Source organism: Sturnira hondurensis, unplaced genomic scaffold (assembly GCF_014824575.4).
Source record: "Sturnira hondurensis isolate 20B ecotype Veracruz unplaced genomic scaffold, ASM1482457v3 Scaffold0009125, whole genome shotgun sequence".
In the NCBI taxonomy this organism is placed as follows: Eukaryota; Metazoa; Chordata; class Mammalia; order Chiroptera; family Phyllostomidae; genus Sturnira; species Sturnira hondurensis.
In genome coordinates, this window is record NW_028081756.1 from 2,541,195 (window position 1) to 2,613,283 (window position 72,089).

At 43.2% G+C, this 72,089-nt stretch overlaps 1 protein-coding gene across 2 annotated transcripts; it reads left to right on the forward strand.

Moving 5' to 3' along the window:
• Window positions 1-29,644: 29,644 nt before the first annotated feature.
• Window positions 29,645-54,916, forward strand: CUNH10orf71 (chromosome unknown C10orf71 homolog). 2 transcript variants are annotated; one of them, XM_037056680.1, is made up of 3 exons: window positions 29,645-29,726; window positions 43,029-43,099; window positions 47,816-54,916. In XM_037056680.1, exon 3 carries the CDS (start codon window positions 47,959-47,961, stop codon window positions 52,228-52,230), a length of 4,272 nt encoding a protein of 1,423 aa, XP_036912575.1. In that variant the 5' UTR covers window positions 29,645-29,726; window positions 43,029-43,099; window positions 47,816-47,958; the 3' UTR covers window positions 52,231-54,916. The 2 variants fall into 2 exon arrangements, with proteins under 2 accessions (XP_036912575.1, XP_036912574.1); XM_037056679.1 differs by lacking the exon at window positions 29,645-29,726 and adding an exon at window positions 31,690-31,964.
• Window positions 54,917-72,089: the final 17,173 nt, after the last annotated feature.

Below are 72,089 nucleotides of genomic sequence, written 5' to 3' on the forward strand. Positions count from 1 at the left end.
GTGCCTGGGAGGTTGCTATGGGGGTTGTGTCCCATATATCTTGGGAAAGAGGCCTCTTGGGCAGACTTTCTCGGGGGTTTCCTGAGAAAGGAAAGAAGCCCAGAAAAGTCAAGGCTGAATCAGAGGAAGTGGCCTAGATCCAGGTGGTGTTGTTGATACCTGAGGCCTCTGATGGGATAAACAGTAGGAGTCCCTGGGAGGGATGGGGATGGTGCTCACGCCTGCCATATTATGAGTACTGGCTCCTGTTAGAATGATGCTGAAGCTCAGAGCCCCACAGGAGGGCTGGAGAGACTGCAGCTGGGTTGGCAAATGGACAGGTGGCCAGGCAAGCTCCACCTTGCTGGTAGGGACAGACCTGGGGTTGAGGTCCAGAGGGCCTGCCCCCAAGAGTGACTGGAACTAGGAAGGACACACAGTAGAGAGCCAGTGTCATGCAACAAAGAATTCATTAAGACAAAAATTCTAAAGGATGATTCCTATGTATATAAAAATGTTCAAATAAATTAAATATGCGTAGACCAAATGCCTAAGTTAACATCCCAGAACCACTACCTGCAGCTTTGGAGCCCTGGACTTCTTTGAGCCCTAGTTTCCAAAAAAGATATGTTATCATCCTAAACCCCAGAACTTGTGAATGCAACCTTATTTGGAAAAAGAATCTTTGTATATGTAATTAAGTTAGGGATCTAAAGATGAAGAGATCATTCTAATTATCCAGCTGGGCCCTAAGGCCAGTAACAAAGTGTCCTTTTAAAGGCACTCAGAGATGAGAAGTCCATGTGGAGACAGAAGCAGAGATTGGAGTGATGTGGCCACAATCCAAGGAACACTTGGATCCTGCAGCATTGTGAGAGGCAAGGATGTTTCTCCAGCAGAGCCTCTGAATGCATCTCAGCTTGCTGACACCGTGATCTTGGACTTGGGCCTTCAGGACTGTAAGAGAATAAACTTCTGTTATTTTAAACCCCTCAGTTGGTGGTAACATTTTAGAGCAGCCACAGTCACTTGTATAGTTTCCTATAAAACAGGTTAATAATATCTGCCTTTCACAGTTACAAGTTACAAAAGGAAAGTATTCATACAAGAAAGAGTATAAAGATCCAACACTAGGGGTCAGTACAGGTTACACGCATTTACACAAAGGACTGGTGTGCGGCTATGTAAAAAGTCTGTGGACAATTTTTAGTGATGAGGGAGATGTTCGATTATAAAATCAAGCCATGAAAACAGAGTACCAGAATACTAAATTGTAAATGTATATAAATCTAATTTTGTTTTTAAAAGTATCCACAAAAAGGAAAATAACATTGATCATCTCTGAGCAATGTGAAATCATGTTATTTATTTTCTTCCTTGTTATTTTCTGTATTTTCCAAATTTTTTCTGAGTGGATATTACTTTTTATTATTAGAAAATTAAAAAGGTGTTCTAAAAATTGATTTGGGCAAATATCACATAATTGTGCAAGAGTCACTGGAGGGCCCACTTCCTTTCTACCTATAATCTCGTAAGATCCCATGAGCAGCTCCACCCTTATTCCATTTTGGAAGTAAGAAAACCAGGCACCAGGTGGTGATCACAGAGCCAGCTTATGGCCAAGCCTGAGAGAGGACTGTCTTCTGCATCTTGCTCAGGAAGCCACACACCCCTAACCCATAAAGACAGCCACCACTCTGTCCTGGCTTCCCTTTCCTGACCTCACCCAGGACTTGGCTGTGTCCTTCAAGTGAGAAAGATGGATCAAACTCTCAAGTGCCCTCCAGGCAGAGATAAATAACAGAGAGAGAGATCCCGGGATTTCGGTTTCCTATTTTTAAATGGAATGAAGGATAAATCATTCCTGCTAACTGTTTTTACCTGACTGCAGGAAATGATGCATCACCATCTTTTAAAAGAAAATTAAGCCTTTAATTCCATGGCACATGTAATAAAATGATACTTCAGCTCTCTTCCCTGAATATATGGTCCGTCGTATCCTAATTTACTATTTTGACACTGCCTGAAATGTTCTCGTTATTAATGTGGCAATATATTCAAGCACAAAATCCAGGCTTTGAACATTGTGAAGCACTCAATTAACAAAATAGACAGCCATATGGGAGCCAAAGAGGTAACAGCAAGAGGCACACCACACACTACATAAGCAGGGTGCAGGGCTCACCCTGTCGTAGAGTGCTGATGTGAGCTGGAGCCTCAGTATTTTTCTCTGGAAGGTCTAGTAGATTATGGCACCTTGTTCCCAGGTGCAAGGTGACTTATTAAGCTCTGGGGTCCTGAGAAAACACTCTTGTCTTCTCTCACCTCTACCTCCAGCCAAACCATTCTCTCCTCTGCCAAGACGGCCCAAATACCATCCTCTTTATTCTAACTCTTTCAGAGTCCACAGGAGAGCTGCAGATGCTTTTACATGCATACCAACGCTTAGCACATGCATGCACCCACATGCATAGGGCAGTTAATTTCAGGGCTCAGAGCTAGCATATCCTACTATATTATGGGCCTACAGAAGTATAGGCCTTTATGACCATGAAACTGGCCCAACGATTCATGCAAAGATATGTTGGGGTGGTTTCAACATAAGATAAAGGACCAGGCCCTGGAGGCTTCTAGGCCCATGTTAATCATCTTATTTACCTTTCTCCTCTTCTGCCAGCATGTGATGTTGACCAGTTTGGCCATGTATGACTGTCAGCTGAACTCACAAGCCCTCCTTACTAGTAGCAATTGAAACAGCCATGGGATATGTGCATCTGGGTGAGACCACTTGAGTGATAATCCTTCTGTTCTGCAGAAACTTCCAAAAAGGCTCAAAGATACTGCTGGGGTCTATGTACCTCCAAGGTAGCCTTGGAGCAAGTGGCCCTAGATGAGCTACTACATTCAGCTGCACAGGATGTCAGCTGCACAAATCCAGGGTTGTCACTGGTACAGAACGATGCTCCTAGAGTTTTCAGGTGGAGTAGTGCAGCAGCCCTGGACCCTCAGCCCACTCTATCAGGAGTGAGTCCTGCTAAGCCCCTCCCTCATTCCTGCCCAGACCCAGCTATGCCCCTTCGCCCTCAGTTGGCTTCCTCCTTAAGAATTTTCAGACCAATAAACCCAAGAACAATACAAATGATCACCATTTGGTGAGAAGGGAGGATAGAGTGTCATGCAGGGATTGTGGCTACTTTGGCACCATTAAACACTTGTCTCCATTGCTTACTGTCTGTGTGCTCTTGACTCATCATTTTACTGAGCCTCAAGTCCCAGTATGTAGAGATAATCAGAACATTTTGCCTGGGCTGACCTGGCTATAAACATGGCAGGGCTGGTAGAAAGATAGCAAAGCTCATTTCGCAGGACAAACTCAACACATAACAATCCCACTGACATGAGCAGTTTCACTTCACCCAAACTTGCCACACCCTCACTTTCCTTTATTCACCATAGTTGTGATCATGTGGTCACCATTATTCCTTCTTGTACATGAAGCCACTACAGCTCAAATAGTTTCAGTGGCTGCCAAGTTTCCATGCTGCTTGTAGTGAGATGTGACTCACTGGCCCTATGAATGGCTCTACATCTCTGGTGAGACAGCAGCCATTTCCAAGGCCATAGAACAAAGGAGCCAGAGACTGACCTTGAGAATCAATGCACTGTCATGCTTGAATCTGCAGAGCCAGGCTCTCTCCAGCCATACCCCGTTCCCCACTATCAGTTGGCTCTGTGTGGTCTCTCCATGTGCCTAAAATTGGAGTAGGGAGGAGTGTGAAACTCCTGAAAACAAAATTTGTACCCCATAAATGGTCTCATCTGTGAAGTCGCAGCCTGACACTAAGTTAGAAAACCTGGGACAGCACTGCTGACAGTTCTGGCTATATTTTAGCTACATGCTTGACCTAAGATATTATCAAGAGCAGAGCCACAAAGTTGGGGAGCAGAAGGGAGGTACCAAAGAAAAACTGCAATCCACACCATCCCAGCTATACAGCCCTGATGAATGCTCGAGGAAGTGCCCACTTTCCAAACATACTTTTGTTTCCAGTATTAGGAAGGCTTTGTAATTTTCCAAGTGCTTTTGACCTGGAGGTGGAGCCTAACACCAATTAGCTCCATTTACAGAGGAGGAATTTCATCACCAAAGAGTGAAGAAGTGTGTCAGCTATGGATCACAAAGCAAGACTGCTTCCTCACTGCTGCTGCTTACAACAGAAGAGGGTATCTCCACATGGTGCACAGGTGCTGAAAAGGGAACCTGGGCTGTGCAGCAAGAGGGATCCAATCCCAGATAATGATACTCCCCATCTCAGGGAGTTTTTGATAAGATCAAGTAAAAGATAACAAAAAGTACGTAGCACTATAAATGCTGTGCCTTTCTCTCCCTTTCCCTCAATTGTCAGAATCCTAGAAGGTAGGAGTTAGTCAATCTATCCCCATCTTACAGATAAAGAAATGAAACACAACATTCAGAGAAAGTGAGGCCAAGGTCTCACTCAACCTTGGGTTTCAGCAATGTTTGTGTTGCAGACACATCAATATTTCCCTCTCTGGATTTGACCAATGTTATATGGTCCAAGAAAATCTAGGTAGGGGTGGAGGGAGTGCTAATTTCCCAGAAGCAATCTCACCTCTGCTCTTAGAAGTGTCACAAAATTGGCTGGAGGCTGTTCCTGTTAGCAGCACTGAATAGGCTGCTGAAAGGACTTTTAGAACCGGATTTTCAAAGAGCCTTATTTTCCTGAGCAATTACCAGCCTGCATTTCATGATTTCATCCCAAAGATGAGGAAGAACAATGATGGAAGGTTGGCCTCCAGATGTTCACCCTGCAAAGCACTGAAGGGTATGGTCATGCCTGGATTAGTGGTGAGCCTTGCACACCTTGTGATACAGGGTGCAGCCAAAGGGGGGGGGGCAGAAAAGATTTGGAATGGTGTCCAGAACTCAAAGTGTATAGGAATATTGGAGGAAATATTAAGATGTCCTCACCCCGCCCCCCCAACAGGTGTCAGTTGGGGGAAGGGACAAATGGAGCAGGGCCATTGAGAGCTGTTTTGCATAGCAACAGTTTTGCAGCTAACCTCTAGAATGCTCATTTAACATATCTGTAGCCTTTGGCTGGTTTCCTAGATATGTTAGATAGCTGTGGCCAGGTTTTGGGCCAGGGAGAGGGGAGTGGCTTCTACCCAGGATGGAACTGGGACTGCTTCTCTGAGAGAGTGCTTGTGGGAGAGGCATGTGGCTTTAGCAGAGTGAGGACCCCCTCTTGGCAGGTGAGGGGGAGAGCCACGCTCTTTTGGAAAGATGTAGACCCCTGTAGCCATTAGGAGGGAGAGCCAAGCGGTTTCAGCAGAGTGCAGACCTCCTCTTGGCCAGGTGAAAGGGAAAACCACGCAGCTTTGCCAGAATGGAGATCCCTGCGGCTAGGTGAAGGAGAAAGACGCGCGCTTTTGGTGGAGTGCGGCTTTGGTAGAAGAGGCCCACTCGGCTTTGGCGTGGGCCACTTTGGCTGAGTGGCCTGGAAAGCAGGAGAGACTTTGACTGGAAGTTGGTACAAAGAACTCTTGCCAGTGAAAGGTGCCTCATGACTTTGGATTAATTGGAGATCCTGCCTGGACAGACGACACAGCTCACGTGCCAGCGACCTGAAAAAAATGGACATGTGCTCTTTTCCTGATTTACGGTACCCGGAGTTGGGACAGTGGGAGAAGGGAGCTCTGTGTGTGTGTGTGTGTAGGTGTATACCCTTAAAGACTTTAATATTTTAAGGAAGGCATTAGGCCTGAATAGTATTAAATAAACATTTTGTTTCCTTTTCACAAATCTCTGGTATTGAGAGATGTCTTTCCAATTGGCAGCGGACAGAAGAGCCTAATAGATATTAGTTTACCATCCTTGGGAGGAGCCTCTGTTTTCTGAAGCAGTTTTTGGCATCCCTCGGTGGGCCAAGTATTGCCCCCCACCCCCTCGGACCCTTGTTCGGTAACACTTGGGCAGAGGTGGCCAGAGCTGCTGGAGAGCAAGCAGGGCCCACCATCGGGGTCACCTATCTTTTCCAGCTAACAGAACTCTACTTTTGGGCTGCATCATCCTTGAAGGCCATGACCTGGCTGCTGAGGGGTTGAGAATGAAGCACAGGGAAGAAGGGAAGGAGTCTGACTTCAAGTTGTCCTGCTGGCAGTCATTCCTCTCATTTCCAAAAACAACTCTGCCTCAGAGCATTAAAGGAAGCAGAGACTCAAGAGATAACATCTAGCCCCAAAACACACATCCAGGAACTTAGCAGGAAAGACCTTCAAATTCAGGGCTCCACCCTGAACCTGCCCTGTATTACACCACAAGTCCTGGTAGTGCCGTTGAACTGCCTTTTAAGAGGAGCTCAGGGTCTGAGCTTGTTCCCTCTCTCTGGTCCTGCCCATTAACAGGAAGGCTGCCCCATCCTCGGTGTGCTGGGAACCTTCCTGCCCACTCCATTTGTCCTGTGCCACAGATACCATACATGGCACTGTTCACCTGGTCTCAGTCACTACAAGTGATGTTACCATGGACTTGAAGCTGCATTTTCCACAGTTCAGGTAGCAAAGACCCATAAAGAAGAAATAACCAATGCTACCAAAGATGTGGTCAAATGGGCAGGCTTACCCATTGTTGGTAAACAGTTGGATATATTGGGCAAGATACACTCTTACAGAACTTAATAATGTGCATCTCTTTGATTTAGTAAATGCACATCTGCAAACATATTTTAAGGTAATAAGTCTAAATAAAAATAAGTCTGACCTATAAACATAATTGTAGTAGCATTTTCTAAAGCACCAAAAACATTAAAATTGCATAATATGGAATAGTAATAAGCCATTAAAATATTATTTTAGAAGAATTTATAACAACATGGAAATGTTTTTATCATATTTAACAACAAAACAAGGTTGTAAAATTGTCTAGATGGAATGATCACAACTATGTTAATAAAAAAATAAGCGACGGGACTTATAAATGGAAGGTTTTTTTTAATTAACAGACTAGTTTTTAGAGCAGTTTTAGGTTCACAGCAATATTGAACAGAAGATTCTACATATGCCACCCCCAACATCCCACACAAGCATAGCCTCCTCCATTATCAATATCTCTGGGGGGGTTCCCCTACTGTTTTTTTATTTCCTCCTCAAAATATCAAATTGTCTATAATGAAAAAATACATTTTATTAGGAAGAAAAAAAAGAAAGAAGACAGGAAGAGAAGGAGGAAGGGAAGGAGAGGGGAGGCAAAAGAGAAAGAAAAAAAAAGAAAGAACCCCTTATTCCAAATGAAGAATGCAGATAGATTCTTGGCCCTTTTGCTTCCCAATACAACTTTCCATTTCACCAATGGTTGGACTTCCTCACCATTTTAAGTTTGTGACCTCATGTTCCCTGTCAACATATTTTCTCCCAGGAAGGGGAGACCATGTTAATGCTTTCTCAACCCCTCAGCCCTCCCGAAAACATCTAATTCAAGCTGGCCTCCTAGGGAAGACTTCTGAACTCACTCCCCAGCTCCCTGTACCTTAGGAAAAGTGTTCCTTTTGACTTTGAGGCAAGGTCTTACTTGTGCCATTACAGGCTGGGCAGAGATTCTCTAGCTTTATCCCCACTCCCTCAAACACACACACTGCCTCCAAGGCCTGTGGAGAACAAGACCTGCATATTGGCCTTCCACCAGCAGGGGGTAGAGTGCTGTACTTGGGTGGAGGCCAAGCCTGGGCAGACACCTCAGAGTCTCCAGTACCCAGAAGCAGGGGGTCACAGGCATATTGAGTGAGTAGATAAGTTTGAGGCCCATTTTCAGACTCTTTGTAACTTTAAATTGGAAGTTGCTTCTTCTGGATAGTAATGGTGGAGTTTCTCATACATTACCTCACCCCACAGGAAGAACTGTTAATATCTAGCCTGTTTCAGTGTCTAATAGATTCTTCTTCTTTTGGGGGGGAAAGGGGGGATTAAATATCTATCTATCTATTTATTTATATTTTCACTGAATTTGGGGGGGTGACACTGGTTAATAAAATTATACAGGTCTCAATTCTACTATACATCATCTGTATGTTGTATTTTGTGTTCACCACCCCAAGTCAAGTCTTCTTCCATCACCATTTATCCCCCTGTACCCTCTTCCATCTCCCCTCAGTTCCCCTACCCTCTGGCAATCACCATGCTGTTGTCTCTGTCCATGAGTCTTTCTTGTTTTTCTTTGCTCAATCCCTTCACCCTTCTCAGCCCACCCCCAATAGATTCTTAAGTGTCAGTTTCACCCAGCTGCCAGGACTTGAATTTGCCATCCACACATCACACAACCTGGACCAGGCGTCTTCCCCCAGGGCCTGGGTTTCCCTAGTTGTAGAATGAGGGGATAGGATGAAATCCCAGGGCCCTTCCATGAGGCTGGTCTATGACCCTATTAAGGATCACTTGGATATACAATGAACTCTCAATATGGAAGTACTTCCAAAATATGAGACATGTTTAAAGTATATTTTATTTTTATGTTGCACATAATCACACCTACAAAGAATTGAGGGTAAGATCCTTGGAAAATTAACTCCCCAAACAGCAGAACTCAGCTCCTTGTTTTCTTTTTGACCCACAAACCTTCCTGTAACACACATACACCCAGTCATACATACTCACACATGCATGCACATACTCACCCACTCACACATACCTGTACACATTGCTATCACCACCATCACCACCACATAAATGACTATATTGCAAATGCACATGGAAAATTTTTAGGAATGGGACCATATAATGAAACTTAAAAAGATGAAACTTGGGAGACTTCCGGCCAAGATGGAGGCATAGGTGGAGACACTGTGCCTCCTCACACAATGAAATTTAAGGACAAAAAGATTTAGAAATAAAAACACGCCCTGGCTGGTATAGCTCAGTGGATTGAGCATGGGCCTGCGAACAACACAATCACGGTTCAATTCCCAGTCAGGGCACACACCTGGTTGCAGGCCAGTTCCCAGCAGGGGACCCACAAGAGGCAACCATACATTGATATTTCTCTCCCTCTCTCTTTCCTTTCCCCTCTAAAGACAAATAAAATCTTTTTTTAAAAAAGAAATAAAAACACAACCAGAACAGACATATAATTGAACTGTACTGAAGTCCAACAACAACAAACCATTCATCCAGACCAGTAATGATGCAGATACAGCCAAGAACGGGGGACACAAAAAGGGATTTGGAATGGTGTCCAGAATTCAAGGTATATAGGAATTGTTGGAGAGACATATAAGATGTCCTCACCACTTTCCCCACAGGTGTTAGTTGGAGGAAGGGACACATGGAGCAGGAATATGCAGGGCTGTTTTGTATAGCCACAGCCTCGCAACTAATCCATGGCATGGTCATTTAACATATCTATAGTCTTTGGCAGATCACGTGGATATGTTAAATGGCTGTGGCCAGGCTTGGAGTAAGGGGGATGGAAGTCACTTCCCTGCAAGATGTAACTAGGGCAGGTCCCTGGAGTTACAGCACCTGCGTGGGAGCTTGGAGAAGACTCTCTCCAGGACATGGGGCCATACCTGCCCAGACTCATGATGGCAGCCCAGTAAACTTGGAATAATACAGGAATGCTAGCAGGTGCAACTGATTGTGGGAGGAGATAGAAATGGGGGTACAGAGGAAGATTGGCTCAGGGATTTAAACCCAAACACGGCAGCAATGGAGGGAGAACCATGTGGCTTTGCCAGAATGGGGACCTCTGCAGCCATTTGAAGAAGAGAGCCATGTGCTTTTGACAGAGTGAGGACTCCCTCTGGGCTCTGGTAGAAAGAGAGAACCACACGGCTTTGCCAGAGTGGAGATCCCTGCAGCCATGTGAAGGAAAGAACCATGCAGTTTGGGGCAGAGTGCAGACCCCTGCAGCTTTGGTAGAGGAGGCCTAGGCAGCTTTGGGGTGCTCCCTTTGGCCGCGTGGCCTGGGAAGCAGGAGATACTTTGCCTAGAAAGATGGGTACAAAGAACTCTTGCCAGTGGACCGTGAGAAGGTGCCATATGACTTTGGATTAATTGGGGATCCTACCTGAACGGTAACACAGCTGATGGTGCCAGCATCCTGGAAACACAGACCTGTGCTCTTTTCCTGAGTTATGGTACCCTGAATTAGGGCAAGGGGAGAAGGGAGCACTGGGAACATAGATGAATATCCTAAAGGACTTTGATATTTTAAGGAAGACATTAAGTTACTACTTTAAGCCAGTACAGCATTAAATAAACATTTCCTTTTTTCCCCCCACAAATCTCTGGCATTGAGAGATGTCTTTCCAATTGGTGACAGACAATTGAGCCCAATAGGTGGTCTGGACGGTATTAGTATATCATCCTTGGGAAAGGCTCCTGTTGTTCTGTAACAGTTTTTGGCACCCCTGGGTGAGCCAAATATTGCTCTCCCACCCCAAACCTCTGTTCTGTAACAGTAAGAGGGACGAAGTCAGTGGCCAGAGGAGAAGGGTCCTGGCAGGAAGAGGCAGTGGTTAGCAGAACTGGGTGCAGGGAAGAATCAAGCAGAGATAGTGAGATAAAGAAGGTGGTTGTCTGACTGCAGACACACATTTGTGGGCAGATAAACCAGGCAAAAAAAACAGACAGTGAGACAGACCACACAACCCAGGACCCCAGCAAAGGGAAATAAAGCCAAAAAGCACCAATTGAAAAAACATTCAGAGGTCAAGGTGCTGAGAGAGGCTCCCAGTCTCACATGAGGAGAGAGACTCACAGAGTCCTAGAACATACACAAACCCACCCACCTGGGAACTAGCACCAAAAGGGCCCAATTTGCTTGTGGGAAGCAGCAAAGGGGACCAAAATTTAAGAGAAAGCAGAACAAGCTCCATTGCTCCCTCTCTGACCCCGCCCCCACATACAGTGTCACAACCCAGTGACTGAGTCGCCCTGCCCTGGTGAACACCTAAGGCTCTGCCACTCATAAGTAACAGGTACAACCTGACAAAAAATGGCTCAATCAGAAGAACGAATCAAAGCCTCAGAGCCAATACTTTTAAGCAACCAAGAGATAGCCAACCTATCACATGCACAGTTCAAAACACTAGTGATCAGGATGCTCAGAGAACTGGTTGATTTTGGTCACAAATCAGATGGAAAAAATGAAGGCTACACTAATTGAAATGAAGGGAAATGCACAGGAAACCAATAGTGATGGAAAGAAAACTGGAACTCAAATCAGTGGAGTTGACCACAAGGAAGAAAGAAACAAATAGAAAGGAATGAAGAAACAAGAATTCAAGAAAGTGAGGAGAGGCTTAGGAACCCCCAGGACTTCTTTAAACATTCCAACACCAGAATTACAGGGGTACCAGAAGGGGAAGAGGAACAGCAACAAGTGGAAAACTTATTTGAACAAATAATAAAGGAGAACTTCCCCAATCTGCCAAAGGAAATAGACTTCCTTAAGTCCAAGAAGCTCAGAGAGTCCCAAAGAAGGTGGACCCAAAGAGGAACACACCAAGGCACATCATAATTACATTCGCCAAGATGAAAATGAAGAAGAGAATTCTAGAAGCAGCAAGAGATAAGGGGACAGTCACCTACAAAGGAGTTCCCATCAGACTGTCAGCAGATTTCTCAAAAGAGACCTTACAGGCAAGAAGGGGTTGGAAAGAAGTATTCCAAGTCACGAAAGGTGAGGACGTACATCCAAGATTGCTCTATCCAGCAAAGTTTTCATTTAGAATGAAAGGGCAGATAAAGTGCTTCTCAGGTAAGGTCGAGTTCAAGAAGTTCATCATCAGCAAGTCCTTACTATATGAAATGTTAGAGGGACTTATCTAAGAAAAAGAAGATAAAAAATATGAACAATGAAAGGACAGCAAACTCACAGTTATTAACAACCACACCTAAAACAAAAGCAAACTAAGAGGACAGCTAGATCAGGAGCTGAGCCACAGAAATGGAGATCACATGGAAGGTTAGCAACAGGGGAGTGGGAGGAGGAGAGGAAGGAGAAGGTACAGAGAATAAGTAGCATGGATGGTGGGGAGAAAACAGGGAGAGAGCAAGAGTAGTGTGGGAAATGTAGAAGCTGAAGAACTTATGACACATGGGCATGAACTGAAGAGGGGGAAGGTGGGTGGTAGGGGGTGTGCAGGATGCAGGGGAATGAAGGGGGGAAATGGGACAACTGTAATGCCATGATCAATAAAATATATTTTTTAAAAATATGAAACTTGGGGTGCATTAGGAGCAAATTATACTGCAGAAACAGGGGCAACAAGTGCTCTGTTGGGATTTAAAATAGATGGAAAACTGGGCTATTCATGCCTATCTGGAGAGGAAAGAGTGGGGTGGGGGGGTGACAGTGCTGGCTTTTGGCCCAGTACATTTACTAAATAAAAAGAGGTGTCCTGGCTCTGCTCTCTGTTGCTTAATGTGGTGGCCTCAATGACCAAAAAAGGCAGGGTCTGTACAGAAGACTTCTGTCAAAAACAACAGATAACATACCATCTGAGCTGCTTTTCAGTGAGTGCCAACATCAAATGAAGTATTGAACTAAGGGTCAAATATTTATTGTTTTATTTAATCTGTACAAGAACTGCCAGGCCAGTATTATTACCCCACTTATAAACAAGACCACAGAGGTAGGGGTAAATAAATATAGTTCCCACATCCACATATCTAGTAAGAGACCAAGCTAGACTTTAAAGACATGCCAGCTGTTTTCCCCTACTGCCTTACAATCACCCCAGTTTTCAACACTTTTCCCACAATTTTATTTATTTTTTTTATTTTGTTTTTCAATTATAGTTTACATTCAATAAATTGTATTAGTTTCAGGTGTATGGAATAGCCATTAGACAATCACATACTTTACACAGTAATCCCCCTGATATTTCAAATACCCACTGACACCACACATAGTCTTCACAATATTCTGACTATGTCCTTATGCCGTACTTTATATCCTTGTGATTATTTTGTGACTACCAATTTGTACTTCTTAATGCCTTCACCTTTTTCACTCAGCTCCCTAACCCTCACCCCTCTGGCTACTGCCTGTTCTCTGTATCTTAGTCTATTTCTATTTTGCTTGTTTGTTTACTTTGTTATTTAGATTTCAAATATAAGTAAAACAATATGATATTTGTCTTTCTCTGTCTGACTTATTTCACTTAGCATAATACCCTCTAGGTCCACCCAGGCTACCACAAGTGGTAAGATCTCATCCTTTTTATATTCCATAGTACATATGTATATAGTAATATATGTATTACTATATTCCACAGTATATAGTAATATTCCATAGTATATATGTATCACCACTTTTTTATCCACTCATTTATTGATGGGCACTTGTGTTGCTTCTATATCTTGGTTATTACAAATAGTATTACAATGAGCAGAGGGCTGCATATAGTCTTTCAAATTAATGTTTTGGGTTTCTTCAACTATATGATCAGAAGTGGAATTGTTGGGTCATAAGGCAGTTTCATTTTCAATTTTTTGAGGAAGCTCCATTCTGTTTTCCACAGTGGCTATACCAATCTGCATTTTCACCAACAGTACACAAGAGTTTCCTTTTCTCCACAACTTCACCAACACTGGATGTTTGTTGATTTATTGATGATAGCCATTCTGATAGGTGTGAGTTGATATCTCATTGTGATTTAATTTTGCATTCCTCTAATGACTAGTAATGTTGAGCATCTTTTCATATGTCTACTGGCCATCTGTATGCCCTCTTTTGAGAAGTATTTATTTAGTTACTGTACCCAGGATTTAATTGGATCTTTCATTTTGGGGTGCTGAGTTGTCTGAGTACTTTATAAATTTTGGGTATTAACTTCTTATCAGATGTGTCATTGGCAAATATGTTCTCTCATTCAGTGGGTTGTCTTCACTTTGTTGATGATTTCCTTTACTGTGCAAAAACTTTTTAATTTGATGTAGTCCCATTTGTTTATTCTACTTTTTTGTTTCTCTTCACTGAGGCAATATATCAGGAAAAAATATATTGCTAAAAGAAATATCCAAAATTGTACTGCCTATGTTTTCTTCTAAGGGTTTTATCATTTCAAGTCTAAAATTTAAGTCTTTAATCTATTTGAGTTTATTTTAGTATATGGTATAAGAAGGTGATCTACTTTCATTTTTTTTTGCCTATGTCCATCCAATTTTTCCAACACCATTTCTTGAATATACTGTCTTTACCTTATTGTATGTTATTGCCACCTTTGTCATAGATTAATGATCATGTAGGAACGTGTTTATTTTGGGGTTCTCTATTTTGTTTCATTGATGTATGTGTCTCTTTTTATGCCAGTACCAGACTGTTTTGATTACTATATAGCCTTGTACTATAATTTGATATCAGGTAGCATAATACCTACAACTTTGTTCATTTTTCTCAAGATTGTTCTGGCTATTAGGGGTCTTTCATGATTTCATATAAATTTTTGTATAATTTGTTCTAGTTCTGTGAAAAAGACCATTGCTATTTTAATAGGAATTACATTGAGTTAATTATTTCTTTGGATAGTACAGACATTTTAACAATGTTAATTATTCCTATCCATGAGCATAGTACATGCTTCTATTTATTTGTATCTTCTTTAATTTTGTTTTTAATGTCTTAAATTTTCAATTACAGGTCTTTTACCTTCTTTTTAAATGTTATTCCTATGTATTTTTTGATGCAATTGTGAACAGGATTGTTTTCTTAGTTCTCGATTTATTATTGAATTTTAAAAATACAAGTTTTTAAATATTCATTTTGTGTCCTGCTCTTTTACTGGATTTACCATTTCTAATAGGTTTTTGGTGTAATCCTTCATGTTCTCTATATACAGTCATTTCATCTGCAAAAAATGACAGCTTTACTTCTTTTTTGCAAATTTAGATGCTGTTTTTTTTAACCTAATTGCTGTGGCTAGGACTTTCAGTACTATGCTAAATGAAAGTGATGAAAGTGGACATCCTTGTCTTGTTCCTGACCTTAAGAAAAAGATTTTCAATTTTTCTCCATTGAATATGATGTTAGCTGTGGATTTGTCATATATGGCCTCTATTATGTTGATGTATATTCTCTGTATTCCCACTTCACTGAGAATTGTTTTTATCATAAATAGGCACTGGATTTTGTGAAATGTTTTCTGCATCTATTAATATGATCATATGATTTCATTTTGTTTACATGGTATAATTGATTTGTGGTTATTGAACCATCTTTGCATCCCAGGTATAAATCCCACTTGCCTATGGTGTATGATCTTTCTAATCTATTGCTGAATCTGGTTTGCTAACATTTTATTGAGGATTTTAGCATCTATGTTCATCAGGGATATTGGCCAATAATATCTTTCTTCCTTTCTTTCTCACTCTGTCTTTCTCTAGTTTTAGAATCATGACAACGTTGACCTCATAAAATGAACCTGGGAATCTTTCCTCCTATAGAATTTTTTGGACTAGTTTGAGAAAAATAAAGGTTAATACTTCCATTGTTTGGTAAAATTCACCCATGAAATCATCTGGTTTGTTGGAAATTTTTGATTACTGAATAGGTTTTGTTAATTGTCATTGTTCTGTTCAGATTTTCTCTTTTTATTCAGTCTTGGCAAATTGTATGTTTCTATTAATGTATCCATTTATTCCAGATTATTCAACTTGTTGGCATATAATTGTCTGTAGTATTTCCTTATAATCCTTTGTATTTCAGTGGTGTCAGTTGTCACTTCTTTCATTTCTGATTCCATTTATTTGGGTCATCTCTCTTTTTTTGTGATGAGTCTGGTTAAATGTTCATCAATCTTGTTTATCTTTTCAAAGAATGAGCTCTTGGCTTCATTGATCTTATGTATTTTTTTAGGTCCTGTTCTGTTTATTTCCCTCTGATCTTTATTATTTTCTTTATCCTATTCACTTTGGCTTTATTTGTTGTTTTTTCTTTTCCCCTAGTTTCTTTAGGTGTAAAGTTAGATTTTTTCCTTTGAGATTTTTCTTATTTCTTAGGGTAGGCCTATTCCACTATGAAGACTGCTTTTGCAGTCTATTAATAGGCCTACTAATTAGGCCTATTCCCTCTTAAGACTGCTTTTGTGGTGCTCACTATCCCTTTGTATGCAGAGGGTTCAAGAGGGGTTTAGAGAGTTGCCAATGGTTATTTCAGGAGGTGGAAAACATTCCCTGAAGTCACAGCCCTTCCTAGACATTTTGCTCCTCTCTCAAGCCCAGCCACACTAGATGTTCCCTCTTTACTCTGGGCTGACCTGGTAATGTCTTTTAAAATAATTTCTGATGGGTGTGGCCTGGGTCTGGTGGATTTATCTTGCTCTAAATTAAAACGATGATTTTTGGCAGTCTTGTTTTGTGGTGACTAGTTCTCACTCATGCTGCAGGTGGAAACAGCATATTTGTGTGTCTGGTTTGCCTAATTTGATATGCTTTTTTCCCTTCCTTTAGTGTAATTTAGAACCCTAGACCTTAATGGGTAGGGTTGTTTGTTTAAGGGGGAGAGTTGTCTTTAGACGGGGATCGTTTATGTGTTTACTGGCCAAATATTCTCTAATTTATGTGAAAATCATCAATGTGGCATATCTTGTATTCCTTCCATTCTTGGCTTTCCACATCCCTTTCAGTGAAGTTAGAATCAGAGCTAAGAACCTCCTGAACACTGTGGCTCCAAGCCCTGTCTTTACATCCCCCTATACTCTCTGGGGAAGAAGTTCATGCGAAATTTTGGAGGGGGACCCTGGACCCAGGCCTGCCTTCATGCACTGCCTGATTTTGGAAAAGTCATGTTGTCCATCCAGGCCTTGGTTTCCTGCCTGTGAAAGGTGAAGATGCTTTGTTAAGACCAGAGGTTGCAAGAGAATCCTCTGGAAGGCTTATAAACACAGATCTTCTGGGCTCACCTCTAGTGTCTCATTCACTAGAGCCTGAGAATATGCATTTCTAAAAAGCCCCAAGATGCTGGTGCAGTTGGTCTAGGGACCAGGCTTGAAGAACATCTGGCTAAGAGTGAAATGACTAACAGTGAGAGGTGTTATCCTGGTGTAGGGTAGGGTCTACACACAAGGAAAGCTGCACTGCTGATCACTACCCCTCACACTTCAGGACAATGTTGCTTAACTCCAGCCAAGTATCATCTGAGGTGCTTGTTTTATTTTTTAAAAACAAAACAAAACAGATTCTTGGGCTTCAACCTATACTTATCAAATTAGAAGTTCCAAGAGAGAGGCCTCGTGATCTGTGTTGGAACAAGCCTCCAGACAAATCCTACCACCAGAGATGGTTGGGAAACATTGTAGCTTAACCTCTAGTTCCAGATTGCAAAAATTTTAGGTGAAAGCAAATGGTCCATGTCTCCTCCAAAAGAGGACATAGATAATAAATGACATCATCTTTTCCTCAAGGAGGAGGTATCCTCCAACCTAGTCATGAGTTCCTCATAAGGTCTGGAAGCCAGACTTTGGGGATTTCTGATGGCATCAGAGCAAGTGTCAAAGAAGAAAGAAAACCTGTAGTGGACCTCAGTGTAATGCTCATCACCAGCACCAGGAGGAACCTGTACAAACCAGGGTGCTCATCCACTCACATAGGCTTCAATTACCCATTTCTAGCCCCAAAGTTTCCCTGAATCAAGGAAACCATAGCACAGCTTGAAGCAGTGATTCCCAGACTTGGCTGCACAGTAGATCTATGTGGGAAGCTTGGTAATCCTCTCCTATGTATAGCAAAGAATTACTCCAGATGGACTAAATCAGAAACATAATGAGCTGAACACAGCATTGTAATGTTTAATGCTCTACAGGTAGTCACAGCAGGTCCTGCATTTAAGGGGAGTGGTGGCATAACTGGCAACCCTGTAGCTGCACACCTTCCTAGGGTCTCACCCTCTGTCATCTGCATGCCCATCTACAAATGTAGTTACAAACCATTTGGCATGTTCAATACAAAGACTTCCATTTAAAATGAAAACACATTGAATGATGTTTGCACACCTCCTTAAAAACTGATATTTTCAAAAAGATGCTCAACAGCACTAATCATTAACAAAATATAAATCAAAACCACATGAGATACCACCTCGTATCCAATAGAATGGTCACTATTTTTTTAAATAAGGAATAAAAGGAAAGAACAGGTTATACGTGGATAAAAAAGCTGTAGTACAATTACACAGTGGAACACTACCCATCTGTAAAAAAGAAAGAAATCTTACCATCTGTGACAGCACTGATAAGCACTATACTAAGTGAAATAAACCATTCAGAGACAGACAAAATACCATATGATTTTACTCATATGTGTAATATAATAAACAAAATGAACTAACAAGAAAAATAGAGACAGACTCATAAAGAGCAGTCTGAGAGCTGTTGAGTGGGGGGTGGTTGCAGGCCAGGTTGGGAAATGGAAGGATTGAGCAAAAAGGTGGGGGGGGGGAGAGCAGAAAAAACTCATGAACATGAATAACAGTCTGGTGATTTCCAGAGGGAGGGGAGTGGAGAAATATGGAGGAGCATATGGAAGAAATAAATGGTGATGAAAAGACTTGACATGGGGTGGTGAACACACAATACACTGTACAGATGATGTGTTGTGGAACTGGGCACCTAAAACCTGTGTAGTTTTGTTAACCAGTGTCACCCCCCCCCATAAATTCAATAAAAAAAGAAAAATAGAAAAGAAAAGAATAAGTTTTGGTTGGGATGTAGGAAAATTGGAGCTCTTAAACACTTTAGGTAGGAACATAAATTGGTGCAAGTGATGCAGAAAACAGTATGGCAGTTCCTCAGAAAGTTAAAAATAGAGTTGGCTTATGACTCAGCAATTCCACTCTCCATATGTACCCAAAAGAATTGAAAGCAGGATCTTGAACAGATATTTGTACAACCGTGCTCATAGAAGTACTATTCATAATAGCCAAAAGGTGGAAGCAACCCAAGTGCCCACTGATGGATGAATAGATACACAAAATGCAGTATATACATAAAATGAAATATTACTGATGCTCAAGAAAGAAATTCTGGCCCTGGCTGATGTAGCTCGGTGGATTGAGCACAGAACCACACGATCGCGGTTCGATTTCCAGTCAGGGCACATGCCTGGGTTGCAGGCCAGTTCCCGGTTCCCGGTGGGGGACACATGAGAGGCAACCATACATTGATATTTTTCTCTCTCTCTCCTTCCCTTCCCCTCTAAGATAAATATATAAAATCTTTTTAAAAAAAGAAAGAAATTCTGACACATGATGCTACATGGATGAGCCTTGAAGATATTATATGAAGTTCAATAAGCCAGTCATAAAAAGACAAATACTACCTGATTCCACTACTTGAATTCATAAAGACTGAAAGTGGAATGTTGGTTGCCAGAAACCAGGGAAGGAGGATGGGGGGTTACTGTTTAATGTGCACAGAGTTTCAGTTTGCCAAGAAGAAAAAATTCATGAAGATGAATACACTTAATGCTATGGAATTTTATACTTTAAAATGTTAAGATGGTACATTTTATGCAATATGCACTTCACCACAACTTTTAAAAATTACAATATTAATAAAAACTGATATCTTGTGGAAATGAATAGGGCCCCTCCACGACAAAGCAGATTTTATCTGAACCAATGTAGGAGTCAGGGCTAATGCTAAGAGAAGCATGGCATGCATATTTCAGTTTTCCAAACATCTCCTACCAAACTATAGCACCAGAGAACCTAGGGGACATTCCACTCTCTTTTAAAACAAATAATCTGCTAGGGAAAATTTGTAACTGAAGAAAGTTGGTCACAGAAGTTCATGTGTCAATGCCAGGCACACATTCATGCTTGTGTTTCATCCATTGACCCCTTGGTGCTTTCATTCGCTTGTTTGCTCTTTCACTGTACAAAGAATTGCCACACACTAGTTCAGGAAGAAGAAGGGGGCCCAGAGTATAGGCTTGATCTTGGTGAGTTCATGGCCCAGTAGGTCCTTTAAGGTAGAAGCAGCCCATTTGTGACAAAGAAGGAAGAAGACAAAAAGGAACAAAGAGGAGAAGCCACGAAACTAGTCACAGGTGTTTGAAGCCACTGAACAGGGGCAAATGGAGAAAGCTCCCTAGGGGGTCTTGTCTGGGCACCTGGCTCAGGGAGGCTTAAGGCAGTGTGGCTCCTCTATGTGCCCCAGCCCTGACACACAGTAGACACCCAGCAAATGCTGGTTTGTGACATGTCAGAGCAGGGCTAGTTTAATGAGAAGTACAAAAGAACCACCCTCCTGGGTCTGAGGATAAGTTTACAAAGCAGATCAAGCTGCCCGTGCCTCTTGCCCTGGGGGGCCCAGAGGAATTCATGGCCCTGTGCACCACTGGCTTGTGAGAGATCTGGCTTCTCATGAGAGGCATTTTGCAGGCACAACCCCTCTGCACACCCATCTCTTTTCTAAACCAGGTATGGATTGTCCTCATTTTATTCAGATTGAACAGTGACACTAAATTGGGTCCAATTTTTGATCAGTGCCATTTCTCAGGCCTACTCAGGGAAGACGAAATCCATTAAACTCCCCCTGCTTCCCCTGAGAGGCACTGAGCTCCTCATGGCACCAAGGCAGGAGCTCTTGAGGGTAAAGACTCACTTTATGTGGATCAGTGACCAGCTATGGTAGGTGCTTAATAAATATTCAATCATAACAATCTTAATTACTGGATTACATCATGTCTGTCTTAGGGTAGGATATAAATAAATAATGCCAGAATAATAATGAGGCTTTAATGGAGAGGTGCTCAGTTTGAGTTCCCACTACTATGCAGGCGGTTTTAATAAATTTGGGTGGATTTCATATTTCATGAAGACATATCTGCTCACAGCAGGTAAATGTTTCTGAAGCTAAGCCCTGTTTAGTGTTAATGCCAGCAGAACACCTCCTGATTTACGTCTTCTCCAAGGCCTAATTCCGCTCGACATGGCACCCAGTTCTCCAAGGGTTTGAGAGTGTCCAGTGGTGAAGAAGGTGGCAGGGCTGGGTGTTCAGGGTTTGGCCCCCCAGCTGGCTTTAGGGAAGACATTGAAGCAGGTTAGCTTTGTTGTGACCAACCATCCCTCTTTAACACAGCCTAAACCAACCCTGCTCAGAATGGAATTGCAAATATCAAAGTTTTCAGTCCTGACCACTTATATAAATAGTGAAATTAGCTGACAGTCAGCAGAAGGGGCAGCCTTACCCAACACCTCTGCTCCCATTCAGGAATGCCACCCAGTGGTATCCCACTTTTCCATTAAAAAAGAGCCAGAAATGCTGCTGTTGTTGCAAAAATCTCTTGATTTTTAAATGCTGCTAACCAATCCAAATTTTTAGAAGAAAATACTCCTGCAGCCTTTTGGGCCACATCTGGTTATGGGCTGCACTAAGTAAGTCTGTGGACTAGAGCTCAGACCCAGGGAAGTATAAGCAAAGCATGTGCTGGTCCCTCCATGAAGACCAGGAAAGAGTCAGAAAGCCCTTGTCCAATTGTTGGGCACCTAGAGACAGTGCGGCACCAGCTCTGTTATCTGCTGGATGATGGGTCATATGATTTCTGTAAGTCCCTAAGACACTGCTCCCTCTGCTGTAAAGGAAGGGGGCTGGTGATGAGGCTACTGAGCCCTCCTCAAAGGGCTTCCCTAGAACTAATGTCTCCTAAAGTTATGAAAAGCCCTCTGCAGACAAGACAGCACCCTTCATGCCAATGGAATGGCAACTGGGAAATCAAGTGAAGGTCTCGAAGCTCCCTGAATTCTGGCCTCTAGAAGCCTCTGGAAGCAGAGCTTTTCATAGGGAGCTGAGACATGGATGTGAGAGAGCAAATCTAAGACAAGGTGACTTGTAAAGCTACTCACCTGAGAATGCACTGACTATTCCAACCTTCAAAAGGCACCTGAGCCAGTCCCAGTCCCACTGTGAATATCTCTTTCCCATTCTGTGCTCCAAAATTGGAGGAGAGAGTAAGACTGAACCTCCTATAGTGGAACTAATGTTCAGGAAGGGGGTCTTGACAACCTGTTTCCCAAGAGGAAGCCAGAGCTCTGATGGGATTAAAGGCCCGTAAATTGGGCAGCCCATCTGTGGTGATGAACACCAACCTCTGTCCTAGGGCCCTAGGTGGCTGCCCCTCTGCAGCAAGACAATGCCTGTAAATGCAACTTGGGGGCTGCAAGGGTCCAAGAAGCAGCTTTTGCCTCTGACACAGTTTACAGACATGGGTCACTAGGTAGTGACCCCTAGCCCAAGGGAGAAAGTAGACATCTCTGGGTTCTCTGGAGACACTTCCTACGTTGGTGTATTTTTAGCCCCACTATCCCATACATCCATTCCAGGGTGTTGACGTCATGGGTTAAATTAGTCACTCACCTTTGCTTAGCTCCGGCAGGGTGTAAGGGTAAGGGAATGGGAAGTATCCCACTGAAACTCTGCACTCAATTTTCCCTCAAGTTAATCCAACTGTAATATCTTGTCAAAATAGGAACAGATTTTCTTCACACTGCCACAAATCATTTCAATAAAAAATGAATTATCTTTTTTTAAGGAAAAATCAACACACACACACACATACACATAAACTGCTTACAAAAAAATAATCCATTCAGTTAGGTATCTTTTTGCCTAATGTTTGGTGATATACTTAAGACCTTATTTTTTAAACAAAACTACAGTTTTATATTTTTTCTTGCTATGAATATGCACATTTCTACATCAGTACATGAACTCCAATTTTACTTGGTTATTTAACAATCTACCATAGATATTTTCTTCTATTTTAATTTTTTAATTGTTAAGCATAGCCTTAGTCAACCAATCTCTGAAATTAGACACTTGTTTCTGATATTTTGTGTACCTGTCAGTGTTTGTGGAGCTGTGGGCCTCTTCAAAGCCACTTCACATCAAACCACCCTAAGGGAGGTTGTCAGACAGACTGGAATCTACTGGATGGGCCAGGCAGGCCCAAGTGCCATGTCTTCTGCCCCAGGGCTCCAAGGACAGTCTTAGTTCTCACCCTGGCTCCCACAGAAGTTTCTCTGACTTCCTTTGTCTCTCTCCTCCCCTGGAGCTCCCACCTTCCCCTCAGCTCACTGTCATCCTCTTTTATTCTCTTTTGAGACCCAGGGAATTTTCTGTTTTTTTTTTAATTATGGAACATTTCAAATCTATACAAACATTCATAAGATAGTGTAACAAATGCCAAACATTAAAAACCTTGTTTCATATATTGCAATCTTTTCCCTCATATACTGCATCACTTAGAAGTCCTAGACAGCATATTATTTCATTCATAGATAGTAGGTCTTTCCAATGAACAAAGCTTCTTTTTTCAGCACGCTATTATCACATCTAAAACATAAGCAGTAACTCCTGAACATCATCAAATACCCAGACAGTGTTCAAATTTCCCAAGTTGTCTTATAAATGTTTACCATAGACAATTTGTTGGAATCAGGATGCAAAAGGAATCAATAAATGGCATTTCATTGATGTACCTCTTTTTAAATATATTTTATTAATTATGTTATTACAGTTGTCCCATTTTCCCCCATTCATTCCCCTCCACCCTACACACCCTCTCCCACCCACATGTCCCCCCTTTAGTTCATGTCCATGTGTCATAAGTTCTTTAGCTTCTACATTTTCCATACTATTCTTGTACTCCCCCTGTCTATTTTCTACCTACCATCTATGCTACTTATTCTCAGTACCTTTTCCCCCTCTTTCCTCTGCCCACTCCCCTGTTGATAACCCCCCATGTGATCTTCATTTCTATGTTTCTGCTCCCGATCTAGCTGTCCACTTAGTTTGCTTTTGTTTTAGGTGTGGTTGTTAATAACTGAGTTTGCTGTCCTTTCATTGTTCATATTTTTTATCTTCTTCTTAGATAAGTCCCTTTAACATTTCATATAATAAGGGCTTGGTGATGATGAACTCCTTGAACTTGACCTTATCTGAGAAGCACTTTATCTGCCCTTTCATTCTAAATGAAAACTTTGCTGGATAGAGCAATCTTGGATGTAGGTCTTTAGATTTCATGACGTGGAATACTTCTTTCCAACCCCTTCTTGCCTGTAAGGTCTCTTTTGAGAAATCTGCTGACAGTCTGATGGGAACTCCTTTGTAGGTGACTGTCCCCTTATCTCTTGCTGCTTCTAGAATTCTCTTCTTCATTTTCATCTTGGCGAATGTAATTATGATGTGCCTTGGTGTGTTCCTCCTTAGGTCCACCTTCTTTGGGACTCTCTGAGCTTCTTGGACTTAAGGAAGTCTATTTCCTTTGGCAGATTGGGGAAGTTCTCCTTTATTATTTGTTCAAATAAGTTTTCCACTTGTTGCTGTTCCTCTTCCCCTTCTGGTACCCCTGTAATTCTGGTGTTGGAATGTTTAAAGATGTCCTGGAGGTTCCTAAGCCTCTCCTCATTTTTTTGAATTCTTGTTTCGTCATTCTTTTTTGTTTGTTTCTTTCTTCCTTGTGGTCAACTCCACTGATTTGAGTTCCAGTTTTCTTTCCATCACTATTGGTTTCCTGTGCATTTTCCTTCATTTCACTTAGTGTAGCCTTCATTTTTTAAATATAATTTGTGACCAAAATCAACCAGTTCTCTGAGCATCCTGATCACCAGTGCTTTCAACTGTGCATGTGATAGGTTGGCTATCTCTTGGTTGCTTAAAAGTACTGACTCTGGGGATTTAATTTGTTCTCGTGTTTGAGCCATTTTGGGGGGGCGGGTCAGGTCACACCTGCTACTTGAGGGGCAGAGCCTTAGGTGTTCACCAGGGCAGGGCGACTCAGTCACTGGGTTGTGACACTGTATGTGAGGGCGGGGTTAGAGAGGGAACAATGGCTCTTGCTCTGTTCTCTCTCGGCTTTCAGTCCCTTCTGCCACTTCCCACAAGCCAATTAGGCCCTTCTGGTGCTGGTTTCCTGGGTGGGTGGGTTTGTGTATGTTCTAGGACCCTGTGAGTCTCTCCAACAAACTCTCCTGTGAGGCTGGAAGTTTCTCCTGGCATCCCACAAGTGTTTTCAATTGGTGCTTTTAGGCTTTATTTCCCATCACTGGAGCCCTGGGTTGTTCCGTCTGTCTTACTACCTGTTTTTGCCTGGTTTATCTGTGCATGAGTGTGTGGCTGCTGTCTGCCAGCCACCCTGTGCACCTCACTGAGTCTGCTTGTTGCCTCCCCAGTCTGCTAGCCGCCACCTGCATGCCCCAGGCCTGCCAACCACTGCTTTTTCCTGCTGCAACCCCTCTCCGCCGGCTGCTGACTCCACTGGCTGCTGACTCCCCCAGCTGTTGACTCTGCCCCTCTTACCGGTCTGGTTGTCCGACTTCTGTACAGTTCAATTTTCTATCTGTTGGTGTTTTTTTTGTTGTTGTTTCTGATTTTTTGTTGTCCTTAATTTTGGTTGTGCAAGGAGGCACAGTGTGTCCACCTACACCTCCATCTTGGCCGGAAGTCCAGTTGATGTACCTCTTTAGTGTCTTTAAATCAGTCAGTTCCTCCTGCCTCTATTTCAATGGCTTATTTGTTAAAGAAATTGGTCCCCTGTCCTGTAGAGTTCCCAACACTCCAGATTTTGTTGATTCCTGCCTCATGATGCCATTATCAGATTCCTCTTCCCCTGTTATTCCTATAATCTGGTAGTAAAATCCAGGGCTAAAAGCTCATTCTGATTTAGGTTTGTTTTTTTGGGGCAAGAATATTCATGGGCAATGGATGTTTTCCCAGGAGGTCCATTGATGATCATGTCTTAATTCATTATTTTGTCAGGGGATTAAAAATGATAATATTCTAGTTTTACCTTTCCTTCTGTGTTAGAGGAATTCTCCTTTATCTATCACTTAGTTCCTTGATATAGTCTATACAGGAAAGTCAGGTGAGGTACTCAACCCTGCTCCACTTTTTAAAAGAAGCTACCCCTTACATCCTTTAAGCAGATCATGAAGGGCTGTTTCCATTGGTTTAAGGGGAGAGGAGTTCAACATCATCATGGGTTTAAACATGTTCCATGTGTTTCAACTCATCATGGTTTTCATTCTTATTGATGTGCACGTTGTTTCACCTTTCCCTGATAGAAAACTCTTCCAGTTTGTTCCTTAGTTCTTTGGTTTTATTCTAAGAGTTTTTCCTAGTCTGCCTGCTTTTGGTGTGAAAAGAAATTCTAAACTCTTCTTATACATTTTCTGCTCCAGATCAGGAAATGTTAATTCTTTTTAATGAGAAATTGAATTTAGAGACAGAATCTAGGTGCAAAGGAGGTTCATTGCTATTATATAGGTTATTGTTTTGAGAACTTTTCAGTAGGAAATACTTTTATTTTTTAAGATAAAGTATATCTTATCTTTGTTTTTTATATTTGATTTTATAGAATCTCTTCACCTTGCATTGATATTAAAATATAAGTATACTGATATTCAAATATGCAAGAAACAGGTTTTTACTTACTATTTCTATTTTATATTTGCATTTCTTTAACACTAAAAAAGTCTTGCTTTCCAATGCAATTAACATAATAATTTTCAATATCTATATCTATTTCCAAGAACAGTTTCAGGTTTTACTTTACAGTTGATTTTGTGTTAGAATATATGCTACTGATAGATGTCAAGTCAAACTAATACATTTTAAAGTCCTTTTAAATAATCCCTTTCTGTGAGATGATGGTCTTAATTTTTAGGGCCTTCTTTTTTAATTGTTTTTTAATTTAATTTAGTTTTATAATTCTGTAAGGTGCTTACATGGCTCAACATCAAGTCTACCAGACCAAGTAGACTCAGAGAAGTCAAGTTCTTAACCATCACCACACCTGTGCTCTGTTGTTCCCATAGGCAACTGTTTCCATTTTTAAATTTATTCTTCTACTATTTTTAATATAATCAAATACACATAAACACACACATGACTCCCTACGAGGATAGAGAAATGCCCCTCATTCCTCTCAGCAGCTGTGTGTACTCCACCGTGAAGAGGACCAGCTTCTTGATCCTCTGCTTACTCCCTTCTCACCCAAAACTCACAGGTTCTTCTGTCACTACAGACCTCCTGTTGCCCTCCTCTCCAATGCTAATATGGCCAAGGCAATCAAAGTTATAACAAAACAGTTTCATTGGCCTATTGTACCTATCTGTGTGGAACTTCTGTTGCTGTTTGCATCATCTCATTTAACACTTACAACAGTCATTTGAAAGGAGTACCAAAATAAAGTTTAGAAAACTCAAGTCAAACACCAAAGCTCACACAGCTGTGTAGTAGGTCTGGGAATGCACATCTTACATCTCCAAGGCCCAGTTCTGCAATCTTAGCCTATCATCTAGACAGACTGTCCTGGCTGTGCCCCATGAAGTTCTATGTCGTTCTGCCAGGCATCATACGGATAAGCAGTGGAAATAGACAGCTAGGTCTGCCTGGTGCTCCTGACCTATATCCAAGGGTTCTGGAAGGCAAGACCTCAGAGAGACAGCTGGGAAGGATGAGGAATATACCTTCTGCCTGGGTTGAGTTCCAGTATCCCTAAAAATTCAAGCCCCAGCCTTATTTTCCCCTAGCTCCTTGACCTTAGGTTATCTATTTAACTCATGCCTCAATTACCTTACCTGTAAATCTATCTCCATGATGCAGTAAGGATGATAGGAGGTGCCTGAGATAGAGTTTTTGTTGAACAGACTCGAGGAGAAAGCCAGTCTTGAGGAGTATCTGCAGTAAATAATCTGTAGCAACAGTGGGAGGGTGAAGTTGACCCAGCTCATCCAGCCACAATGACCTGGTCTAGCGGGCTGTTTTCTAGCATGAGCTGCAAATAGGGATCCACCCTCCCCCACAAACCCAGACCCTCTGAGCTGGGCACTGTGTCCACATTTTCATGCAACAAAGTGGTCAACCCAATCTTCCTAGTTAGGAAATCCCTGAGAAGGACAAGTCCAGTTGCTCAGCAGGTGAGTGACCCAAAAGGGTCTGAGCTTCGGAAGCACCTTCCTGCAGTGATACCCCATTCTATCATCAGTCTGAGGACACAGTTTCACTGTTCCAACACTGAGGTACAAAATCCCCTCCATTCCCATAACAAATCAGTAGCTAAGGAGGTACCTAGGCCTGACCCTGGTGTCTCACCAGAGTCAGGCAAAGAGAACAGATGGGTGAAATAAGGCCATGTTCCCTGGACTTGGGCTAGGAGAGTGGTTAGCTGCCAGTGGGGGCAGGGGCGGCTGCAATAGAGACTACGGGCTAGACGCGCAGGCAGACAAACCCAGGCCTACATCCTTAGTGCCACCTTTAGCTGTGTGATACCCAGGACCTCTGCAAGCCTGTTTTCTCATCTGTAAAGGTGGGGCATAAGCCATCACACAAGAGCATTGTGAGGATTTCGTGAAAAAAGCACAGATAGTGCCCAGCACATAACAGGTGCTCAGGCAATATTGGTTCTCTTATCTCATTTTCCCCTAGCTCCCTGACAGGTAGTATTGTGGGAATAGAACTAAATAGTGCCGGGCCCAAGATAAAGAACGTGTCGTGTGAGGATTAATTTACATAAAAAGCTCAAGACAGTGCAGGATGCAGAGGAAAGGTTTTGTATGTGTTAGCTAACATTATTGTTATTATTGAATATTGTTATTCTTATTATTAAGCTTAGGAAATGTACCAACCTCTTGAAGAAGTTTATGGAAAAAATGTATAAAGAAGGCTCAGCATTAGTGAAGAAAAGTCTCCTGAGGCCTCCTAACAAGCAGTCCAGAGAACCATGTCACAGAGGGGAAGAATGGGGGAGGTGCCTCATGATATTTGCAGGGATGTAAGCTTCAAATACCCAGAGTCAGAAATTGGCCTGAGGGACCCATTCTGCATTGCTGTTATTACCAACTTTTAAACATTTGTAACTAATACAAATGCAGAGGGGTAAATTTGCTGCGAAATTAAATTAGTGAGCATCAGGAATGTCTAATCAAGAGCCAGGCCATTTTCATCGATGTAGTTGGGCAGGTGGGCAGGTCCCACAACATTCCAGAAGTTCTGCAGGGAGTTAGAGCCAGTGAAGTCACTGCAAGGATGGGAAGACATAGCACACCACCTGAGGACAGCTTTATTTATGCTCTTGCAGAATGTACAATGTTTTTCTGGATGATTAGAGAGCCGGCTCACATAGCCTCCATGATTCTACATTTAGAATTGTGTCTTCATTCACATTCTTTCCACACAGCTCACAGCTCCTGGACTGGAAGAGAGTGATCACTTTGCCTGGGCCCATCCCCTGGGAAGATGCCAGCTCAGGCTCATGCAGACACTGAGCTCCCAGTCTGGAGCTGTGGCTGAGTTCTAGGGCTCTATTTCCTGCTAGAGTGGTCGATGCCAGTGCGCCCACCATGACCCAACCACACATGGGTTCCATGGCACAGGGCAGGTGGAGGCATGCTAGCAAGATACCAGATTCAGCCACAGTCAGCCGTGGTCAGGCTGGTGGGATGGTGCCCCGAGCCACACTCTGAGAACTCCTGCTCCCAGGACAGACTCTTGCCAGGTCAATGCTGTTTTATTGTTTTCTCCTAACCCCTCCTGCTGATGCCATTGACAAGGCTGCTGGCCACTGCCCTGCCTCCTGAATTTTCCTCAGGTCATCCTCATGGTTTTCTTTTCTTCATCAGCTGCTTCAAGCAAACACCATCAGCTCCTGCTTCACAGAAAAGCTTACCACTTTGAGGATCCTGAACTAGACATGCAGTCATGCTCTCCACCTGTGAAGAATTAAAAGTAAGTTGGGGAGAAATGCACTCAGGAGTGGGAGGAAGCAAATCAGAAAATCAGGGGCCCTGCTGAACAGGTTCAGCTCATGTTACTGCATGCACCCCAGAGCAAACTCCTCCAAAAATTAGATTTGGTGGTGCAACATTTCCTGAAGTCTGAACAAAATATCTGGGTCAAATGCACACAATATATGAACTGGCTATAAATTTGTTGCCATGTATAATAGGGGAAAAATATAACTAGAACATCAAATTTATGATTTAGCAGGTATTATTGTTTGCCATAAAGCTCTATTTTTAAAAGTTCTCTTTACATAAAAATAGTAAGTAAACAGGCAATGATACAAATTGTTGAAGATGTGGCAAAAATCATGAGAAAAAACCCAGACGACAGACATTTCAGCAGCTTTGTAATATATGAGCATATCAGTATACATGAACTCATTTGAACTTCAACCCCATAGAGCATAGGCAACATATCTATCTTAGAGATGAGTAAACTGAGGCATATGGAGGTTAAATGATTTGGCTAGTGTCAAATAGCTAAAAAATGCAAAAGGGCAGGGCTCCAAGCCCTATGTTCTGTTTTGTTTTCTTAATGCTGGCTTAGATCTCAAGTTGATTCTTTTCATCTGCCAGGTTGACTAGTGTTAGTTTTCACAAACAAGGGAGGTGGATGGAGTAGGTAAAGTCAAGGGGTTTACTCTGGGCCTCCCTCAAACTAATTCTGACTGCTTACCAGTGAGCAGGTGGTCCTAAGTCCTCAGGGCAAAAGACAAGTTATGAGTCTCCTAAGAGGAGGAGGGGCTAGATGCTTTTGCTGGCTAGGGTCTGATCCCTTCATCTGTGGGAAAACAAAGAGCTCTTCTATGACTCTGTTCTAACTGAAATGCATACACCCCGTCCTTGTGACCCTGGCCACCAGTAGGTTCAAGGCTCGAGGTGGTGCCTGGCACTGAGTTGTGACTTGGCCATGAGGAGCTCACAGGGGCAGGAGGGACAGTCTGCAAATAGACACAAAGATACAGTGCAATGCAGACTTCCTAGGGCTTTGAGCAGAGCAGAGTGGGGTACCCAGCAGGGACTGGGTACCTTGACTTTCCCAGGTTGTGGGATAAGGGTGTGTGAGAAAGGGTTCTTGGAAAGAAAAAAACACTCTTATTTTAAATACTGGTGGTAAGCAGACTTTAACAGAGCCAACTTGGGGAGGGTGAGAAGGGCAGTCAGGAAACACACCACATGAGCAAAGACATGAAGGTTGAAAGATGTCGGGGGTGTCTGCAGGCAGTCTAGGGAGTAGATGACCCTAGGGCAAGACAGAAAATGACCAACGGGCCAGCCCCTCCCAGAGATAGACAGGGGAACTCTCACCTGGTAGAACACAACCTGCCCGCTGGCATTTGGACCTTGCAAACAACTGGGACTGCCATGGCCAGCCTCACAAAGTTGGAGCTTACCTTGCCTTGTCCTGATTTTATTTCATATTCTTCTGCAACTCTTATCATGAAACCCCAGCCTGGCCTTCCCCCAGCGTGCAGCTGGGCATGTTATTTTGCTCCAAATGCACAACTGAGCAGGACTCCTTACTCGAGGAATGCAGGCTGTGGTCCTCTGAGCCGATGATGAAAGGGGCTATTTCTGCGCTGGGACATCAGCAGGCCTCCGGGTGCTAGTTCTCAGGCGCATACTATCATGTTTTTATTGTTTCCCTAAACAAAGACTTTCCTTTGCACCTCGAGATATTTTTATTTGAATCCAGATGCTATACTAGCTTTAGAAATCATTCTGGATTGAAGCTGGAATCATGGTTAGGGTCCAGTGAAGCAGAAAGCAATTTCTCACTCCCCAAGTTATCTATTACCCATGGCTGATCTGGATGTAAAAATAGCTGCTGAGGCTGTTTGTTTAATCTGACTGTTACTTGACACCACACGGGTGTTGCAGTGCACACTGTTTGCCTCTTCCCCACTGAGAACACCATTTGGTTTCCCCGGCTGGATCTCTATTTAGGTATACTCCACGGACTTCCAGTGTCTGGCCAGTTTCTTGTCACTGATTTTTCTCAGGTGGGCAGGTTTGGGGAAAAGAAGAGGTTTGGGACTGGAATCTTGTCTTTGGGAAGCCCAGCTGACAAGGGACAAAGTTTTGGCAGCTGGGCAGAACTGGGCTGCTGGAAAAGTCAGGGCTCTCTCTCATTGCTGAGGAGGCCTGAAGAGCAAGCAGCAGGACTCTCAGGGAGTAGAAGGTAGGACACCGACTCTTTGGTTTTTCAGTGTGGACAGGGAGGCCCAAGCCCCCACAGCAGGGCTTTTGCTTTGAGCAAGCAGGATTGGGGATGAAGTTCTGGGCCAGGGTGCTGTGCAGGGTGGTGTGAGTGCTGAGGGGCATATTGAGGGCTGCATTTCTCAGTGTGCTGGGTGTGCCATGGGTATGTGACAGCTGTGTGGACCATGAGGGGTATGCCACACAGGGTATATGTTGTAGCCTGGTGTGACTTTTTCCTCACATGCCTCTGTCAAGGCGCTCTGCTCCCACATGGATGAGTGGGCACATGCCTGTGGATATGCCCAGGTCAGTGTGCTACCAAGTGAGGACGACCCCATGGCCACAAGTTCTATGGCAGGAGACTATGTTGTGTCCTCTAGCACTGAGTGGGGCAGGATCCTACCAGGTATAACAAAGGACACTTGGTCATTTGCATTCTGACGGTAGACTCTGAGAATATGAGGGTCTTCATCACAGGGTCCCCACTGGACTGCATGTTCCCCCACACCCTGGGGGTCTCCAAGCAGATTCCTTCACAGGAGGTGGTGCCAAATCTAAAATCATATCTTAATATGATCATTGAGAGAAACAATATTGAATATATGTAAAAAGCTAGATAGTCTTTAAAATTATTATTTAGGACTTTAAAACATACATGTGGATGTTAATAATAGAGGAGGCTATGTGTATGGGAGTAGGGAGTATATGGGGAATTTTTGTGTTTTTTACCCAATGGCTCAATTTTGCTGTAAACCTAAAACTAATCTGGAAAATAATGAGTATTTTTAACTAAATTATGCTCCATTTCTTCAATATATCTAACCCAATTATAATAAACTATATTTGAAGTATTTTTTTAAAGTTCTTAAGTATAGAAATCGTAGAGAAGAGATTAAACAAATGTTTGTGGTAAATGAGGTCCAACTTTCCAGTTTTTGAGTTCCCTTTACAACAGTGGTTGGTAAACCACAGCTGTGGGCTGAGTGCCTGATATTGTAAATAAAGTTTTATTGGCACACAGCCACAGTCGTTCATTTACATATTGTCTATGGCTACAGTAGCCTAGACCATATGGTCAGTAGAAACAAATATTTTAATTTTCAACACTTTACAGAAAAAGTTTCCTGACCCCTGCTGTGCAACACTCCCTGAGGTGCACCACTTTGGTACACACACACACACACTCGCACAGTGAAAGTTCTAGCAGTTAAAACAGACCCTTCAGGCCCTGGCTGGTATAGCTCAGTGGGTTGAGCATGGGCCTGTGAACCAGAGGATCATTATTCTATTCCCAGTCAGGGCACATGCCTGGGTTGTAGGCCAGTTCCCGGCAGGGGACCCACGAGAGGCAACCAGACATTGATATTTCTCTCCCTCTCTCCTTCCCTTCCACTCTAAGGATAAACAAGTAAAATCTAAATTTTTTATTTATTTTTATTTAATTCTTGTTCAAGTACAGTTTTCTGTCTTATGTTCCCAGCCCTGCCCCACCCAGTGCTCCCCACCTCCCTCCCATTTCCGCCCCCCACCTTAGTTATTGTCCATGTGTCCTTTATACTTGCTCATGTGAGTCCTTCCCCTTTTCCCCTATGATTCTCTCCCCTCTCCCCTCTGGACCCTGTCAGCCTGTTCCATATTTGAGTGTCATGGTCATATTTTGCTTGCTTGTTTGTTCTGTTGTTTAGATTCTTGTTAATGGTGAAATGAAACTCGAGCACCAACTTACACCATACACCAAAATAAATTCAAGGTGGATAAAAGACTTAAATATAAGCCATGAAACCATTAAAGCCCTAGAGGAAAACATTGGCAGGAAAATCTCAGATATTCCATGCAGCAATATTTTTACTGATACGTCCCCTAGAGCAAGGGACATAAAGGAAAGAATAAACAAATGGGATCTCATCAAAATTAAAAGCTTCTGCATGGCTAAGGAAAACAGTATCAAGATAAAAAGAGAAGCAACAGCTTGGGAAACCATATTTGCCAATGATACCTCAGACAAAGGTTTAATCTCCAAAATATAAAATTTTTTTTTAAAAAAACAGACCCTTCAGGACCAGTGGCTGACTCTGGAGTACCCTACCTCTCCCTGGCCAGTTTTTCCAGTCTAATTATTACAGGAAATGTTTGGCTTGCCACTAGCGGGGAGTTTGCTTTGCTGTGGAGTGTGGCCGGGGCTAAGCAGGGCAGATTATGCTTATCAGGATGGTTTATAAATAGACATCTCCAGGTGACCTGAGTCCAGCATGTGTCTGCCCCTGAGTCTTTGGGAAGGGAACAATTGCACCTGCTTTCTGGTGACCATAAAATCATTGGTCATTGGCACGAGAGCAACTGAGCCCACTGGGAGGAAAGGGGCTAGTGGAATGCTGGGTACTGGTAACAGAAGGGCTTGGATTCTACAGAAACCAGGAGACAGCAGTATGTGGAAGAGACAGAGAAGGTCAGAGAGGGCCACAGGCCCTCCGAAGTGTCTTGTTATTTTGCATTTCTTTGTTCTTGACCCTAAGGAAGCCCTAGAGACCCTTATAGAATGGGGAAGCCCCACGTCTGGAAATAGCTCTGCTCCTCCAGACTATGCCAAAAATTTCAGCACTGAAACATGCTGGCTGATGGAGCCAGAGCCAGGCTCTCTTCTTTGTTGTCTCTTGGGATTTCACTCCATCTGTCCAGGGTTACTAGAGATGAAAAGGGCCTTAACAGAAGGTGGCCCTCATGGAAACACTCAGTGCAGCACTTCCCAGAAGGCTGCAATGGGTATTGGTTTTTCTTCCCATTTGTGGGTTTAAACCACATTTCACCAAATCCAGCCAATGCATGGCCCTATAACTCAATCTTATATTTCATTTACCTAGTTGGGAAACCCCCAAACACCTCTTAGTTACTACTTGTTTCTCAGTGGTTGCGTGACTCAAGTTGGTGAGGGTGGATGAAGAGGGGGGGATCAAGATCAAGATAGATGGATCAAGACTCAAAAATGGAGCATGTAAAGCATTACTGAGATGCATCATCCACACTCTGGGGTACTGGCATCCTTCTGTAACATTCTCTGAAGGGGCTGCATGTGTGAGTAATGCATGGCCTTCTGTGCCAAGGTAGAGGCAGAGCAGTTTCTCTGCCAACCTCAGTTCTCAGGTGGAAGACTGAAGGCCACTCACTGCCAAGTGCATTCCCTTGGGAACCTGTGTCATCTGCCTCACAAAGTTTGAGAATAGAGCTGAAGTGTTTGGGAATTGGACATTACAGGGTTACAAGGACAAAAGAGCCCTTTGGATGCTCTAATCAGTCATTGCCTTGCTTCTCAACCCCTCTTATGTTGGGGAAAGGAAAAGTCATCTCTCAGGACCCTGGCCCTGGGTAAAGCAGACTGTATTGTGGGGACAACAGTGACATTTATGGATAGTCACTAAAGGCCTACCACTTCACAGACATGAATCACTGGGTCATCATAGTGACCCCACAAGGGAGGTACTTTTAGTAGTTTCATTTTGCAGATGAGAAAACCAAAACTCAAAGAGGTTTTGTAATGTGCTGAGGGCCACTCTTAGCCAGTACAGCCAGGAACCATACTCAAGGGGGTCTGGCTTTAGTTCATGCCTTTCACACGATGTTATACTGACCCATCTGGGAATTAGAAATGAAGCATGACAGCATTTAGTGAGCACACTATGTGCTTTTTACATATGAGTTCATTTAAAGCATTCAGCAATCCTGTTGACATGTTAGTACTGCCATGGTAGATATGAGATTCCTTCCCTGAATTGTCTGCTTTAAAAACCCAAGGTCTCTAGTGGTAGAAGCATCCACTCATCAAATACTTACTCTGTGTAGGTCTCTTCTAGGCTCTTGATAATCCTTTATCTCCACTCTTCACAACAACCCAGGGAGATCAATATTGTTGCAGATGAATATGAACAAGCATAGGCTCAGAGAGGCGAAGTAATTTGTTGAGGTGAAACAGGGCTGGGAAATGGGAGCACTGCTATGACTCTAAACTCCTGCTCTTTCCACCACCCTCAGTTGGACCCAACTGTCTGGCTGTGCATAGACCAGCAGCCAAAGCCCTCTCACAGCTGCCTTTTAGCATGTCCTGCCTGGTAAGACCTCTCTCCTTCTACCCTTGGCCCTGCAGCATGCACTGACTTCTGCCTGGTCTGCACTTAGAGGCAATAATCTTTTGGAATAGGCCAAATTAATGCTTCATCTTTGTGCCCCACATATGCATGGCCTGCCCAGACCAGGCCCAGAACAAGGCAAACACAGTGCAAACCACAGTGGTTGACAACCACGAGATCCAAGTGGCCCAAAGAGCCCATCTATCAATACAGCCTCCCAGAAAGTAGTACAGCCTCTCGTCACTCAAAGCACAGGGAAGGGTGCTTTAAGTGTGATTCCCACACAGCATCCCCAGCACCACAACTGCCCCAACCCTTTGAGTGGTGTCTCCGGGGTAGGACCCAGCATGCCGTCTAACAAGCCCCCAGGGCCCTCTGAGAAGCAAGGATACTGCCTTCAGGAAGGAAATAGGGACAAGGTTTTGACACAGCGGGAGCTCTCCAAGAAACTGATCTTTCATATCAACTCGAGTCACTGTTTTAAATAACTTTATCTATTAAAAGAGAAACAATTTTAATTTTTAGAAGAATGACTTAAGTGGCCATGTCTGAGTTCTTTTTCTTGCCTCTGTAAAACATCCCATGAGGGACTCCATGAAGAAGACAGAATGTTACTCTGTGCCATGACCATGCCTCTCATGACAAGGAAGTTCTCTCTTTTCTTCCCTGACGGAGCTGGACTCACTGTGACACTGTGACACTGGTTGGAGAAAGGGCAGCTCTCCTTGACCAACTAGCCATCTCCCATCTACTTCCCAGCCTCCAGAGGGAACCAAACAAACCAGGGATAGCCAGGCTCTGGTGTGTGTGTGTGTGTGTGTGTGGTTGTGGCCCTCCCCTATTCCAGACACTTACCTTCCTGGCCATCCAGGGACAGGGAAGAGTACCCTCCTGGAGACTCCCCACAAGACAGCCAGGTCTAACAAGTGCCTTCTCTGGCTTTACTAATGCAAATGCTCCCGGTGGGAAGAGGTAGGCCATGGAAGATGAAGAGAGGTGCTGTTTGTTTAACAAGTGAATGGCCCTGTGCTAGGCCCAGGCATTGTGTGGGAACTGAGCACTAAAGCAAAAAGGCAAGGCCTGACCTATGAGCCCATTGCCCAGGTATCTTCTCCCCTCTTTCATGTGAATCTGGTCAGAACATGCCAGTCACTGTGGTTGGGCCTCAGGTCTCCATTTCTCAATCAAAAACCCAGCACCACTATGAACAGGGCATCAGCAATTGACACTAATCAGGAATACTTAGAGTTACTGAACTACAATAGTTCTTTTTAAAACCCCTTCAGATCATAACTCATTATTGAGTTCTTAAATCACCTACTAAATTGAAAGTATGTTTTTTAAAAGAAAGAACAGAGTAAAACAAAAATATCAGACAGTATATACAAGCAGGGAAAGTTTTGCTCCATAAATTTTATATATATATATATATATATAAAATATATATATAAAATATATATATATGGGAAGATATATGCATATATGAGGGTCCTGGTAGAGCAGAGCCAAGAAGCTGGACAGTGTCAGGTCTAAGCTCCTTCTGGTAGATGGAAGCATCCAGAGATAGTGATACTCCAGTCCATCTGACCACCAGGAGCTCATAGACCTGATCCCTGGAATGCCTGACCACCAGAAATGGGTGAGACCACTGCCCAAATATTGTTATCAGCACAACTACAAGTACACCTCATGGGGGCCCTCTGTCCACACCTCATCTCAACTCGGTCCTGGACGCCAAATCAGTAGAAGGAAATTCACCAACGCTACAAAGCAGGGCTTTTGCCCCAGAGAGGTAGTTGTAAACATTGCTCAGTGCCCCCACCCCACATCTCCATGCCTTACTTATCCCCTTTTCTCCTGCAAGTGGGTTCCCCCAGTTGTGTGAGGTGTGTGATGCCGGATGTTAGTACTGTCCTGTCCTGGGGAGCACTCGGTTAAATAAGACCCAGCCTTTCTTGTGCTGGTTTCCTGGCCTCTAAGTGCAGACACAGCCCCAGGTTTGGGCAATGTTCAGAGGCTCCTGAGGAAACATCCCATTCTAACACAGCAGATCAGACTTTGGCCCAGGCCAGACATGGAAGTGAGGCTGGTCTGAGCCCCACAAAGAAAGCATCCCTGCTCCTGAGCTCTCTCCCAAGGGCAGCAGAACATCCACAGCCATTGTGACAATAATTCACAGCAAGCTCCATGGGCCCTGAAAACCCAGGCTAGCTGTTTTCTTCAGCCACATCCCTGGGAAATCCTACCTTCATATGTGCACCAGGTCTTGGAGGCCTCTTGCACATGTATTCTGTTTCCTGAGTTGTAAGATGGGGAAGGAAGGAATGAGCACAGGCATGCGCAACAATGAGCCTGAGACCTGCCACCCCTTAGACACTAGATACATATCTGCTACTCTCTCCTGAAAGACCCTAACTAAGAAAGTCAATTTGCCCTTTTATTGCTCATCTTATAAAATGTAGGACATAGACAAGGACATTACCTCTGAAACATCAAGCAGGAGTGCTGTTGGCAATTATTCAGAGAGGTCCAGAGCCTGGCCCAAGACTGACAAGCAGGGCACCAGGGTGAGGCCCAAGGGTGGGGGGGTGGAGTAGGGGGGGGTGGAGCCTGCATGTGGGACCTCTGCACATTCACCAGCTGCAAGGGGCCATCCTTCACAGTTCACTGCAGTGAACAGCTCCTCTAGGCATGCCTGAGTCAATGACAAAAACCACCTAGAAAGAGGAGTAAGAGAAATCAATTTCAATTTGTTAGGGCCTTCTGGGTGTGATAAAGCCAACCCTTGTCATCTCAACTGGTTTCCTGCTTTCTCTTTACTGATAAGTGAAAACATCATTCAATTAAGGTAATTAAATTCACCCAAAGAGCTTGGGCTCAAAAACCACACTACAAGCAAGTGGTCAAACCCAGCAGCAAAGCAAACCCCAATGGCTTCCTGTGCAGAGACAGGTCAGCCAAGAGAATTGAACCACCTCCTAGAGAGCATCAGCTAGTCCTTTCCAGCTCTATACCAGCCACGTGAACGCCGCCCCATCACACCTCTCCAAGCAGGAGGGGCCCTGTACTTAACCGGCCTAATCATCAGTTTCGTTCCTATGGTTGTGAAGATATGAGCTGAGAAAATTGTTAGGCCATAAATAGAAATGAGAGCCCTCCTTTCCCCCACCTATCCTCAATTCTCACTTGAACTCCAGTTTATGAGCCCAAGACACACCCTTATGCACCTTAGCCCATGACCAGAGGGTGGGAGTTTTACCCTGAAGAAGGTGCAGGGCGATCAAGTGCATTCCAGTCCCATTCTCTTCTTTGCATGCTGTGTAACACTGAGAAATATTCTGTACCTTTCTTTGCTTATATTTATCCACCTAAAAATGATGACAATAAGGCCTAATCACACCATCTCATAGGGGTCGTGAAAATTAAACAAGATAATAGATGCTGAAGTATGTCCTGAGTAGTAGAGTGATGTGCAACATAAGTCATCTCAGTATGTACTCTACAAACAACGGGTTTGAATTTTTAGTTTAAGTATGCGATGATTAATTTTAAAGATAACTCTGACTAATAAAAAATATATTCTAATATTGCATGGGACATAGGTCTGTCCAGAAAGTATCAAGCCCTGCAATATGAAAAATAAAGACATCTATTGAAGAAAATACAAGAAACATTGTACATAGGACAATGACTCCTCTGTCCCCTTCAAAGTACACATCTTGGGACCTCACACAGTTTTCCCAGTCACCATCAACTGCACCATCATATTTTCCTGAATCTCAGCAATAGTCTGAAATCTCTTCTTTTTCAAAGGTGATTTTAGTTTTGGGAAAGGCCAGAAATCACAGGGCACCAAGTGTTGGCTGTAGAGGGTCTGAGACACCTAGTGATTTGATGTCTTGCCAAAAAATTCTGCATGAGACATGATGCATCAGTGGGCACATTGTTGTGATGAAGCTGCCAATCACCAGTTTCCCATAGCTTCTGCCTTCTTAATCATCCAAATAGTTTCTGTGGAGGAATGTTCAAAATTAATGCAAAATTTGATGCAGATTTGTTGCTCTACACACTCAGTCATTTTGAATGCAATGGCCACACAGTGCACATGCCCACTCGAGGGCATCTACCACCCCCACTGACTAACACAATGAAGTCATTGTTCATGCATGTGCATTCCAGTCCACTCTCCTTGGCTGCTGGATTATATCCATGTCACACACACTTTTCTCATTTTATTAACAATGACTGGACTTTTTCCAGACAGACCTCTTATATTAAAAAAGTTTGTTAACGTGGAACATTCTCTTCACCTCTCTGAAGCTCCATTGCCATCTCAGAAATTAAGCTGATAGTTCACATCCATCAGCTGCACATGCCATCAGTGTAACTGCTCCCTGTGACCACAGGTGTGGGTGAAATTGTCCCTATGGACACCATAGGTGGGGAAGAGAAGTGGTCCTGGGGCTAAGAGTGGAGGAAATCCAACCATCTAGGAAAAGAAAATAAGAGGCTGAACATTCAGGTGGGGCAGGGAGAAGACTGTGTATCCCACAGGTCAAGGTAGGAGAGCTTCTCAAGAAGACAATAGCCAATAGTCATGATTGCAGCTTAGAAGCTAAGTCAGATGAAGAGTAAAGATTACTTGTTAGATGATCCAGTAGGGTAGGGGGAACTAAAGGCAGAGCAAAATGAGTTAAGGAAATATCAGGAGATAAGCAGGAGATAAGAAGCATTTAAGAACAAACTATTCTGAAGGCGTGATGTGAATACGAACTTACCATGCCGTGGTTCAATATTTATTTTTGTTTCTATGTATTCATTAGGACAGATTCCAGACCTTTTTTATAACATGACTCAGTAATATGCAATTTTTGCTCATTTTTATCTATTGAGGGTAACCACATCCTTTTACCTGAGAAGAGCTCTATGAGCCAGACTTTTCACCAATTCAGTTGGCTTCCTTCAAATGACCTAAAGCAGTGAATAAGATAGTTCTGTGCTGACCTCTGAAAAACGCATGCCAGCAACAATGACAGTGAGTTCATGAACCCAAGCACAGATAGGTCCCCTAAATGTTCACAAATAAAAGTCACTACATCCTTCTGTACCTGTCTCATCCTCATAAGGTTAGACATGGATTAATATCATTCTCATCCCTAAATTATACCTCTGTGGAGCTGTAGGAAGTGGAGTGGACTCACTATTCAGTGACACAAATTGGTCATTCTGAATTTTTCAGATGGTCTAAAAACTCAAGGCCAGAGGTCCTTCTCAGTGTAATTTTTTTCTTTTTCTTTTTCTTTTTATTATTTTTTATTTAATTCTTATTCAAGTACAGTTTTCTGTTTTATATTCCCTGCCCTGCCCACCCCCAGTGCTCCCCACCTCCCTCCCATTTCCGCCCCCACCTTAATTATTGTCCATGTGTCCTTTATACTTATTCATGTGAGTCCCTCCCCTTTTCCCCTATGATTCTCTCCCCTGTCAGAATTTTTTTCTTCTCTCTTATTCCTTCTTTTCTGTGTCTTTTTTGCCCTTTAGAAAACTTCATAATAAAGATACCCACTTCAGAGTGTCACCACTTATACTTATTTGTCTTCTGTATGGGTGTGTTTGGTAACAGAGGCACATAAGCTACATTTTCTGGATTTAAAGAATTTTCTTTCTATTTGAGATAAAGAAGCAATCATCAATTTCTAGACATATGAATGACACACAATCTACTGAGAAAGTAAACTCAGCTGCCATGGGAACATGAAGGAGAGCCTGGGAGTCAGGGAGAGGCCAATTGGATGGTGGTCACACAAAGCAACTTTGTGATTCTCAAATGAAATGTATTCAACTAATTTGAGTTATTATGATTGTGAATACTATTAATGAACTGCCATGGACTAGTGAATATTCAGGAACTGTAAGATAAGGGAGGTCTTGTGATCTGCCTTTAAAATGTGTGTAGTGGATTTAATAATTTTACACTTTATTCTCAGAACTCTTAAAATTCTCCTGGGCAGCTTTTTGGTTATTTTAGCTGTCAAAATAGATAGTCAAGATTCCTGCCAACAATAAATTGATCACGGTGCTACTGCTAGACATGTGGATTTTTTTTAAAGATTTTATTTATTTATCATTAGAGGGGAAGGGAAGGAGAGAAGGAGAGAAATATCAATGTACGGTTGCCTCTCGTGAGTCCCCTGCTGGGAACTGGCCTGCAACCCAGGCATGTGCCCTGACTGGGAATCGAACCGCAATTGTGTGGTTCACAGGCCCACGCTCAATCCACTGAGCTACACTAGCCAGGACTAGACATGTGGATTTAAGTTCAGCTGCTCTGATTCCCTTTATTGCAAAACCAGAGTTACTAATTCACATGGAAAGAAAAGGGCCTCTGGTCAGAAATGCAAAAACATTTCTCAACTGGGCCAATCATATTAGAAATCTTAAAAGCTTAAAGCAGGTTCCTGAAGATTTCTTGGACCATAGACAGTATTAAGAAATATTGGAAGGAATAAAAATTGGCCCCAGACCGGCTGGTGTAGCTCAGTGCATTGAGCATGGGCTATGAACCAAAGGGTCACCGGTTTGATCCCAATCAAGGCACATGCCTGGATTGCAGGCCAGGTTCCCAGTGGGGGCCATATGAGAGGCAACCACACAACCGCTCTCTCTTTCTCCCTCCCTTCCCCTCTCTCTAAAATTAAATAAATAAAATATTTTTAAAAAATTGGCCCCATACTGGTTTTCACTGAAAATGACTATGCTTGCAATTTTGTTGAGTTCAAGTGTTGATTTTTAAAAAAATGAAGGCCACTGTATTACTGATATTTAAAGTCAGTATTTAATAACATGTTCAGCTTTTGCATTGAACAAGTTCTTAGCCCTTTGGTCCGTTGGATTTTACTGAAATTATTTTTCCTCTTTTTTTCTAGATGGGCAATAATGACAGAAAACATAAGCATGAAAAGAAGTTTCAAAACTACAGGTCCTAAAACCCAGCAAGGTAGGTACCAGCAGCCCTTGTTGCTATAACAGGTATGGAACCATGAACTGGAAACACCTTTAGTTGTTCATGGGGAACTGGGGGGTGGGGAAGGGATGATGAGGCCAACTTAACAACTATCCCAGCTGAACCCAGATAAATCAAGTCAGAATTGAAGAAATTATTTGACTAAATCTATGAATAGGGCAGTCTCTCTTTTTCCTGAAGCAGAAGAAATGTGGTGATTTTCCAAGTCTCCAAATATCAGTGAACATTCTTCATTACTGTCTGGAATTGTAGGGTTCTTTGATCAAGCAAGACAGAAACAGACACTGGACAAATTAAGCAAGAATCGGTAAATATTCACAGGAAACTGTAGCCCTTGTTGACTCAAGAAGAAGGTTGAAGTTCCAGCTAGGGAAAGGGCAAAGAGGGAGCTCTGACACTGCAAAGGATGCCTGAGCATGTTTCTAGCCTTGCATCAACTCAAGGACAAATGAAAAGTGAGCCTAATCTGGGTCTCACATCTGCACTTGGCCCAAGGTAGTCTCGGCTAGCAACCTGACTTTTAACCTCACCAAAACTGAATCCTATAGAGAGAGGAATTTCTCCAAAAGGTATAGAGTGTTTTTACTCAGAGAAAAGGGATAGAAGCTAAGTATTCAAAAGAAATAAATATCTGCTAACAGTAGGGGATATTTCATTGGAAAAGGTGTTTACTTTATTCTAAGATTCTAAATTTAGATCTCCAACTATCTTATTTTCATCTTAATGTAAAGTGTAGAAGCCCCAGTATTACTGACTTCAGTTATTTCCCAGGATCAAAACCTCAGCATTCAGAAAAACAGAAGACACCTGGAAGGACCTGTCAGTAGGACTGCAAGGGGCCTAAAATTTAACCGACATTGGCTAAAGACACTAAGGTTCCCCCACCCCACTCCAATAACACAAATCCTAGAGGGAGATAGCTGTATCATGGACTCAGCTCAGCTGTGCCATCAAGGACCAAGGAAAGTTCTTCTGTCCACATTGCCATCTTCAGTCAATTGGCCTTAGCAGTCATTGATCATCCCTCAAGTTGCATAGTGAATGCCTCAGTGTCATGAGTTGAATTGTACTCCCTCAAAATTTATATGGTAAAGTCCTAATCCCCAGTAGTTCAGAATGTAAAATTTGGAAATAGGGTAAGTGCAAATAGTTAAGATGAGGTCATTAGGGTGGGCTGTAATTCAATAGGACTTATGTCCTCATTAAGAGGAGATATTTGGACATGAGATAAACTCAGAGGAAGATCATGTGAAGAGACATGGGGAGAAGATGGTGCATCTCTAAGCCAAGGAGAGAGGCCTGGAATAAATTCTTCCCTCACAGCCCTCAGAAGGAATCCTTCCTGCTGATACCTCAATTTGAGACATCCAGACTGCAGAACTGTGAGAGAATACATTTGTGCTATTTTAGCCACTCAGTGTGTGGTACTCTGTTATAGCAGCCCAGGCAAAGATTACACTCAGTTCAGTCTTAGTGTCTGCATCAAAGTGGGAGGAAAACTATCAACAGAGAGGGGACAGCAGAGATCACTCCTCTGATCAGAATACATGGATTCTCTTAGGCATCCCAGTACTTCTATCCCTGTCCCAGAGCTTCACCAGAGTCTGGCCACGCTAGTGGCCAGGATCCTAAGAACCTGAGTGGTTAAGAGAGAAAGCGGGGAAAGGAGTGAAATTAGCCTGCCAGCAAGGTCTGAGGCAGACAGTGTCCCTTTTCTACATAGCCTTCTAAGAGGCAGGCACTGTGCCTTCTAGAGAGCAAGCAGCCCTGACCTTCAAGGCAGGACTAAGGAGTACATGATAGAGGCTTTCCTAGTCAGTCAGTGGTTCCTTGTCACCTCATTCTGTTTGCCAGAACTCTGAGTCCTTTTAATTAGCAGCCTCTGCTCATTTCTTTCATTCATAAAGCAAGATGGTCAGCCCACAAATCCAATTGGAAACTCTGTGCTATGGTCAACGGACAGTAAACAACAAACCCCAAGGATTACTGGCCTACAGGACTGAAACACAGCTCTGCTAGCACAGTAGCACTGGGCTAGTTCACATTCCCGAGTGTGGACCAAGGACTAAATTGGGACTTCTGTCAGGTGGGCCCTGCATCCCATCCCCTAAAGCCATAACTGTATTATCGCTCTGCCTGCTGCTGATGTGAATGGGCCACCATCTCACAGTGCTCCACCTGTCAGCTGAAGACACAGCACCTGCCACATGATTGCTGTCCCAAATGCCCACCACTCAGGCCCACTCTAGGTTCTAAACTTGCTATTTTGTCTATTTTTTATGTACTGATTTACTTCTTCCCTGCTCTAAGCCAAGCCTATTCTAGGCATTGAAGGTCATGGTGGTCAGGGTCCCAGCACAAAGCAGCATCCTCAGACAGGACCCAAAAGGGAATTAATGTACCACTTCAAACCCATTAAGATGGTTATATAAAAAAAACAGAAAATAATAAGTGATATCAAGGATTTGGAGAAATTGGAAATTTTGTGCACTCTGGTGGAATGTAAAATGATACAGCTGCTGTGAAAAAACTATATGATGGTTTCTTCAAAAATAAAAAATAGAATTGCCATATGGCCCAGCAATTCTACCTCTGGGTTTGAGCCTGCAAAAATTAAAAACAGGATCTGAAACAGATATTTGGACATCAATATTTATGGCACACTATTCACAATAGGCAAAACGTGGGAACAACCTAAGGGACCACTGACAGATGGATGAATAAGCAAAATGCAGTACTGACATACAATGAAATATTATTCAGCCTTAAAAAGGAAGGAAATTCTTACATGTGCTACAACATGAATGAACCTTGAGGACATTATGCACAGTGAAATAGACCAATCACAAAGAGAAAAATACCATATGATCCCACTCATTTGAAGTACCTAGAATGGTCAAATTTATACAGGCAGAAAGTAGAACAACCGTTTCAGGGGCTGGGGGAAGAGAGACCAGGGAGTTATTGTTTAAAGGGCACAGAGCTTAGTTTTGCTAAAAAATAAGTGGATGATGGTAATGTTTGTATGACAATATGAATATACTTAACACTACTGAACTGTATACTTAATACGGTTAAGATGGTAAATTTTATGTAGCGTATATTTCACTATGATTTTAAACATAAAAAATAGAATATAATGAAGGGGCTATGACAGAAGTTTAGGCAGAATTAGGGAGACTGCAGGATGTGGAGTCACTCAAGAAGAGTGGGGACATCCTCCTGCAGCCCCAGGGGCAAGAGCAAGCAGGCTCCCTTTCCCTCCAAAATCCTGCTGGCACCTTCCCAGCAGGAAGGTGGGAAGAACCACACCCAAGAGCAAAGCAGAGAGTGAGGGAGTCCAGGAAAGGTAAATTTTAGAGGACTGTGCTCTCTTTCGTGGCTGTGGGACAAGGGTAATCAGTGAACAGACAGTTTAACAGCTCCTAAGCTCCTGGTTCTTACAGTCTAATGATGGAATAGGCAACAATAAAGTAAATCTAATTTTAGCTTATGCTCAGTACAATGAAGAAAATAAACCAGCCACTGTGAGAGAAAGAATGAGGGCGGATACCCCCACGGAATGCCAGAGAAGATGCCTCTGCATAAATGACATACCTGAACTTTAGGCACTATATTAATAGGGTCCTCCAGAGGAACAGAAGCCATAAAATGAGTACATACATGGTCATGTGCTGCTTAATGATGGGGATACGTTCTGAGAAATGGGTCCTTAGGCAATTTTGTCATTGTATGCACATCATCAAGTGCACTTACCCAAACCTAGATGGTACAGCCTACTACACACCCAGGCCATATGATATAGTCTATTGCTCCTAGGCTATGAGCCTATACAACGTGTCACTATACAAAATTAAATCAAGCACAAAAGAAAACAATGCAGTCAAGAGACTTGGTAAGCATGGATGTATGAGGTTGCTTCTGGTGAACATGGCATACTATTTCACAGCAAACTTTTTTGTATGTAGAAAGTACTTCAAAATAACAATAAAAAGTATAGTAACTATGTAAACCAGTAACAGAGCCATTTACTATCATTATCAAGTATTACATACTGTATATAATTGTATGTGTTATATTTTCATATGACTGGCAGTGCAGCAGGTTTGTTTATACCAACATCACCACAAACATGAGTACACATTGTATTACAACATTATGATGGCTATGACATCACTAAGTGATAGGAATTTTTGAGTTCCATTTTAATATCATGGAACCACCATCATATATGCAATCAGTCATTGGCCAAAAAATCATTAGAGAGAGATTTATTTTAAGGAACTGGTTCATGCAATTGTGGGGTTGGCAAGCCCAATATCTGCAGTGCAGGCCAGTAGGCTGGGCACCCAAGGAGCTGATGTTGCAGCTCCAGTCCAAAAACTGAAGGTAGAATTCTCTCTTTCTCAGGGAGTTCTCGGTCTTTTAGACATGATCCACCCACATTAAGGAGGGTAATCTACTTTACACAAAGTCTATTGATTTAAATGTTAATTATGTCTAAAAAATAAACCTGTCAAAGCAACATCTAGACTGGCATTTGAGCAATAATGGGACACCTGGGCCCAGCCAAGTTGACACATAAAATTAACCATCACAAGCACCATTACCCACCTGGACCAGTGTGTAATTCTTGTATGAAGCCACTGAGTTAGGTATCTTTTTCACATCCTGCTCTTCCTTTTGCAGAGAAAAAAATCCCACTCTGCAACTGCATTGGATCGACGGGAAGCTCTAATTTTGTGGAAAGAGGGCTACATTTAACCCTTCCAGAATCATTACCCAGAGGTGCTCGCTGACTGAGCAGGGACAGGCTTCCTAGCCATTGGACGATGCAAGGGAACAAGAAGTACATGGATGGGTTCAGCGACTCCTCAAGCATCGGCAGTGTGCTGGATGATGCAGACAGGGAGGTGAGCAGCCTCACAGACCGGGCATTTCGAAGTTTGTGTATCTCAGAAGACACGTCTTTCAGTGACTCTGACCTGGCTCTGTCCCCAGATATCAGCTGCCAGGTGTTTGGAAATTTTCACCATGGAACAGTGAGCCACACCCATAGAAAAAGCAGCATTTGGAGCCAGTTACCATCGCAAGGCACAGAGCATGCAGGCTGGGCAGCTACGTTCCAACAGCTACCTAAATATGTTCAAGGCGAGGAAAAGTATCCCAAAAGCAGCCCCACACTGACACCAGCCCAGAGGAGACAAGAGGTGCCAGTTTCTGGCCTGAGGAACAGCAACAAACCTATTTCCAAAGTGTCCTCATTAATTAAATCTTTTGACAGGACTGAGAGCCAACCATGTAATAGCAGGCCTCCTACAAACAAGCCTCCAGCTATCAAAAATCCCCCTCAATTTGCTCCTCTTCCAGAGAGTGGTGTCAACTTCTGCTTTGATTCTGCCTTTTTGACTGTGAGAAGGGTACCTGCAGAAGTCTCCAGCACCCATCAGAGTAGCCACCAGCCCTGTAGAAAGCCTGGGGGGCAAGTGTCCCCCAAAAGTCCTGAAATGGCCTGCCAGGGCTCTAGTAGCTTCCTTCCAGCACCAGAAAACATTGCCAACTCATTAGAGTCCAAGTTCCCCTCTCCACCCCAGAATTCAGCCATGGGAGAGCCTGGAAGAAACAAGGAGTGGGCTCGCAAAGGCACCTTCCTTCACAGTGAAAACAGTGCTTTCAAGTCATGGAGCACCCACCAACCTAGGCTACTGGAGAGAAAGGAGCCTACTGAGGCTGTCCCTGAAAACAAATCACCCAAGCATTATGAGGACACACCCTTATTAAGAGACTCACAGGACCCTGAGCACAAAGTCTCTCCCTGCCAACTCCATGCCAACTGTGGTCAAGAAAAGAACAGGCTGACAGCAGGATCTCTCTCTACATCTGGACCCCGGAGATCTAGGGACCCAGGAGTTCAAGTATTCCTTATGGAGGAAAAAGCTTCCAACTCAAAACCTGACCAGGTGAAGTCAACCCAGCCCCCATGGAGAAAACCAAAGACTTGCAAAGGAGAAAAAGAAAGTGCACAAGATGCTTCAGAAGAGAAGCAGAACAATGGGAGAGGCCCAGCCTTGTATACAAAGCACAATCCCCAAGGGCAATTTCCAGGAAATGATGGTCTTGACAGTGCTGTGGACCCCAGTGACTGTTATAATCCTCCTTTTAACATCAGTGAGCTTCTGACCCCCATCATATCCACCAAACGTGTCCTGAATTCATCCAACAGCCCACCAGTGGAGATAACCCCATTACCCCCAGGGCAGCAGAATGGATATCAAGAGAAGGAGCTCCGTGAGTGTCCATCTCAGAATAGCTACAAATCCAAAGCCCCTAGCCTGCTATTCAACCTCAAGGATGTGCGTAAGTGTGTTAAGAGCACATACAGTAGTCCCTCACCTCTCTTAAAAAGCCTCGATGAGAAAACCAGAGACAAGAAAGAACCTGTGATCAATGGCATCCTTCTTAATGGGTTTGAGGAAAGCTCCCCAAAGGAGCTTTCTAAGGAGAGACCAGCTGACCCTCCTTCTCTATCGAATATCAGTACCCAGAAGGACCCTAAAACTGATCCTGGTGAGACCTCTGCAGACAACTATCTAACCCTTAGCTCACCTCCAGCTATAACCAAACCCCCCTTCTGTGTCAATGGGGAGGCTGTTGACCAGGACAGCTATGAGAAGGATGCCACTGAAGAAGATTCAGATTTGGGTGCTGACAGGTCCAGCTGGTGTCCAGACTCCAGGGAACACTGCCTGTCCCTGAAGCTTTGCAGCAGAGAGCCTGAGGTAGAGAGGCCTGAGGAGCAATTGAAGACTGCCAGCCTAGAGAATGGGTTTTCTAGATCTGTCTCTCAAGAGACAGAATCTGAGAGAGAGGAAGGACTTCAGAATCCAAATTTCAGCCAGAAATTCTCCCCGGGGCCCCTTTCTCCCGAGGAGGAAGATGTGTTTTACAGTGACAGCCAGTCTGATTTTATGCCAGGCCTCAAAAGTAAGGCCAAATTTAGCACCAGCTCTTCAGATCAGTCCTTTGCCTCATTTGAGGATCAGCAAAAGATGTGTTTTACTGAAAGCCAGTGGGAAGACAGGAGGAATGACATGAGTACATATGACAGTCAGAAGGATGAGAAAGAGAAAGTGCTGGGCAAAGAGGAGCTACAGCACCGTGCCCTCGGTAATGGGCAAACATGCACGGAGAAGCAGAGCAAGGAGGGTGCATTGCAAGGAGAGGAGGAAAGTGTGTCTGGAGGGAGATCCAGGAAGGCATTGAGGGAGGAAGCTAGTTTCAGAGGCACTTGGATTGGGGGAAGTAAGGATGCAGCCCTCTCATATGCCAAAGACCTTACCCCCTCAACATCTTCCACTTCAAACAAGCACATACTGTTTGCAATCAAAGACAACACCCTCAGGGCTACCCCTGTAATAAAACCCATCATGCTGCCCCTTCTGAGGGCCTTATCCTCAGAGGACCCACTGGGCTGTAGTCACAAAGAGGAGGAGTTGTCAAGGCCAGGCTTGGGAGATGATGCTGGTCTTTGTGTCCCCAGGAGCCAGGAAAAGCCCAGCATCATGACACCCACTGTCTGCATGAAGGACCCACACTTAAAGCATGTGGCCTGCAAAAACACAGAGGAAAACAGGTGGGTGTCCAGTGTGGCCAGGAAGGAGACAAAGGGGAATGTCTCATCTATTCTACTTGCAGCAGAGGGTGAAGGACTGAAGCCACCCCCAGATGCCACATGGAAAGTTGTGGTGATTGATGGCAAGAGCAATTCCACAGACCAGGGAAAGCTGCAAGTTCCAAAGTGCATCCCCATGATCTCTTTGCCTGAAAGTGACTTACAAGACCAGCCACCTCCACAGCAGCCGGGGACCTCTTGGGAAGAAGAGACACAAGATTTCAAAGGCCACTTTTTGTCTACACCCAAAGCAGGGCCCCCAGGGAAAAGACTGGCCCCTGGTGAGATGGCAACTTCCCCCAACACCAGCTCTCTGGAGGAGAGCAGTGCATACTCCCCTGCCACCAGCAGTGTTTGGGATGATGCTTCCCAGGGCCCCAGTGAACTGGGCCTGATGGCAGGGGAGCCTTCCCATGCCAGCCCCTGGGCCAACTGCAGCCCTGCCAGGGTTGCCCGCAGGGAGGACCTGACACATGTTTTCACGTGGGAAGCCAGTTTTGACCCCCAGATTGAGCCATCAGCAGAAAACCTCAGGACACTCTCTCCAAGAAGTTCATTGCTAGACGCGGCCACCAGCTCAGCAGTCCTTCCTGAAAAAGCAGAGCCTTCTGCTCACCTAGAAAGAATGGCAGCCAAGCCACCAGCAGTCCCACCCAAAACAGAAAAGGCCCTGAGGAGGGCAAAGAAGCTGGCAAGCAAGAGGAGAAAGACTGACCGGCCACAGGAAATGCATGTCAAACCTCAAGAGGAAAAGCCCTGCCTGGAAGACTCAGAGCACAGGCCCTTGTCCCCTGGAGAGAGGCTACTGCCCAGGTTCCCTGTGATCCGTGCCCTGCCCCCTCCTCTGCACCGCCACTCAGTGTCCACCTTCTCAGAGCAAGTCAGGAGGCAACCTGGGGAGCCCCAGTCCTTCATGCCCCTACTCCCTTACCCTGCCAGCCAGAAGGTCCTCCAAGATCCCAAATCCGGAGAGTACTTTGTCTTCGATCTGCCACTTCAGGTGAAAATCAAAACCTTCTATGACCCAGAGACGGGCAAATATGTCAAGGTTCCCATCCCATCTTCCGAGGAGGGGTCCCCCGAGTCACCCCTGCCAGATGTGCATACCACCCCCTATATACTATACCCCAGCATCCGGCCTCTGCATGCAACTGCCTTGATGCCACTGCGCTGCTCCTCTCAGCTCTCTGCTCCCACCTTCCTTAGTCAGGGCCCTGGTACCACTGAGGGAGACTGCCCTGGGCCCCAGAGTACTCACAATGCTGACCCTCAGCCAACCCCTGGACCTCATGGCAACCACACCCAGCACACTGCAGGCCAGGCTTCCAGTGAGCCTCCCCATATTCCAGGGGAGAAAGGGGTAGACGCTCCAAGCCTAGCCATCATCTCCACCAATGACCTAGAGGACTTTGCCACAGAAGGACTCTCCTGAGAATTACAGTAGACTAACACCTCCACAATAAACTCAGAAAAGCTTAGGTCCCCCTCCCCCAGAACAATCAATTGCTACGCTCACATACACACACTATATACTTAGCCATTTACGATCATTAAAGCCTCAAAGGAAGTGAAGATCCTGACAACAGGCCACCTCAAGTGCACCCCTCTGGCTCCCCTCCCTGGAAGGGCACTGCTGGCATGACCTGGCCCTTCCTGGCCTCCAGATCTGCTCCACTCCTTTTCCCTTCTCCTCCTTTCCTCCCTGTCTTTCTCCTCTGGCCCTGCCACTAAGGTGGATCCACCTGACTCCTCAGGGCTATGCAGCTCCAACACCTGGCCCACTCCTTCTCAAGGGCAGGCTAAGGCCCCCAGAAACACTGCACTGAACCCTGCAGGTCAAATAGACCACTCAACACAACCCCTCTGGGTCAGACATGGCACCAAGGATGACTTCACACTGTTACTCTGAGATAGCAGCCATTACCAACTCAACTCAAGTGGAAATGTCTGAGGACTGAAATAAGGCAATATGGCAGAAATGTTTATCTGAAAGAATGGGTTTTCTTTACTGAGAAAACTTTTCCCTGAAAGCTGTTTCCTGATAAAGAAAAGGCTACCTTTTAAAAAGTGAAATAAGTTTATAGATGTGGTTCTGTCACTGGACTCCTGTCTCTTCTGTGGATAGTCGTGGATCTCAGCTAGTGAGTAAAGGGCTACATGCCCTCCAGGGCTTCCTTCTTGGCCTGCAGGCCATGTGGGATCTTCACATGTGAACAGATCAGCAGCTCTGGCATCCCCTGCAGTCCCATGACCCTCCTTGACCCTTCAACCCCTGCCTATACCTTCTTGGGGCCAGGATCTCCACTGCTGCTAGGAGGCAAAGATGAGAAGGACCCAAGGCAGCCCTTGAGGATAGCCTGGTACCTGATTCAGGCCCTGATTATTCCAACTTAGTGACCAGTAGCTATGTTCTATGCTCAAAAGGGAGTCGTATTTGGGGATTTGGAGGAAAGTGTCTGAATCAACGCAAGAGAGCAGAGTATAACAACCACCTCTGCACCTCCAACAGCAGTGCAGATGTGTGAGGAGAGGCCCACTGCGGGCAACCATCCTGGGAGAGAAATCAGGCCAGTGCTCACGGCCTATCACTGGGGGCTTCCTGTGAAGCCCCATCATTCTTGTGACTCAGGAGAGATAGGGACAAAATCGCCTTCTTCCTTGTTTAAAAGGGCAACTGTGGAGGGGACCACACAAAATGTGTTCTCCTTGAGTGGGTTTTGGGGTTTTATTTCAGTTTGGTTTGGATTTTGGAGAGGGGCCATTTTGTACAGATGCTGTTTCCAGGCTGGGAATATGGAGAGGCACCCAGCTCAGCATGTCTCTGAACCATACAAACACAAGTACTTGAACATTTTTCAAGTTTGTGATTTGGATTCAGGGTTTTATATCTGTTTATTATCTCAACAAATGTGGTCACACCTTAATTTCATTGTGAAAATACCACACAAGTGCCCCAGCCTGATGCCATAAGCTCTGTCTACACCTGGTGAGCCAGCTAAATGATGAGTCAGAGTGCAAGGAGACATGCCATTGCCCATGAAGTCTGGATCTGACAAGTTACACACACACATCAGGGTGCAAATAAAGAGAAAAAAGTTGTGATCTCAGCTCTGCCACCAAATCACCAAGTGTCCTCTTTACCTATTTTCATCTTACTTAAATAAGAAAAGTAATATCTCATTTTAAAATTCTCAAGGCCAAAGAAGATAATTTCCTTGACAAAAGAAATATCCCTCAGTTAAAAATAACCATGTCCCCACAAGGCAAAATACACTTCACATAAGGGAAACTTATATTTGAGGAAGAGTAATCTTCTGTCTTAAAATCAATATGAGCAAGGCTATTGATGCAACTGAAAACATAAAAGTAGATGTTGCATTTGGACATCAAGGTCAACTTCTCAATTCTCTTAACCCCTGTGGTTGCAAAGGAGGAGAAAGGAATCTGGTAGAATGGAACATCTATTCACATCAAGGAGTAAGGACACCTGGCTCCCCAGAAAGGCAGCTAGAAGAAAGGTCTCTCATTTATAGCAAAGTGTTATGTCCCTACATTCCTAAGAAGCAGGTAACTTCACCTTCAGGGGACAAAAGGCAGTGGAGACCAACTCATTTGCAAATAATCCTCTCCTCTTTCTCTTACAAACATTTTCAGAGTCCCTGATCTGTGCCAGGCACTGAAGATATACCATGATAATAAGACCTGGTCTCTGCACCCATGAAATTAAAATCTAACAAAGAAGAAAATCCATTACAGTCCCATGTGTTAAGTCTTTTAATAGGCTGGTTTGAGGAGCACATAACATAGCCTGGAAGGAAAGGGAGCTTTGTACAGCAGATGGTACCAAAGCTGAGTTAGGAACACAAAGAAATGCATCAGCTTATGAAAAACACAAAATTTTCCCAGCTTTAATCTATGTATCAAAAATGATGACATTTGGTAAATACTAATAGATTGTCTTACCATATCAAAGTGTATTAATTCAGCTAAATTCTTTAGCATTTCTAATCAGCACAAAAATGGAGCCAGTGTAACCACCCAGGATAGACCTTAGTTGATATGTCCTTTAGCTTCTGAATTAATATGCCTAGAAAAATCAGCATTTCTACCATTGTGTTCAATAAGGTAGTGGTGATAAATGTGAAAATATTGTTTGTGGAAATTGTAGGTCAAGGCCATGCCTACATCTTCTGTTTAATGTACTGACCCTTTACTATATTATGACCCTTCTAAATATCTCCTGGAGAGGGTACGTAAATAGAGTATTTCCAGGGAATGATAAAAGGTACTGGGGCTCTTCAGCGGGAAATGACCAAGAAAGAGGTTACCACTGAGCAGGGTGCTTTGAGTTGGGCCTCCATTCCCACAACAACCCTATGAGAGGTACTCTCTTCAGCCTCATGTTATCCCAAGGTCACACAGTCACACAGTTCCCAGCCAAGCTAGGAACTCAGGCCTCCCTCACTATTGGACACTCTTAACCCTCTGCCCAGGCTTTTGTAAGTGTGGTCCATGAACGAATGGTCTTCACATTACCAGGGAGCTTGTTAGAAAATCAGAATTTCAATCTGCATTGTCACAAGATTCTCCAGTAATTAATCTGCACACTAAACTTTGAGAAGTGCTAATAGCCTGCTTGGTCTAGAAAAGAAAGGATTTAGGGGAGGTGCATTCATTTCTTTATGTGTCTACAGCACTGCCACAGGCAAGACAAGAGACACACATCTGAGTGGTAGAGTCATACTCACTGTAAGAAAGGCATTTCTAATGACCACAACTGTCTCCACATGATGATAGTGGCCTGGAAAAGCTAAGCTCCCCATCACTGGAAAGGTGCAATAGAAGCTGGTGATCCCTTTCGGAAGATGTCAAAGGTGTCAAACTACATCTTTTTAGACCTTAGTCCACATATGGTGCTCTTCTATGCCAATGTCATGGATCCAAAAGTCTGAACAAGGGAGATTCATGAGTGAAACATGAGTAAAACATTTGCTTATAAAAGGAGCTCTGGGGAAATCTGAATTATATTCATGTCAAAAGCATCTTGGCCCAGATCACACCATGACATTAGACACAATTGTCTTGTGTGTACCTTCCACACCATTCACATATAAAATCCAAGGTGAGCAGGGAGAGCTGCAGACCATGTCACTAGAGCCTGTTACCACCTGCTTACATGTCTTCAGTAGCACCCCAGCAGAGCCATCTAAGCAGAGTTCATCCCCGTCATGGGGACTCTGGGTGGATCCAGGATGAGACCTGACCCTGGTGGTGGTTCTCTCCCTCACATCTCCTGACAGGATGCCCAAACTTACCTGGGCTCTACAAATTCCTGGACATTTGTCAACAAACAGTCCATACTGTGCTTCTAATTCCTCTCATCAGACTTTCCAAATGTGGAGAAAGAGCAGCTAAAGATAGGAAAGCTCCCCAGAGACTCTGATCACCCAGATTCATAAAGGCCATCCATTGCAAACTGCCTGCACATGGGCCCAACTCACATGGTGAGGCACTGCCCACACCCAGAGTTCTGCCCAGTAGAGGAAGAGCACATCTGGGTTTGCCTGTAGACAGGGAGAAGGCAGAAGAGCCACCTTCTTTGGGTGGAAAGTTGTGAATGAGCAAAAGCACAGACAGGCTTGAGGACTGCCCAGCAAGGCCACCAGCCCTGCCCAGAATCAGGCCCAGGCACATCCTGAAGCTCTCAAAGGAGACTCTGGCTTGATCTTTCTCACAGGGAGGAGGACAGGCACTGTGCAGAATAAGGCTCCCTTCTGATGTGGTAAGGCCAGTGCTCCAACTACACAAGTAGATATTGGAGGATTAAAGAGCTACACCCACCACCATCTCCAAGTAGAGCCAACCTTTCTTGTTCATTGTTTGTCCAAATGCAGCTTAGTTTTTCAAGTCTTTTTACTGTCCCAGCATTGTTTTCAAGCCCTAGATCATTTTGTCATACTGACATGGTTTTTCCAGGTCCTTCCATGTCATTGGTCTACCTTCTGGGTCCTAGCCCTGACTCCTATCTCTAATTTTAATCCTTCCAGAGCTCATAGGCAGGCACTCCTTGCTCTCTTTTGAGCGATCTCATGCCGCTCACAACAATGTCTCTTGGATGACGCAGATGGTGTGTTCTACGTCAGTCTATATTCTCCTCTGAATATAGAACATTTTAGGCTGATGTGCTCTTTTTTAATTTTTACAAACACTAGATTACTTGGTCAGTCATTCAATATCCTTATACTTTCACCATCCCATTCTTCCCTACTGATCAAAACTGAAAGTGTCAGCAAGCCAAGCAAAGAATTAAGCAAATGGTCTGCTAGCAAAGACTCACAACAAACATTGCTACAAGTAGAGTCCCTGTCTCTGCCCTTCACTGCACTGGTAGCCTGTTGTACACCTGTGTTAGGAATATACCCAAGGGCTTTCCATCTGACCAGGTGATCCAATGAACACACCACCCCAGCTGTCTTGACCCACTAGTTTACTATGTCTCCACTGCCACGTGTGCTGATCTCCCAGAAGGTGGGTACCTTATGTTGAAAGCCTTTTGACCAATGTTCAACATGACTAGTCATTAGGGAGATACAAACCAAAACCACAAAGAGGCATCACCTTTCTGACACTAGGATGGCCACTATTAAAAACCTAGAAAACAAGTGTGGGCAAGTATGTGGAGAAAATGTAATCCTTGTATATTGCTGGTGGGAATGTGAAATGGTGGAGCTGCTATAGAAGACAGTGTGATGGTTTCTCAAAAAGTTAAATGTAGAATTACCATTAGATCCAGAAATTTCACTCCTAGTTAGATACACAAAAGAAAGCAGAAACTCAAACAGATCTTTGTACACTTGTATCCATAGCAGCACTGTTCACAGTAGCCAAAAAGTGGAAGCAACTAGACTATCAGTCAACAGAAGAGTAGATAAACAAACTATATCTGTTTACACAAAATGGAATATTGTCCAGTCTTAAAAGGGAAAGAAATTCTAACATATGCTACAGCATAGATGATCCTTAAGGACATGCTTAGTGCAATACGCCAGTCACAAAAGGACAAATACTGCATGATTCACTTTGATGAGATACCTATGTAGTCAAATTCATAGAGGAAAAAGTAGAATGGTGATTTACAAGGGATGTAGGAAGGGTGGATCAGGAGTTGATGTTTAATGGGTACAGAGTTTCAACTAGGGAAGATCAAAAAATCTAGAGATGGATGGTGGTGAATGTACTAAATGTATACTTAAAATGGTTAAAATGGTGAATTTTATTATGTATAATTTTGCCACAATTTTGAAAACAGAACCCCCCCAAAAAAGCCTCTTGAGCAGCACAAACATCCCATTCACCCAGAGACTCCAGCACAGCTTTGGTATTTAAAGGGAACAGTTCCACTGTGGGAAGGAGCACACTGGACTCAATCTTCTCCTGGAGACAAGGGCACAGGGGACAGCACAGGTCAGGATTTGAGATCATGGGGCATGTGGGCCTGCTCAGATCCACATCTCACAATGGCAGAGAAACTATACCTGATCCCACAGATAAAAATGGGGGAAGAGGAAACTCTAGGGTTGTACCCAAACTAGGTCCCCTCTTTTCTTGCTCCCATGCTTAGTTGCCACCTCTTAATGGTCCCAGCCACAGTCCCTGGCACCAACACCACTGCTCCCAGTCCTTTACCACAATTCAGTCAGATCCCAAACCTGACCATTCAAACTCCAGGAGTCTATCAATGCATCATTCATCCGCATACCACCTTCATCCTTTACCCCAACTGCAGCTCTCTCATCAGCTCTACTCTTACTATGACCCCTTTCCAAACCACAGCTCCCCACAGGTAACCCAAGGCTCAGAATAATGCCCCATTTGGATCCAGAATGTGCCAGGGTTTCCTGCTCACTTTTTCAAAGAGTCAGGCTTCAGAGGAGAGCATGCAAAGCTGCCACATGCTGGGTCCTTAGTCCTCAATGGTCTCATCACCTTCCTATTCCTATAGGTCCCTTGGACTTCAGCTACACTGAGTGTCTTTGTCTTGACCTAATAGACTAGTCTTAGCCTTTTGCAGAGGAGGTAGGGGGAACTGTCACCTCTTCCACTGGTTTGTGCCTAACAGAATGGACTCAGTGTACAGTTCTGAGGCCAGGTCAGAAAACACCATGTCACTTCCACCAGCTCCTGAAATGCACTCTCTTCAAGTCCCCAACTGCCACAGTGTAGTCCACATAACCTGGGTCACTCTGCTGCAAAGAAGCCAACACTGGCCCATGTGGAAATGGCCTGGAAAAAGACCTGAGACAACATGGAAAGACTGGGAGAGACCTCAGCCCTCCAGTTCCAGCTTCTGGCAATCACTGGGTAAGCCAGAGCCACCTCACCAGTCACTTCCAGATTCCTGACCCACAAAACTGTAAGAGGCAATAAATGATTGTGTTAAGGCAATAAATTTCAGAGTAGTTTATTATATACCAGCAGGTGACCACAGCCCTCTTTCTCCCATCTTCCATTCCCTCTTCACTCTCACCCTCTCCCTGAACCCTCACCTTCTCTTGTCTAACTCCTATGTCACCCTAAGGTCACCCACCTTAGACACCACATACTCTAGGAGGCCACCCCCAATGCCCCAACTCCTGACTGTGCACCTCACTTTCCAAGTGCCAGCATATGTACTTCCTCAATCATAGCATATAGTGCAATGGCCTGTTTAACTGCTTTTCTATTCAGTAGTCAGTTTGGGAGGGAGGAATCTTGCCTGCCCCCATTATTGCTGAATCCCCAGTGGTAACACACTGCCAAGTTGAAGATAGGCAATAGTTAAACATCATTAAATTCAGTGGAATTCTTATTTTAAATTGAAGTGTTGAAGCCAGTAAAAAGAATCATTTAAAAGAGCAACCAATATCACTTTTACCTTATTTCTTTACTTTCCAAACTAGCTGTTGACACAATGTAGATGAGTCAACCCAGTCCAAGCAAGAGCAGGTACTGCTCTGTGGCCCCACACTTGGGGTCTCAGGGGTCCATGGCCCAAGAGCAGATGTCCCATGATGTAACTCATAAGTCAGAATTCACATTTAACTAATGTTCTTTAATGATAAATTCTATACCTGTTAACAAAAGGAGGCCCAAAGGCTGACCCAGCACTCACAAGAACATCCAAAACCCAAATTGGGACCAAATTATTATTTTATTTTGTGATGATAAAATGATAAGAACATTAGACAAATTGTATTAACTGATAGTGGCGAGTGCACATAACTTGTGTGTTTACTTGCCAGTGGAGAGCCTGGCATCAGAGTACAGCTTTCTGAAGGGCTGCATCACCTCAGCTGCCAAGTGGGAAGGCCAGGCTAGTACAGATAGGGTTTTCACTCAAATCACCAAATAAAAATCAAGAGTGCACTTCTTCAGGCCCTGGCTATGTGGCTCAGTGGATTGAGTGCTGGCCTGTGAACCAAAATGTCACAGATTCAATTCCTGGTCAGGACACAAACCTGAGTTGTGGACCAGGCCCCCAGTTGGGGACATGCCAGAGGCAGCTAACTGATGTACCTCTCATACATTTATGTCTCTCTCTCTCTCTCTCCCTCCCTTCCCATCTCTCTAAAATAAATAAATAAAACCTAAAAAAATAAAAGAATGCTCTTCTTCAGGACAAGGAGAGTAAATTTAGCCTATATTCTGTCTTCTGATTTCCCCTTAATCCAATGAAACTGTCTAATTTTAGTTTCATAGATGAACAAATAAATATTATGACAGAAAAAATGCCTCTAAACAATACATAGTATCATTGTCTAAAGTATCCATACATCCAGATTTAACCCTGTAAGTAGGATTTAAATATTATCAAGCATGAAGGAGGTTTAGAAAATTCTAGAGGAGATACTGCTTGATATCTTCACATCTCAAGTTGTCTATAAGTTTTGAAACAGGGGGACTCCAAAGGGCTTTGGGAAATCAAAGCAGCCACTAAGAAATTTTTCACATCTCTAAAAGTTCCAAAAGCTTACTTTGCACATGTTCTTAAGGCTTCAGCTTGAAACTAGTTGACCCCAGGTAAGCACTTTGTTAAAGTAATGCTGACCACACGGTATTCCCAGAGCAGTCTATCTTTGCTGACCTCACCAGCCCACCCAGCTCAGGGAGAGGCCTTTTCCTCTTATACTCTGCAAGGCAGTGAGAGGAGGCAGGCAGAAGAGAATACACAAGAAACCAGGAGGAAGGAATGAAGAAGCCATGTGCTATACCCCTCATCAAAATGCTCACAACATATTGAATCTAACCTGATTCCTCCAGGCTATTGGCAGAAGATGATAAGAAAATAGGTTTTGCTATGTAAATCTGAGCCCAAGGTGGATGGCCCTGCAGATGTGTCAAAATAACTCTCAATGCAACTCTCTTCTCTCTGCCACTCTAGCAAACCAGAAAAATGTATTCTTCCAAGGCGATTTCAGTAGACCCATTCAATCTGGCCATTTTAATTTAAATCAAGAGTCTTTAGGGTTCTTCATAGGAAGCTGGTTTAAACAGGAATCTGCATAAGAATAATTTTATCATATTTCACGAATAAGATTTTATGAAACACTTAAATTAACCATTATAGCTGACTAAGCTACACATTGTGAAAGCACGCCTCTTCTGCCTTCCCTCTTAGTAACAAGAATTCTTCTGCATTAAAAAGCAGATTTCAGACATTGAACAATGGGCATTATAGGACTGGGATCCCAAAGAGAAGGAAAACAAACAAGGTAAATCCTATGATTTACCAGCTTATTATCTGGAGGCAATTGACCAGCACAGTACAGCAAGGGAAAACTAAACAGAGCCCAGTGGTCTGGCTTTGTGACTATAGAGATTAGAGTTTGGAGAGGCCAAGAAAAAAATCAGAATTTTCAGGGCAGAATACTGGGAAGGAGGGCACTGAAGAGAAGGAAAGTTCTAGAAATTTTCAAAGGGGTCCCGTCAAGTCTTTTGCTGAGTAGTGATAAACATATGTTTAAGCAGAAAGCACCAATGCAAGGGAAAGAATCATAAGAAATGCATAGACAGAACAAGTCTGAGATTACACAAAGTTGGGAATAGTTCATGTCCCACTAATCAGAATGAAAATTAGTCCTAAGACACAGGACATGCAGTAGACTCTTCAGAAAGGCGTCACCTTAATAGTGCTCTAAATAAATCTTTTTTTTTGAAAGTCTATTTTCACTTTTATAGCTTTTGTATCTAAGATGGATCATGTTTAGTTTGTATTCTTATCTGTTTACAATAATGTAAAAATATAAAATAAGATAACTGAGAATTGCACAGTTAAATAAAAATAAGCAGTCTCAGAATGTTTCAAGTTGAACTTTTAAAAACTATTATTTTTTAAATTTATTTTTTTGTTTAATTCTTATTCAAGTACAGTTTTCTGTAAATCTTAAAATAAAGGGTCACTACCCTTAAATAGCTTGAAAACAAGCCTCTAAAGCTGCAGTGTCCAATATGGTGGTCACCACCCAAACACAGCTCTTGAGAAAGTGCTCAAGAGCTGCTCTTGAATAGTGGCTACCACTTTGAACAGCACAAATTACAGAACATTTCATCATTAAAGTAATTTCTAAAGGAGCCAATGGATTCCAAGTAACTTATTTAATCACCAGACAAAACACATCTCCATTTTAAGGATACAACAAAATCCAGTAAACAACAATATAAAACTCACAATGTTCAATAACCAATCAAATATTACCAGGCATGCAAAAAAGTGGAAAAATATGATTCATAACTTGGAGCATTCAATAAAAGCAGATTCTAAAGTGAAAGAAAATAGGGATGAGCAGAATATATATTAAGACAAGGATCCAAGCTGGCATCAGAGTAGGCTCCACTAACCTCCTCCCAGGACCAAACTGGAATTACAACTAAATTATAGAAAAATCATCTGAATAACCAACTGAACACTAGATGGAGAAAAGCCTTATAACCAATAACCAAGGACCTATGGAAGAAACCACATCACCACAATGAGATTGGTAGGAAGTTCAGCAACACAAGAGGGCTGGCTGAGCTCCCATGGGAAGTAGCTGAAGTTCTGAAGGAGTTTGCCAGCCAGGGGAGTTCCCTGAGAAAGGTGGGGTCTAAATCCCAAGCTGGGCTCCACAGTCTAGAGCACCAAAACCGTGAAAGGAACCCAGATAACATACAGCTGTTAAGAGTGAGGTTTCTGTCCACCAGAGAAAAATGGCTAGAGATACAGAGAACTTCTTAAAGGGCCAAAACACAAAATTTTGTTTGCAACCACTTACCCTGGGCTCTGCAGAGGGAGGACAGAGTGGACTGGAGCTGCACGAGAGAGTCTCAGATTGGCAGCTCTATGGAGAGAGCCTAAGTGTCAGCAACAAGGATCTCTATGCTGAATCATTTCCCATCTTTCTCAGGCAGAGCACTCCCCTCCAAGTGGCATCAGCCTAGGGGAAGCAATAGCCTCATCCACAGGAATCCCTCACACCCCACCCTGTGGAGATTAACCATGGCTGCTGAGGAGTACAGCTGTGTGCTATTTTACAGATCAAACCTAACAGAAAGTTTGCATAAAAAGGCAGATCTCTAGGAATTCCGACACTTTAGCTCAGAATCCTCTGGGACCAGTGTTAGTAAAAGCTAGCCTTGGTGTACAGCTTTGTCCTTTCCACTTGCATCCAGACCCAGCTGAGGGATCCACAAACAGTGAAAGCCACTGAATAGGTGGCTGAGGGCCAGTCATTGACAGCATCTGACATAGGTCTGAAGCAGAGTCTTTGAAGATCTACCTAATACAAAGAAATAACACAAAGAGGTAGCCAAAATTGGAAGACAAAAAACAGACCTCAAATGAAAGAACAAGACAATTCTCCAGAAAAAGAACTAAATGAAATGGAGGCAAGCAATTCAGCAGATATAGAGTATAGAGTAATGCTTATAAGGATACTAAACACGAAAAAAGACATAGAAGCCATAAAAAAGAACCAGTCAGAAATAAAGAATGAAATATTTGAAATAAATTGTTGCAGACCACTTTGCCTGCTTTTAGGAATTGTATCTGTACCCCTTGTGGCTAAGGGCGAGGGGCCATCTTTGGAGTTCCAGCCACAGGAGACAAAGCTTGTCTCTGGTAGCAAACGCTGCCTCAGTTTTCTCTCCCTGCCCCGAAGACTTGATTAGAAGTCAATGACGGGTAAGACCCCTCCCAGAGGGGGGCAACCTAAGCCAGACTTGATCACTTGGGAGGCCTTCATGGAAGGACTCAGGCGGGGTGCAACAAAGAAAGAGCAATGGACTCTCGCCCCCGGGCTTTGACATAGCCCGAGTCCCCATGTTCTCTGGGAGAAGTGTTTCCTGGCTCTAATCCCCTTAAGCCTGAATACCTGTTGGGGAGAGATGCAGCACCTTGCCTTGCTAGAGTGTGTCCTGGGGAAAAATCTGGCATCACAAAGACTTCCTGATAAACCTGTGAAATCTGCTCTGCTAAAGAGTGTTTTCATTCATACATTAAGAGTTCGAGCAGGAAACCCTAAAACTCTGTTCCTGACAGATTCTGACTCATAGCAAGCCCTCAGATTTCTTTGAAATATTATCTACTGTTTGATCCTTGCCACCATGTATGTCTGTGTATTAGAACCCAATAAAAGGCCCTGGAAGAGGGGGCTCAAGGCCTTTTCTCCTTGGAGAAACTGGCCGCTGCTGGCCTTTTTCCCCAGAGAAACTGGCCACTGCCCACGGCCTTTTCCCTCTGGGAAAATGGCCACTTCTCCTCCCTAAGCAGATCACATCATGTCTCAGCCATATTCACTCTCATCCGTGGCACACGGGGGGACTTGCAAGGGAAGTCGCCCCCACAATAAATAATACACTGAAAGGAATAAACAGTAAGTTAAATGAAGCAGGTGAAATCAGTGATTTGGAAGACAAGGTAGGAAAGAAAACGCCCAAGCTAAGCCACAAAGAGAACAAAAGAATTTTTATTTTATTGTTGGGAATCACTCTGCCTGGTTTCAGGAATTGTAACTACCACCCATGGCTAAGGATGAGTGAGTGACCTCTGGAATGCTAGCCACAGGAGACAAAGGCTTGTCTCTGGCGAACGCTGCCTCATTTTCCTCCCCTTGCCCCCAAAGCATGGTCGATGTTGATGACAGGTAAGACCCCTCACAGTGGGGGGCAAACTAAGCCAGAGTTGATCACTTGGGAGGCCATCATGGAAGGACTCCGGGGGCTGTGACAAAGATGGAGCAATGGACCCTTGCCCCCCAACTATGTGACTTAGCTTGAGTCCCCATGTCCTCTGGGAGAAGTGCTTCTTGGCTCTAATCCACTTAAGCCTGAAAACCTGATGGGGAGGGGTCTAGCTCCTTGCCTTGCTAGAGCGGTATCTGGGGAGAAATCTGGCATAAGAAAAAATTCCAAAAAATCTTGTGAAACCTGCTTTGCTAAGAGTGTTTTCATTCATGTCTTAAGGGTCTGAAAAGGAAATGAATATGTCTCCCAAAGTTTCTGCAAACCTGCTTTTCTGACAGACACTGACTCAAACTAAGCCCTCAGATTTCTTTGAAACATTATCTACTGTTTGATCCTTGTTGCCCTGTATTTCCATGTATTACAACCCAATAGAAGCCCCTGTAGGAAGGGGCTAGAGGCATTTTTCCTCTGAGAACCTGGCCACCTCTTCTCCCCGAGCAGGTCATGTTTTGTTTTGGTAGTGTTTACTTTTATCTGTGGCAGACAGGGGGACTTGAGGCCAAAGTCGCCCCCACATTTTATTCTTGTTCAATTACAGTTCTCTGCGTTTTCCCCCTACCACTCCCCACCACCCCACCCAAACTCACTTCCCTCCCTGGCTTCAAACCTCTTTCTTGGTTTTGTCCATTTGTCTTTTACAGCATTTTCTGAAATCCCTTCCCCCATTGTCCCCTCCCCCATCCCTTCTGGTTATTGTTAGATTGTTCTTAATTTCAATGTCTCTGGTTATACTTTGCTTTCTTTTTCCTCTTGTTGATTATGTTCCAGTTAAAGGTGAGATAAAATTGTATTTGTCTCTCACTGCCTGGCTTATTTCAATTAGCATAATGATCTCCAGTTCCATCCATGTTGTTACAAAGAGTAGGACCTCTTTCTTTCTGCTGCATAGAATTCCATTGTGTAAATGTACCATAGTTTTTTGATCCACTCTTTTACTGATGAGCCCTTAGGTTGCTTCAAGCACTTGGCTATTGTATATTGCGCTGCTATGAACATTGGGAGGCATAGGTTCTTTTGAATTGGTGTTTCAGGGTTCTTATGGTATAATCCCAACAGTGGAATTGCTGGGTCATATGGGAGTTTTATTTTTAGTTTTCTGAGGAAATTCCATACTGTTTTCCACAGTGACTGCACCAGTCTGCAATCCCACCAACACTGTACTAAGGTTCCCTCTCCAACTCTTGTCTGTTGCTTTGTTTCTGGTGGCCATTCTGACTGGTGTGAAGTGGTATCTCATTGTGGTTTTAATTTGCATCTCTCTGATGGCTAGTGATGCTGAGCATCTTTTTATATGTCTCTGGGCCCTCTGTATGTCTTCCTTGGAGAAGTGCCTATTCAAGTCTTTTGCCCATTTTTTAATTGGGTGTTTTGTCTTCCTGGAGTAGAGTCATGTGAGGTCATCATATACTTCGGAGATCAACCATTTCTGTGAAGTAACATTGGCAAATATATTTCCCTTATGGTTGGTTCACTTTCTTTTTAATGCTGTTTACTTTAGCCATGCACAAGCTTTTTAATTTGATGAATTCCCCTTTGTTTATTTTTCCTTTTATGTACCTTGCTTTAGGGGATATATCAGTGAAGATGTTGCTGAGTGGAATGTCTGAGAATACCCTGCTGATGTTTTCCTCTAGGACTTTTATGGTGTCACAACTTACATTTAAGTATTTTATCTACCTAGAATTTATTTTTGTGTATGGTGTACATTGGTGATCAACTTTCTTTTCTTCTTCTTCTTCTTCTTCTTTTTTGCATGTAGCTGTCCAGCTGTCCCAACACCAATTGTTGAAGAGGCTATTTTTACTCCATTTTATGATGCTGCCCACTTTGTTGAATACTAATTGGCCACAGAGACTTGGGTTTCTTTCTGGGCTCTCCTTTCTCTTCCATTGGTCTATCTGTCTGTTCTTATGCCAGTACCAGGCTGTTTTTATTACAGTGACCTTGTAATATAGCTTGGTATCAGGTATTGTGACCCTCCAACTTTGTTCCTCTTTTTCACAATTGCTGCAGTTTTTAGAGGTCATTTATGGTTTCATGTGAATTTCTGAAATGCTTTTCCTATATCTGTGACATATGTCATTGGTACTTTAATAGGGATTGTGTTGAATCTATAAATTGCTTTGCATAGTATGGACATTCTGATGATGTTAATTCTTCTGATCCATGAGCATGGCACATGCTTCCATTTGTTTGTATTTTCCTTAATTTCTGTCTTCAGTGTTGTATAGTTTTCTGAGTAAAGGTCTTTTGCCTCCTTGGTTAGGTTTATTCCTAGAAACTTTATTTTCCTTGTTGCTATATCAAATGGGATTTTTTTCTGATTTCTGTTTCTGATATTTCATTGTTGGTGTACAAAAATGCCTCTGGTTTCTGAATATTGACTTTGTATCCTGTTTTGTATCTTGTTTTGCCAAATTCGCTTATTAGGTTGAGCAGTTTTTTGGTGGAGTCTGTAGTATTTTCTATGTAGACTATCATGTCATCTGCAAACAATGACAGTTTTATTTCCTCCTTTCCAATTTGGATGCCTTTTCCCCTTTTTCTTATCTAATTGCTCAGGACAGGGCTTCCAATAATGTTGAATAGAACTGGTGAAAATGGGCATCCTTGTCTTGTTCTTTATCTTAGTTGGAAAGCTTTAAGTTTTTGCCCATTGAGTATGATGTGGTCTGTAGGTCTCTAATATTTGGCCATTATTAAGTTGAGTAAAGCTGCCTTTATTCCCCTTTGCTAAGTGTTTCTATCATAAATGGGTGCTGTACCTTATCGAATGCGTTTTCCAATCTAATCCTATGATGATGTAATTTTTGTCTTTGCTTTTGTTTACATGATGTATTATGTTTATTGATTTGCAAATATGATGCCATCCTTGCATCCCTGGGATGAATCCCACATTATCATGGTGTATGATCTTTTTAATGTATTGCTGCATGAGGATTGCCAATATTTTCTTGAGGGTTTTAGCATCTATGTTCATCAGAGATATTGGCCTGAAGTTTCCTTTCTTTGTTGTGCCTTTATCTGGTTTTGGGATCAGGATGATACTGACTTCACGAAAAGAGTTTGGAAGTCTTCCATTTTCCTGGGTCTACTGGAATAGCCTGTGAAGGATAGGGGTTAGCTCTTACTTAAATGCTTTCTAAAATTCTCCTGTGAAATAGTCTGGTCCAGGGTTTTAGTGTGTCAGAAGCTTTTTGATTACTGCTTCAATTTCATCAGATATTATTGGTCTGTTAAGTCTTTCTGCTTTGTCTTCAGTTTTGGAAGATTGTATTTTTTCTAGAGATTTTCCCACTTCACATAGATTTTCAAATTTCTTGGCATATAGTGCCTCATAGTAATTTCTTACGATCCTTTGTATTTCTGTGGTATGACTTGTAATCTCTCCTCTCTCATTTCTGATTGTGTTTATTTAGGTCCTCTCTCTTTTTTTCTTGATGAGTCTGCTAAAGGCTTGTCAATTTGGTTCATCTTTTCAAAGAACCAGCTCCTGGATTTATTAACCATTAGAACTGTGTTTTTCATCTCTATGTCATTTAATTCTGCTGTGATCGTGGTTATTTCCTTCATTCTAGCCCTGGGCTGTCTTTGTTGTGGTTCCTTGACTTCTTGTAGGCATAGGGTTAGGTTGTTTATTTGAAATGTTTCTCTTTTTTACATAGTCCTGTATCACTGTGAACTTCCCTCTCAGGACATCCTTCACTGTGTCCCATAAGTTTTGGGTGCTTGTGAGTTAGTTTTCACTGATCTCCAGAATCTTTTTTTAAAAGATTTTGTTTATTTATTTTATAGAGAAGAAAGGGAGGAAGAAAGAGAGGGAGAAAAACACAAATATGCGGTTGCCTCTCATGCAGCCTCCACTGGGGACCTGGCCTGCAATCCAGGCATGCACCCCAACCAGGAATTGAACTGGCAACTCTTTGGTTTCCAGCCTGTGCTCAATCCACTGAGCTACACTAGCCAGGGCTCCATAAACTTTTTAATTTCCTCCTTGATCTCATTCTCAACCCATTCATTGTTTAAGAGTATGCTATTCAATCTCCATGACTTTGAGTGTTTTGGGGTTTTTTTCTTGAGGTTGCTTTCTAGTTTCAGTCCCTTTTGGTAGAGAAAATGCTTGATATAATTTCAATTTTCTTGAATTTGTTGAGGTTTGCTTTATGTCCTATCATGTGGTCTATCTTTGAAAATGTTCCATGTGGATTTGAAAACCGTATGTACTTTCCTTCTTCAGGATGAAAGGCTCTCTCTCCCTCTAGATAGATAGATAGATAGATATAGATATAGATCAGTTAAGTCCATTTGATCTAGGGCATGATTCAATGCAACAAAATCTTTGTTGATATTTTGTTTGGAAGCTCTATCCATTGCACAGTGTTTCCACCTATGCCTCCATCTTGGCGGAAGTCCTGTCAGTATCATTCTTGAAGTCCTCCAAGATTTTTAAAAATATTTTATTTATTTATCTTTAGAGGGGAAGGGAAGGAGAGAGGGAGAGAAATATCAATGTATGGTTGCCTTTCATATGCCCCCTGCTGGGAGTTGGCCTGCAGGGAACTGGCCTGCAACCCAGGCATGTGCCCTGACTGGGAATCGAACCGCGATCGTCTGGTTCGCGGGTCCGCGCTCAATCCACTGAGCTACACCAGCCAGGGCCCTCCAAGATTTTTTTCATGTATTTGGGTGTTCCTATGTTGGGTGCATATGTATTTACAATGTTTTTGTCTTCTCGATGGATTCTCCCCTTGATTATTAGGAAGCGACCTTCTGGGTCTCTCTTTATGGCCCTTTTTTGAAGTCTATTTTTTCTCATATGAGTATTGCTACCCCAGCTTTTTTTCCCTGTCCATTTGCTTGGAATATTTGTTTCCAGCCCTTCACTTTCAGTCTGTGTAGGTCTTTTGTCCTGAGGTGAATCTCTTGTAGGCAGCATGTGTGGGTCATGCTTTGTTATCCATTCAGCTATTCTCTATCTTTTGATTGTAGCATTTAATCCATTTATGTTTAAGGTTATTATCGATAGGTGCTTATTCACTGCCATTTTTTCATACTTGTGTTCCTCTGTCTCTCACTGTTTTTCTTCCTGTTCTTAAAGCAGACCCTTTAGCATTTCTTGCAGAGCTGTTTTGGAGGAGGTGTATTCTTTAAGGCTTCTTTTGTCTGGGAAGCTCTTTATTTGGCCTTCCATTTTAATTCACAGCCTTGCTGGATAGAGTAGTTTCCATGGCAGGCCCTTGGTTTTCATTACTTGGAATATTTCTTGCCATTCTCTTCTGTCTTAGAGCATTTCCATTGATAAATCAGCTGCTGGCCTTATCAGGGCTTCCTTGTATATTACTCCCTGTTTCTCCCTTGCTGCCTTTAAGATTCTCTCCTTGTCTTGGAATTTTGTCATTTTAATTATGATGAGTCTTGAAGTGGGCCTCTTTGGGTTCCTTTTGATTGGGACTCTGTGTTTCCTGGATTTGTGTGACTTTTTCTCTCATCAAATTAGGGAAATTTTCCATTATTACTTTTTCAATTAGGTTTTCTATCCCTTGCACTTCCTCGTCTCCTTCTGGTACCTCTATTGTATGAATATTAATACATTTCATGTTGTCTTGCATTTCCCTTAGCCCCTCTTCATTCTTTCTGAGTCTCTTTTCCTTTTCTTGTTTTTTTCTGGGTGTTTTTTTTTCTACTTTGTCCTTCAGCTCACTGACTTGATCCTCTGCTTCATCGATCCTGCTTTTGATTCCTTCTACTGTGCTCTTCAGTTTAGAAATTGTATTCTCTATTTCCTCTTGGCCCTTGTTGATAGTTCTATTTCCTTTTTCATGTTGATATAATTTGCAGTGATTTCATTGTAGTTTCCGTGTAGTTTCTGGTAATCCTCTGTGAGCTCACTGAGCTTCCTGATAACCATTGCTTTGAACTCAATATGTGATAGTTGACTTGCCTCTATTTCATTCAGCATTCTTTCTGAGGCTTCCTCCCTTCGTTTCTTTTGGGGATTGTTTATTTGTCTTCACATTGTTTTGAGACTCTTCTTGTTAGCCTCTGCTTCTTAAATTGATCTGTTCTGTCTCCTTTGGTTTATGGTGTGAACTTCTATGGTAGGAGACCTGTGAGATTCAGTGGTTCAGTCTCCTTGATTTCCTGAGCTCACTGGTCTTGGGCTGTTGTTTATGTTGGCTCTCTGTACATCTTTGGGTTTTGATTGTTATTGGGCCTTTCTTTGGTGTGTTTTTCCCTCCAGCTGGTTAACTCAGGGTCACTCAGTCCACCATGTCTTGTACTATTTTGTGCATATGTGGACAGGTTGTTTTAAAGCTGATTCTTCTGTCTGTACAAAGTTTTGAGGCTTCTCTCTCTCTCTTGTTCACTTGTTAGTTGTGGGAAATATCTTCATCATTTACTTGTATTTCCAGGTCAGTCCTGGGTGGAGGTTAGTGTGGCTTCCACTCCCTCCTTCACCTTCTTCTGTTGTTATCTGTTGGTGCTTTCTTTGTTGGTGGGTTTCCTCTTCCAGCAGCTGTACCAGCATTCACAGCTCCCACCTACTTTCTTTGTAATCAGTTGGAGGGAAAAAAAGAAAATGGTTTAAGACAGTGGTAGTGTACTCTGTCGTATTTAAAATACCAGCTCATGGAGAAGAGATAGAATTTTTTTTAGATATGTATAGTGTTAACCATGATATTTTACCCATCTAGCCACTTTTTAGAAAGGGTTGAAAAAAGATAAGACTCTTTTTGGGGGTGGGGAAGGATTATGAGTTGGTCTAGAAAGCAGTGAGCTTGTGCAAGGTGAGAGTATGAGGTACAGTGAGAGCAAAGGATAAAAAATAGGTGTGGTGTGCAAGAGAACAGAGTTAACCACAACAGTAATAAAGTTCAGGAAACAGTGAAGCGAGCTATGACCCAGAAGGGGTATTGTGTAGTATTTACTACTGTATGGAAAAACAATTATTTACAATAGTAATGGAGCAACAATCACATGACAAAATCTATGTGATCTGAATGACAAGAATAGGAAGTACTGGACCTAGAG

Excerpts from the sequence above, each read along its gene's own strand:
- CUNH10orf71 (XM_037056680.1), top strand. The coding sequence starts at position 47,959 with ATGCAAGGGAACAAGAAGTACATGGATGGGTTCAGCGACTCCTCAAGC.